The sequence below is a fragment of the Hyaena hyaena genome, unplaced genomic scaffold (assembly GCF_003009895.1).
Source record: "Hyaena hyaena isolate Hyena2069 unplaced genomic scaffold, ASM300989v1 scaffold_3, whole genome shotgun sequence".
Lineage (NCBI taxonomy): Eukaryota > Metazoa > Chordata > Mammalia > Carnivora > Hyaenidae > Hyaena > Hyaena hyaena.
The window spans coordinates 3,918,829-3,989,708 of NW_024080635.1; the positions used below are offsets into that span (position 1 = coordinate 3,918,829).

The window sequence follows — 70,880 nt, forward strand, 5'->3', positions numbered from 1 at the left end:
CCTCCCTGGCAGGCTCACTGCCCGAGCCCTGGATCAGCCCTGACCTGCAGCAGCAGACTGGATGGCTCCAGCTCAACCCCAGGGTCTCCTCACCAGTGCCTGCACCTTAAGCTTTATCCTCTGTGCCAGACATCTTGTGCTTGCTATCACCAATCTTGCCACCCACCCCAGCCCTCCCTGCATTCACCAGGTGTTCACTGAGTTCCTACCTTATACCTGATGGTGCTCCAGCACTGGGGATAAAGTAATAAAAAAGGCAGACAAATTCCTTGGTTTCTTGTTGCTGGCATTTTGTTAAAAGCAACAGACAAGTAGTAACAAGGGGTGGGGGTGGGGGGGACAAGAAGGTGATAGGTTCTGGGAGGAAACTAGGGTGGGACATATAATGAAAAGGATATCCTCTCTATTTGGTCAGCCACCTGAACCTTCCAACAGCCTCCTCAATGGTCTCCTAGTCTCCAGCCTTGTCTCCACATCAAGCCCCCACTTAAAATTTGTCAATGACCCCACACAGTCTTCAGAAGAAAAATCAAAATCCTTCAACAACAAGGCCCTGACCTTGCCCCTGCCCACTTCTGGACTCACTTAGTGATAGCACTGGTGTTTAACTCTACACTACAGTCTAACAGGTTAGGTAGGGAGGCGTGTGGATAGTCCCAGAGGCGAGCAATGCCTCTTGTGTCCAGAGAGCTGCAGACACACAGGTGATGTGAGAGGCAATGGATGACACTGGAGTAGATTCTGCAGCACCTGGTACACTGTGCCAAGATTTCTAGGCCTTACCTAATATGTCCCTTGCCTGTCTTATCTTTCCACATTGACTGTAGCTCCCTGAGGGCAGGAACTGTGTTTTCTTTTAAATTCAGGGATGAGAAGATTCGGTGAAGAAAAAAGGCCAATAGAGATGTAGCCTCACTACAGTACTATTGGCCCAAGGCTCAGCTGAGACAACTCATGGGAAAAGGGGTGACCTGATGTCAGGTTGGAACATGAAGTGTTACTAGGAGTAGGCAGAACCTAGAAGGCCAGGTTCCGGGAAAGCAAACAGAGAGGAGCCCGAGAGGCACAGGGCTGCATTTCAGCACCATGGAGAACTCCAGGGCCTCCTGGCTTCAGGGTATTGGGGCCATTCTTGGGCTTCTGTCTTTAGGTGGAGTTATCTGGTCGCTCAGAGAAATTTGCTCTTACAAAGTATATTTTGTGATCAGAAATGGGGGCACAGATTCTGAAGTCAGACTACATACCCTTTGCTAGTTGTGTGAACTTGACCTTACCTCTATCTATGGGATGGCATCAGGAGGTGGGGTCTATGGAGCCAATTAGGTTTTCATGATGTCACGAGGGTAGAGGTCTCATGATGGAATTAGTATCCTTGTAAGAAGAGAAAGGCCAGCACTCACTCTCAGTCAAGTGAGCACACTGCCCAGAGGCAGCTGGGCAAAACAAGAGGGCTGTCACCGGAACCTGACCATGCCGGCACCCTGATATTGGACTTCCACCTCCAGAACCATGAGAAATAAATTTCTGTTGCTTAAGCCCCCCAATCTATGGTATTTTTGTTACAGCAACTGAACTAATTAAGACAATAGAGATATTAGACTATGTTGCACATAAAGGGCTTTCTAATCCTAACGAACCCTGGGTCTTTGCTTCTGCCTTTCCAAGAACACACAAAGTATTGGGCTAGATGAGAAGGGAGGCAGGCCTGTGGGAAGGCCAGGAGAGGTACCTGTTGAAAGGAACTAGATGTCTTTGTTTCGGGCAGGCCCAGTCTCTCCACCTAACATTGAACCCCAGTTTTGTCCAGTTTATGCTCAAGCTCCTTGGACCCTCTGAACTCGTATATGCAGACAGTCATCACTTTCTCCCTGCTCACCATGTTTCAGCCACATCAGCATTCTTTCATAGACCATGATTCTCCTGTGGGTCTTGTCGTCTGCTGCTCCCTTTGACAGGAATGTGCACCATCACATAGGATTCTTTCGGTTGCAAAAGACAGAAACCCAATTCAATATGATTTAAATACAATAATGAAATATCAGCAGGAAGTGGGGGGAGGGCAGTTTAACTGGCTCAGTCACCTGATGAGTCTGATTCAAGTACAGTGGGATCCAGGAAGTCAAATGGTATCGCCAGGACCTTCTCTTTCCCTCTCTTAACTGGGTTTCCTATTGCTGCATTGGCTTTACTTTCAGCAGGGTTCTATTCTCCTGCAGATGGCCACAGGTAGCTCCAAACTTAAATAATGCATGTTTATAACCCCTCTTTGCTGATAGTTTAAGCATTAGTTTCTGGTACTTTTCTCTTGCTGGCCTGGCTTGGGTCATCTGCCCACCTCTGAACCAGGAGTGACCAGGAGTGGAATTCACTGGTTAGCCAGGCACATGTGGAATGCTCACTCTGGAACAAGAGCTTGGGGTCAGCCCCACCTACGTGGACTGAAAGCAAAGGAGGGCATTGTTGCCCCTGCAAAAACCTACAGAGGGGTGTGTTAACTGAGGAAGAGACAAAGGATGCTGAACAGGGAAAATAAAAAATAAAAAATTAAGAAACTAGGTGCCCGCGGGCTATCTAATTCTCTGTCCCCATGACTGGTTTCTGCTCATGGATTCAGATTTCAGCCTACATGATACTTATTCATGGAGGACCTCTCTGAACTTACAATCGAAACCAGGACCCTTCAATCTTTTTCTTTTCCATTTTAAGTCTTACTATATTATGTATTGAGCACTTGCTATATATCAGCTACTGTTCTGGGTGTTTTGCATTCATTAAGAAATTTAATTTCATGAGAATCCTAATAGGTATGTACTTTATGATCTCAATTTTCTAGATGAGGAATTGAGAGCCAGTAAGGTCAAGCAACTTGCTTGAGGTGTCACAGCCAGGACGTGGCAGGGCCCGGATTTGAACCCAGGCAGGCGCTCTTCAGAGCCCACCCTCTAAAGAGGCTATCCAACCTTCTTAAAATAAGCATGCAACAATCACACAGCTTAGTTGTGCTTAAATTGGTGTGATTATTTGCTCAGTGTCTTTGTCATCATAATCACAGTAGCATCAAGTCAAGCCCGGCCAGCACCTCCTCTACCAGACTGTGACCACCATGGAGGCAGGTACCCTGTCCATCCCGACCATTGTGAGATCCCCAGTGCCCATCACAATGCACAGAATAAGACCTGCTGTCCTCATTTGTCCAATGGTAAGAATGAGGCTGCCCCACCTGGTCTTCCATAGGTGGTTGGAGAGACAAACACAAAACATGGCCCCAGACTCCCGTCCACCATGCCCTGCTTCCTTGCCCATCCCCTCCTTCCTCCCCTCCTCCTCCCTCTCTGTCCTTCCCTGACATCATCTCTCTCACCATCTCCTGTTTTGCAGCCTGTATCCCAGTCTATCTCCTCTCTCCCCACCCCCACCCCCAGCTAATTAAATGATACCGTGGAACATGTTTCATTTGCATTTGGCTCAGAGGCCTTGGTGCCGTTGGCTGCATGTTCATTAAACGGCACTGTGTAGAGGGATGTAATGAACTGCTTTTATTACAATTGTCATCTGCCCATCCTAGGAGGTGATTATGTATTTGTTGGGAAAAAAGATAACTACAAACTGCAGCGACTAGTGCCTGGGGTTTAGGGGTGAGTAGGGGGAGCAATGCCCTGTTCTGACCTAGGGAGGATGGTAGGGGAAGGGGAGATGAGGCGGGTGCTGACATTGCCCCCTTTACTACAAGCATCCCCATAACTGTGAGTGTCAGAAATCCCATTGGCTTGGACCAGGGTCCAAAACTCTAAGGGTGGCTATTGCAAGGGGTGCCCACATTCATCTCTGTACCAGGCACCATCTGCAGACTAGATGAGTGGCCTGGCACATGAGGACTGCTATTTTATTACCTGTGCGTGCTACTGTGATTATGATGACAAAGAAATCCTTTGAAAAGCATCATGGGAAAGCATTCCAATGAGCATTTATCCATCGTGTCTTTCCATCACAGATGAGCAGGGCTTGCAACAATAGAAGCAGCAGTCATGCAGAGCCAGGCACCAGACTGGGTGTTTCACCTGGATTATCTCACTTACCGCTTGAAGCAACGGATGAATTGGTTATCATTATCTCCATTTTATATGTGAGAAAACTGAGGCCCAGAAAGCTGGTATTTCCCAGGCCACATAGCCAGGACACAGCAGATTCAGAGTTTGAACCCAGGTCTGCCCACACCAGAGCCTTCACTCCTGCTCTCTGCCACCTGCAGCTTTGAAGGATGGCCCGTATGATATAGGAGTTCTACATTTTAGTTTAGTAATGCTAAGAAAATGATCCTAACACTCAAATACCATAGTGGCAACTGGAGGTTTCTGCTGAAGCAGATCTTCCTCTGCAGGTTGACTTGGGTTGGGCTTTCAGAGCATCTGAGTTGAGGCTACGAGGATGTGACTGTGCATAAAGGTCACATGGGGTGCCAGGAGGGCCCACACATATGTGAAGGAGGGAGGAGCCAGTCTTGGGGTCCGATCATCTCAGGGAAAGAGAATCTGGGCTGGAATCAATTTAAGGCCCGGCTCTGCCTAAAACTTGCTGAGGGACATTCAGGAATGTGAACACACCGTAAATAGTTACTGAGCCTCTGCTACATGGCAGGCACTGGGTTTGGGGATATAGTGGTGCCTAAAGCAGACAAATGATCCCTCCCTCCCACCTCCCAGGTAGGTGACAATCAGTGTGGGGTGGACACAGGATGTGCTATTCCTCCTTGGGCTCAGTTTACTCATCTGTACAGAGGGCAGGCTGGGGTCTCTGCAGCAGAGTCACAAGCTCAGATTCCGCCAAGGGGCCAAGTAAGTGACACAGGTGACAGTTGTAAGCCAGTGGGGATGGTGAAGAGCCAGATCCGTGACCAGGGGCTGCTGTGCTGGTGACTGTCACTACGTGAAACACAGGCCCAGCATGTTGGCTTCTCTGATGTTATTTTTATGTGAAATCGTTAGACTCTTTAATTTCATAAAACAAACAAGAAAACAAAACCAATTTTGTAGGCAAAAGCTCCTATCTGTCTGTGGCTGGGTCTGGCCTGCAATGATCATCCATCAGTGACAGACACGACGGGTTCTGCGGCAAATCTGGGGCATAGTAGGGAGTGACAGTCACAAGCCTCTTCTACTTTAAGCGCTCCAAATGGGGCTGATAGAGTCCAAGGTCCAGAAATGATGGGGAGGGACTACCGCTCCCACTTTACAGGTGAGAAGACGGAGGCTCGGGGTACATTAGGGATTTGCTGCTGCGGTTTGTGCAGAGCCAGCCCTGGGTTTCAGGTGCTCACGGATCCTGGCAGTTTCCGGCAGGTTCTGAAGGGTCTGACTGCAGAGCCCTGTTTCTCCAGAACTATCATGCAGGGGCTGTGCTCCTCCATTGCTGGTCAGGTTATGGAGGAAGCCATGGAGCTCACTGAAGTCTTTGGGCCCAGTCTCAACTCTTCCCACCCCCTCCCTGCAAGGTTATGAACCCAGCCCTGCCCCCGCCCCCACCCTGCCCTGCACCCTGGGACGGCTAACAAGGCCAGAGCCCACGCCAGTCCCTCCTGCCTTCCCAGAAATCAGACCCATTAAAGAATTCTGATGTCCCCTGAGATCAAGCAGAACTTTGGACTCCAGAGACCCCTTATTCTGCCAGGGGCCCTTTCCAACAGTGAGATTTGTTAACTTGTTAGCAGAGAAGCAGCCACGCTCTAGATAATCCCCCAGCATATGAGCCACCATCTGCGCCTGGCATCCTGGGCACCCGCAGCCACTACAGTCTGCTCCTCCCAGCAGAGCCTCCATGCAGGGCCTTCCCTGCCAGCCGCAGCCACAGTGCTGTCTAAATCTGCATGAAGCACAAGATCCACAACCCCTGGGAGCAGAAGGGCCAGTGAGGGGCGGAGGATTCAGAGGAAACCCGGGAGGGAGACCTGGAGGAGGTGAAATGGTCAGGGGAGACTCAACGGGGCTGGAGGGAAGAACTCACACTAGTTACTGTAACTTAACATGAGGGTCCCTTTTCTGGGACTTCTCATCTAAGCCTCCTCACTTTATGGAACAGACATCATTGTTCCCATTTTGCAGACGAGGAAATTGAGGCCCACAGAGGTTAAATGATCTGCCCAAGGTCACACAGTATGTCTATAGTGGGGAAGGGGATTCAAACCTGGTGACTCCTAAGTCCATCTGCTTCCCCCAACCACAACCTAGGTCTGCTCTTCACTGCATGGGGCTCCCCTTGGCCCCCCTCCCTCTGTGGCCTCACCAAAGCCACGGGGCCGCCCCCCCGGGAGAGGGCAGCCTCAGTAAATCCCAGCCCTCAGTGAGGAGGGGCCGAGAAGATCCCTCATGAGAGGCAAACATTTCCCGGCAGAGTAAATCCCTGGCACTGCAGCCACCCTCCCTCCCCAGGAAGTTTGTAAATCAAACCTCAGACCTGGATCTGCAGCATCTGCTGTGGGAAGTGAGGCAGGAAGCAGGGGGAGGGACGCAGAGAGAAGAGCAGAGCCCCTAGTCAGGCCCTGGAGGCTTCTGGGATGGAGGGGCACAGGGTGGCCGGTGAGGGACTATTGCCCCTTCCTGGGACCCCTGCCAGCTCTGACATTCTGGAGGTCCTTGACCCCATGGGAACCACTGGAGCAGAAGGTCTGGGCTCAGGGAGGAGGCTGCGCAGGGGGCTTGGGGTCAGCAGCATCTCTGAGCTAAGCCCTGGGTGGGGGCGATCAGTGGGGAAGAGGGGGCTGGGGGCCACAGAGGACAGGCCCGGGGTGGGGGTGCCCGGCAGGGGGCCTGGACCAGGGCAGCAGGAACGAAGCCAGAAGGGCAGGACCCTACCCTGGGCTGGGAGTCAGAGCCTGGGTGCGTTCTGGTTCTGCAGCTCGCCGGCTGTGTGACCTTGGGGAAGTCACGGGGCCTCTCTGGTCTCTCTCGGCTGCCTCCTCTGCACAGTGGAGATGAGTATTCCTCCCTGGATGGGGGGCTGCTGGGAGGACTGAAGGGGGTCCAGGAGGGAAAAGCCAGTCGGGAAGGTCCCTCAGGGGCACACGGGCCAGGCCTGGCCCCGCCCCACCTGCCTCGGCTCCCAGCCTCCTGGTGATTGGCCAGGCCCTGGCGTCCCCGCCCCCGAGAGCCCAGCTGATTGGGGGAGGCGGGGCCTCTATGCAGAGGAGGCAGCTCCCTCCCTGCTCCCCCCTCTCCCCCAAGGCCGCCCCTCCTGGGGCCTCACAGGTGCTGGCTTGTTTCCCCAGGAAAGGCCGGAGCCTGGAAAAGCACGGGCTTTACTGTCTAAAGGCGGGACCTCTCCGGCTGCGTCTCCCCAGGACCCATGCTGCCCCCCCCGCCCCACCACCGGCCCCCCCTTCCTAATCCCTGTCCCCTCACCAGCCCGGTGACTTTGGGCAAGTCCTTCGGGTCTCTGAGCGGCAGTCTCCTCCCCTGTTGAAGGGGGTACGAATGCCCGCCTCACGCATTCGTCCTGTTCCTTTACACGTCCCTGTGGTCCTTCAGCAAACGTCCCTTGGGAGCCTCCTGGGTGCCGGGCCCTGACCTGGGCGCTGGGGACACGGATATGGGCAGTGGGGACGAGGCTCTGCTCCTTCTGACCTCCCTCGGGTGGGCCATCAAGTTTCACTGCACTGAGGACCTGGCAGGACAGTGGTCAGTGAAGCTGCTGAGAGCCATGACCATGTAGGGTGGACAGGTGACTCCGGTGGGGGCCCATGGAAGCACCTAGCCAGGGTGCCCCCCCCCCCCCGCCCGGCTGCAGGTCAGTCCATCCTGCAATGGTCCCTACCACGCAGCCCTGCTGATTTCCACAGGCCACGGCCTGCTACGCTCCCCCGTTCTCTGGGAACACCCGGCTCCCATACCCGGCATCTCCTGGTCACAGGAGGTCCAGCCCTGCTGGCTTTTCCTGTCTCCATGGGGCCAGCCAGGGGCTCTCAGCCCAGCCAGATAAGCGTGGCCTCTCAGGTCCCCCGTGTTCACTTGGCTCCCCATCAGGGGCTTCCTGTCTCCCTCCACCTCTCCCATCCTCGGAACTTGTCAGACACTCTGCTCCCGTAGCCAGCAGCGAGTGCCTCCCTCTTTCCATTGAGATAACCAGATTTTTAATTATTATAATTATCACCTGAGGAATCGGGTTCCTGCCTGGACAATTAAAATGAGAGTCAGTTCTGCCTTGTCTCTCCTTTCAGCCTGAATCTGACGGTGAATTGTGTAACACACTTGGCAGCAAGAGCTGTAGGAGACCCTTGAGGGGAAAGAGGAGTCTGGTGGGTGAGGGATGAATGTGGATGTCACTGCATGTCTGGGATAAGGGCCCCCACGTGTATGTGTGTGAGTGTGTGTGTGCGTGTGTGCACAACTGTGCCCAAGAGTATGTATGTATGTGTGTGCCTGTGCACGTATGAGTACGTGCAGATGTGCCTGTGGACATGCATGTGCCTGTGTATGTGAATATATGGATGCACCTGATCGCATGCATATGAGCATGTGTTCTGAGCGTGCACAGTGAGGGAAAGGGGTGGGGTGACCAGATGCAAGCAGGACATGGGAGGTGGGTCTGGTGACTGACATTGGTGTAAGGCTATGTGAGGAGGAGGTAATGGGTGCAGGAGCAGGTCTGTCCCTAGCGGTATCCGCAGGGGCCCTGGAGGCCAGCAGGTCCCCCACTTCTGGGTTGTCAATTTCCCCTCTCCAAGCCTCATTTTGCTCCCCTGCAAACAGGGTACCATGATGGTTCCTCCTGCATAGGACCATCAGCTGTCAGAATTAAGTGCAATGGGCCATGAGTTCAGCACACACAGCTCAGGAGGGTTAGTTGTTAGTACTCACCCAGGGTAGCACCATGGGGGACAGTGTGGTGACCGATCAGGTGATAGAGCATGACCTTGGGTGATGAGGACTCAGGTCCTGAGGCCCGGGTGGCAGGGCCCCTCCAGTACTTGGCTTGGCTGGGGGTCTGCTGTCCTCTGCAGAGACCCGCCCATCCTCCAGGGGAGGGACAGGAGGTCTCCATCTGGCCCCAGGGGTGCCATCATGGGATCAACTTGTGGAGCATCCACCGGCTACCTGGCCCCAGGTACCTGAACCAATCCTGAGCTGAGCCTCCCTCTCCTGTGACGGATGGGCAGTCATGGATGAGGCTGCAGGGAAGCCCTGAGGGCCCTGATGGACTGAGTGAAGAGAAACTTCCAGAGCAGGTCTAAGGTCGAAGGTCAGAGGAAGAAAAGCACCCTGAGACCTATCAAGCTCCCATTCTGCACCCCACTCAGCTCTAGCCAAGGGCCAGCCAGCCTTCCTCTAGTCTCCAGTGTCCCATAATGGGAGCTTAAGGCTCCACCGGACTACCAGCATCCTCCTCAGAGACACCCAGGCCCTGGGGTGAGCCTTCAGGCCCTTCTTCTTCTCTAAGGGGTTGGGGATGCAGAGAGATGGTAAGCATGGCGGGCAGCCCCTCCCTCCCACTTTGTGAGTCTAGGAATTCAATTTGCATTTTAGGTCAACCACCTGCAGGATGAGATTCTGGGTTTATTTCTTAGCAACCTCAGCCCTGTGGCCATAGGAGACGGTTTCTTTTGGGGTGACATTGAAGTTTCATGTCATTTATAAGACACTTGAGCTGGGAATTAGAATCCCTGAGCTCATTCTCTTCTTTTCCAGACTTTGTCCAGTAACATTAGGTGCAACCATCTAATTTCACTATATTTGTTAGTTTAACAAGACTGTTCAGATGCATCTTCTACCTGGTCACTCAGATCCTTGCTTTTTGGAAGTGCTTGCTTAGGATTATCCAATGATGGTATTTTGCACATTTCTGTTGCCAGATCACACCATAGGCTTATCAGGCCTCTCTTTACAAACAGAGTCATTGGTGTCTTCAATTAGATTAGAATGCCAATTCCAGAAAAACTCAAATTAACTCGGAAAATAATTCATCTTTAAGATTCTGCTTCTCTAGAACCACTCTCAATACCAAAACATGGATAGGCAGGTTTCTCTAGAGAAATAGAACCCATGGGATGGTGTTTATTTAGCAACAAAGAGAATTGTTACAAGGAATTATGGAGACTGGCAAGTCAGACCTGCAGTGCAAGCCAATGGGAGGAGACCCAGTATATCCCGTGGTGCAGGTGGAGTCTGAAAGCATATCTGCGTAGATGTAAGAATGTAAACCTATAGGAACAAACAGACAAAAGAATTTTTTTTTAAGTTTCAGAGTTTGTTTGGGGTTTTTTTGTTTTGTTTTGTTTTGTTTTGTTTTTTTAGCAAACCCCAGGCACGCATAGGAAAACTCAAGGAGACTCTTGAGAAAGCATTAGCTGAGATGCAGGATAAGGAAGGGATGCTTCCAACTGCCCAAATCCACCCAGACCAATTTCCTCTAAGGACCATAAACCTTAATCTGCAGAGCAAAGAGAAACAAAAACTGTTGCCTTAGGGCACTGGTGGGAATCCACTGCAACTGCAGAAAGGAAACAGGATAAAAATAAGTACTAGCCATGGAGAGGGGCAGGAATGCATATTTAAAAGAGGTCCAGGGTTACAGCTGGAAGCAAAAACACTTGTGAAGTCCACACCTGGCTACCCAAGGGCATAGTACTTGCCCAAGACTGAAAATGAATCACATCATCATAAATATACCCTCTACACTCCTCCCACACTGGCTAGCAAGCACTGAGTAAAAATAACAATGGAATGTCTGGGAGAGCTTTAAAAGATCACCTATATGGTGCGGCACAAAGGAAGGACCCGAAGTCAGGGACAAGGGAAGTAGACACTGGAAATTAACCTCTGGAAACCCATCCAAAACCCTAAACACAAGGTATCACTAGATGAACTTGAAGCCTGTGGTATATTGAGGGTAACAACCACAGACCTCAAACTAAGCCCAGCTCCTGACTAGATTAACACTTACTCCCACACAAAAGTCTAGCAGAAGAAAAGGTGTGCATATCTCCAAACATGAAAGAGCATTTACCTCAGAATTTATCATCCTAAAAAAGATGTCCAGCATTCAATAAAAAGTTATGAGACAGATGAAAAGGCAAGGGAAAAAAACTACAAAAAAGGATTCGAAACAATAATCAAAACCAAACTTAGATATGACACAGATGTTGGAACTATTAGAGAATTTTAAATTTTTAAAAAATATTTTATTTATTTCTGAGAGAGAGAGAGAGAGCGTGAGCAGGGGAGGGTCAGAGAGAGAGACATAGAATCCGAAACAGGCTCCAGGCTCTGAGCTAGCTGTCAGCACAGAGAACAACGTGGGGTTAGAACCCACGAACTGTGAGATCATGACCTGAGCTGAAGTCAGATGCTTAACTGACTGAGCCACCCAGGCGCCCTGGAACTATCAGAGAATTTTAAGTCGCTGTGATTAATATATTAAAGGTTCTAATGAAAAGGTTGACAATATGTAAGATCAAATGATTAGTTCCAGCAGAGAAGGAAACTCTAAGAAAATATCAAGTGGAAATGCTAAAAAAGTAAAAACACAGTAACAAAGATGAGGCATACCTCCCATGGGCTCATCAGTGGACTTGAAATACCAAGAAAAGAATCAGTGACTTATAGGTAAGTCAATGAATTATCCAGCTGAAATAAAAAAGATAAGAAGGAAGGAAGGAAAGAAGAAAGGAAGGAAGGAAAGAAGGGAGGAAGGGAGGGAGGAAGGGGAGGCAACAAACAGAACACAGCATCCAAGAACTTTGGGGCAATATCAAATAGTATAATATGCAAGTAATTGTAATTCCAGAAGGACAATAGGAAAAAAAAAAGATAAGAGAGATATTTTAAGAAATAATATCCAAGAGTTTCCAAAATGAATGACATATACCAAACTATAGGTCCAAGAAGCTTAGAGAACATCAAACAGAATCAATTCCAAAAATCAAATATATATAATATATATTATACATTTTATATGTATATTATACATTATATATATAACAAACCCAAAAAGTATAGGGAAATCAATTCGAACTAATTGATAGAAACCAAAATCAAAGAGAAAATCCTAAAGAGAGCCAAAGAAATACGACCTATAAACACAGAGGAAAGGAGATAAGAATGACAGCAAACTTCCTGTCAGAAAACATGCAAACAAGAATAAAACGGAATGGTAACTTAAAAGTGCTGGAAAAATATAAAAAGATCAACCCCAAATTTTATACCCAGCGAAAATATCTTTGGACATTATGGAGAATAAACATTTTCTAAGACAAACAAAAACTTAAGAAAGTTATTCATAGATAGACATACTCTGATTAATAAGTATTTAGGTAAGTTCTTCAAGTGAAAGGAATTTATCAGTATAAACTTAGAACTACACAAATAAAGAGTATTATTAATGAAATCAATCAAGACATTAATTTTCTTTGTTATTTCAATTGTCCTGAAAAATAAAGAACTCTCTAAAGAAAAATAATAACAATATATCACATGGTTATAGCATATGTGAAATTGAAATATATGATAAAAATAGTACAAAGGATAAGAGGTAAGAATTGGGAATATATTGTTTTCCTTCACTTTCATATTTATGAAGTGGTATGTTATTTTAAGGTATTCTCAAATTAATTGAAATGTATGTTATGAACACTATGGTAACCACTAATTTTTTTTAAATAATGGAATAGAAGAGATAAAGTGAAATTATCAAAAATGTTCACTTAACTCAAGAGAAGGCAGAAGAGGAAAAAAGAAATAAACAACAGATGGAACATATTAGGAAGTAGCTAATGCGATGATAGATTTCAAACCAACCACATCAATAATCACCATAAATGTGAAGGAATTAAGTGCACAAGATTTTCAGGTTGAATTTAAAAAGCAAGACTGAGCCATATGCTGTCCACAATAAACTCTCTCTAAACATAAAGACATCAGGTGCTCAACAGTGAAAGGATGTAGCAAGATATATCTTGCAAACACTCACTAAAAGAAAGCTGGAGTGGTTATATTAATATCAGAAAAAATAGACTTCAGAACAAGAAATATCATCAGATATAAAGAGGAACATTACATAATGATATGTGGGACAATTCTCCAAGAAGACCTACCAATCCTAAATGTAGCACCTAACTTCAGAGCTTCCAAATAATTAAGGAAAAATCAGAACAGAAAGGAGAGAGACAAGTTCACAGTTATAGTTGGAAATGTCAACACTTCTCTGTCTATAATTCATCGATTGAAAAAGCAGGAAACTTCCAAGGACATGGATAACCTGAAGAACATAATCAACAAAACTTACCTTGCTGATGTATATAGACCCCTCCATCCAGCAACAGCAGAATACCTTCTCTAGTCCACGTGGAAGCTTTGTCAGTATAAATTGTATTCTAGACCATACAACACACTGAAACGAAAAGCAATAATAAAAATTATATTCTCAAATGATAATAGTATTAAACTGGAAATCAACCATGGAGATATAACTGGGAAATGAGCAAACATTTGGAAATTTAAAAATATACAGGTCAGGAGGATACCTTAAGGGAAATAGAAAAAAAATTTTGAATAAAGAGAAAATAAAAATAAGGCAGATCAAAATTTGGGGGACAGAGCAGTATTTAGAGAGAAATTTATAGCGCTAAACACATGTATTCATCTGCTCGGGCAGTCGTAACAAAATGCCACAGACTGGGAGGCATAAACAACAGAAATTTATTTTCTTACAATTCTGGAGGCTGGAAATCCAAGATCGAGATGTTGGCGGAGTTAGTTTCTTGTGAGGCTTCTATTCCTGACCTGTAGATGGCCACCTTTTTTCTGTGTCCTTATGTGGCCTCTCTTCCTGTACTTATGCACACACATTCTTGGTGTCTCTCTCTCTCTCCTTATAAGGACACCAGTCCTATAGGAGAAGGATGTCATCCTTATGACTTCATTTAATCTTAATTACCTTCCTAAAGACCCTATCTCCAAATATAGTCACTTTGGGGGTTAGAGCAACAACATACAGGCTTGGGAGGGCATGTGATTCAGTATACAACATTTCAGTACAAAACTAGAGAAAAATCAGCAAATTAAACTCAAAACAAGCAGAGTAAACCAATGATAGAGGTAAATGATACAGATCCATTGACTGGATATGAGAATCAAAAACACTGGAAAGAAGATCATAGACTAATATCCCATATGAACACAGGTGCAAAAATTCTAAACAAATTTCTAAACAATCTTAGCAACTATAACTCGTTGATAACATAAAAAAGGATAACACCTCATGACCAAGTAGGGTTAATCTGAGGACTGAAAGGTTGGCTTAAAAAAAACAGAGAGGGGACATGGGTCAATTGTGTGTTCAACTCTTGATTTCGACTCTGCTCATGATCTCACAGTGATCAAGTCCCAAATAGGGCCTGCACTGAGCATGAAGCCTACATAGGATTCTCTGTACCTCTTCCCTTCTCTTTCTCTCTCTCTCTTTCAAATTTAAAAAGTTTTTTTGAAAATAGAAGAAACTGGGTATGAAGTAAATGGGAACTCTCTATACTATTTTCACAAATTTTCTGTAATTCTAAAACTATTCTAAAATGAAAAGTTTGTTCTTTAAAATGAGCTGAAACTTTAAAAACCAGATGAATTACTGATGCACACTACAATATGGATAAATCACATCATAATTATGCAGATTGAAAGAAGCCAGACCAAAAGAGGACATTCTGTATGGTTCTGTTCACATATAATTCTATATAATTTCCTGTAACAACAAGCACATGAGTAGTTGCCTAGGGTCCGTGTGTGGAGAGGTTGCCATGAGGGAGAGTTACAAAAGGTAGAAGGAAACAAAGAGGAGGTGAAGGTTAAATTCATGATCTTGATTGTGGCGATTATTTTATAGGTGTATAAATCTGATAAAACTTATCCAATTGCATGCTTTTTATATATGTAGTCTGTTGTAAGTTAATTACACCTCAGAAAAATATGTTTTTTAAGAACTATCTGGGGCATCTGGGTGGCTCTGTAGGTTGAGCATCCGACTTCAGCTCAGGTCATGATCTCGCAGTTCACAAGTTTGAGCCCCATGTCAGACTCTGTGCTGACAGCTCAGAGCCTAGAGCCTGCTTCGGGTTCCCTTTCTCTGCCCCTCCCCCACTTGTGCTCAGTCTTTCGCTCTCAAAAATAGCATTAAAATTTTTTAAATAAAAAATAAAAACTTACCAATTTGTACCACTTTAAATATGAGTGGTTTATTATAAGTCAATTATACTTCAGTGAAGCAGATAAAAATCAGCAAAGAAAACCTACTCTGCAGTTTGTGCTTTCCCTCATCAAGTCCCATCTCTGCCCCATTAGGTAATCTTGAACAGGTGTGATGTACTGTCATCACCTTGGGGATGTTAGGATTGGGTTTTTATGGAGATTGGTACCTTCAGCAATTTTCCAGTAAAGCAAGTGTTTCCTATGAGATGCATATATTTGCAGGTTTGCTGGTAAACTCTCCCTTCACCTGTACCAAGGAATCTAGGTGCACTCAAGGTATGGTTGCCTTGGTGACCATGGACCCTGCCCTCTGTGGAGCCCTACAAATGCTAATCACATTGCATCCACACGGCAACCCTGCAACATTACTCCCATTTTACAGACAATGAAACTAAGACCAAAGAGGTGAAGGAACACATCTGAGGCTCATGGCTGGGTCAAGGCAGAGTCAGGACTCCAACCTTGATTCCATCAAGCAGTGACCTGCTGGAGTTTATACATCCCATCATCTCCACCCCCAGCATCTTACATAGGCACATTGTCTAAGGTAAAGCAATATGCTTGCTATTACAAGAGTGAGCCCTGGCTTCCTCCTGAGACGTGCCCCACTCAAAGCCGTCCTCAGTGATTGACTTCAGGGGTATCCCGCTTCAAAGCCTGGGTTCCTTTCCAAGTTATCTTGGGCTTGGACTTCACAGGGGGGAGAGCCAAAAGACCTGGTTCATGGAGGCTAGTTCTTGTGGCATCCATGGATAATCTGAGAGTGGAGCTTGGGGAAGAGTGATGGCCCCATTGCTTCTAAGTGCATTGAGGACCCAACCTCAGAAGCAATGATTTGAGGGTGATGGTTGGAAGCCATCTCTGAGGACAGGTGTTTGCTCAACAACCAGAGGATATTCCGCTCAAGATCTCTCTGAGCTCTTCTCTTTGGCTTCCCCACGGGAGCCACCCCAGTTGTCTCTCATTATCAACACAGAGGGCAGATTTAGGGTCCTGGCACTTCTAGTGAACTCTGTCCCCAGCCCTTCTCCACAGACCAGTGAGCAGGGAATGTGGGGACACAGATCACCAGGCTCCCAGTCCTCAAAGTCTAGGACCAGGGTCCTACAGGAACGGGGGTGGGGGAAGAGTGGAGAGGGAGCAGGACAGGGTTTGCACCATCGATGAATTACAGGACACAGGTTACAAATGAGGCAAATTGCAGCTCATCAGACACGGAACAACCTTAATTTTGTTCAGCTGCGGTTGCTGCATTGGCTGCACCTGGACAGTTACTTCAACTCCTCATCTTGTTCTCCTTGAACTGAGAAAAAAAGAGAGCGATACATCCCACTCTGATTGGATTCCAGCATCAGTGCAAACTCTGGAGCGAGCGTCACTGGTGGGAGCCGGGTGTTCCTGGAAGTCATGTAAACTAGAGCAGCTAAAAAGCATAATCATTCCTATTTATGGAGCTCCACGTTACCCCACACACCCACACGGGCCACCTCATCTAACCCTAACCCCCACAGCCACGCTTCTGAAACTTGTGTCCTGCTCCACTGCCTCCTGCCTATGGGACCCTGGGCAAGCCCCTCCCCTTCCCTGGGGCCTCAGTTTCCTCATCTGCAGAAGGGGACTCATAACAGAACCTCCTTCCACATCATGGGGAGGACTCCGTGGAGAGCGCTGGGCACAGGGCCCTTCACCCAAGGCAGCGGGTGTCACCCCGAGCTAGGGTGTCAGAGGGGACATTTTAAACCATGAAGTTCTGGGTCCACAGGAGGGCTGTTACTCCCACAACTGTCATTCACTCTGGGTGTCCTTTCTAGACTCCCACGTGGAGGCCCATAGCTATTGTGTCTCTCTATCCAGCAGCGACAAGGGCAGGTCTGCCCTGACCTCGGTCTGCAGAAATGGATTCTCTGTGCTCCATGAAAGCTGAGAATCATAGAAAATGATTTTCTTTTCCACTTCATGATGGGAGCACGGACCTGTCGGGGTCCCGCTTTGTACCCTGAATGAACAATTCAGGCCGTGCGCATCCTTCCCACCAGCAAGGGCCTTGTGGCTGACAATTTGGGAAAATGGACCCAAGCCTTTAAGACACATTATATAGAAAGCGGTTCCTCGTTTATCTTTTCTTCTTCCTTTTCCTTAAATGACTGTCTCTCATTCACTCTTCTGTCTTGGGAAAGACCCAGAAAGGACAATGAATCTATAAAATTCACGAACTCCCTGAAATTGTGGCTCTTAAAAATCATACCCATTTGCAAAATGAAATACCACCAAGTGTGTGTAAACTTGGGCAATTTCACGAGGTTCAATTGTTTGCTGTAGATCTGTCTGTAGGTACCTGCTCCTAACTGGGGCCCATGGCTTCCACTTCGAGCTCTGATACCCAGGGTGCTGAGGGAGGCCTGGCTCCATCTTCCAGCCCTGCCTCTGCCCTTCAGGAAGCCCGCAAAGGTGCCACCTGTACCCCTCACCTGTCCAGATGGACACAGGAGGAAGCAGGGTTTAGGGTGGAGCTCCATTTTGAACACCCCTCCCTGAGCCCAGACCCCCTTTCTGGCTCACTATATTCGAGGCTCCATGGTCCAGCTACGATCCTGGCTCTTGACCTTTGCATGTGGCCTTGGCATTGGGCCCGAAAGTCTCACTTTCCTAATGGCTCACTCCAGCCTCTTTCCACAGCAGAACCAGGACAATGGCCTTGAAAGTGGAGTTGGGGGAAGGGACTAGATTTCTTTTTTCTTTTAATGTTTTATTTGTTTCTGAGAGACAGAGAGCATGAGCAAGGGAGGGTCAGAGAGAGAGGGAGATACAGAATCTGAAGCAAGCTCCAGGCTTTGAGCTAGCCAGCAGCGCAGAGCCCTACAGGGGCCTTGAACCCACGAACCGTGTGATCATGACCTGAGCTGAAGTCAGACGCTTAACTGACTGAGCCACCCAGGTGCCCCTAGATTTCATACTATCCTCAGCCCTGGGCAAGACAGACCCCTGCCCTCAGCCCTGCCCTTTGAAGGACTGTATTCTGACTCACTCTGGCTGTGCCTCTTCCCATGAACTGTGGAATCTGCATGGCCGTCTGAAACCCGGGTCTGTCTCCTATGTTCGATCACAGTTTGTGTGCCTGGGACTCCAGAAGTCCCTGCTCAAACGGCCTGGACCACCCCCCCCCCCCTTTCTGAGCCGAGTGAGCCGCTTCCGTGGGTCTGTCCTCTTGAGGGTGGGTTGTAGTGGGGGTGAGCATCCCAGCCCCAAGGGGTACCAAGGGGTGGCTTGCAGTGATCATGGGAGGCACTTGGATGCACCCACGTGCATGTGGGAGGCTTCTGGCGGTGCGGGGTGGATCTGGGGGTGGGAGGAGGAGGAACAACCAAGGGCCAGTTTTCCCTGTGCCTTGGAGAGTGGGGTTCCCCAAGCGGATGGCTCAGTTCAAAACACTGAAGTGAACAGGCCTTGTGGACAAAGTAGGAAAACTTTGCAGTGAGTTTCTCCAGCTCTCTGCTTGGTGGTGGGAAGAGAAAAATATTTGGGGGGGTGAGGGTAACTTGAGTTACCCACCACAGTGCCATTGGACCCTGGAAGGGCCACCTGCCCCAGCCCCTCTCAAAGGCCACGGTCTGTGCTAGGCTGCCCGGTGGGGTCCGCGTGGCACCAAGGAGCAGTATTAAGGTGGACGCCTCCAAATACCCCAAGACTGGGGAGACAGCGTCCTCTCGGAGGCAAATCCCAGCGAGAGCCAATCAGTAGCCGCTTCCGGTCCGCTGGGCCAATCAGATGAACTCATCAGTTGGGCGGATCCCGTGTTGAGCGCCACCGTGCGCTTCTGCGAAGGAGAACAGGTGGGCTGGCGTTGGTGGTGCCTCTAAGGTTTCCAAAGGCCGAGGACCTCCCGGGATCTCCCCACCTCCCCCAGCAGGGGGCTCCTCCTACCCTCCACACTGAGGACAAAACAGCTCCCCCTTCCCCACTGGGCGGTAGCCTTTAAAGGCGTGGAGGGGCAGGGCTCCTGCCTGACACCCAGGGCCACGGTGATAGCCTGGCATCTTCAGGCCCCTGATGATGTGAAAATGTTCTGATCTTTCCTGGAGAGGTGATGAGTGGGTCCGAGTGGAATTAAATACGGGCCCGAAATGGGACGTGGGTTCCCGAATGTGTCCCCCCAATGACAGCAATGCCGTTGACCTCCCCTCACTCACTAAAGGGGTCGTGGGCATTTGGAGAAGGCACCTGTCATGCCCTCCAGGGAACACTGCCTCCAGCTCTCGGTCCCACTCCAGGGCCACGCCTGAGGGCCTTCGGCTTTGTTGCTCATTCCTTCACTGGGTCAGTACCTTTGCATGGGTTCAATTTTGTATGAGGTACCAAGAACAGGATGCCCCCTGCCCTCACAGGGCTTCTATTCTAGGGAGGGGGCGGAGGTAACTAGACCATTGACAGACAATTCCACAAACCGAAACTAGGGCACGCACAAGTAAGGGCAAGGATGAGACAACAGTCAAGAGCGAACAAAAGGACCGGATTCCAGGAGGAAGCATTTGAAATGGGACTGGACCCGTCAGGCACAAAGGAAGGGGGAAGAGCTTTCCTGGTGGCAGCAACTGCCTGCACAGAGGCCCTGAGGCAGAGAGGAGCTTGGGGCAGCCCAGGAAGAGACTGAAAACCTACAAGGAGCCGGTCAGGTTGGATCGTGAGCTGTCCCAAAGCCTGGTGGCTGATCCGAGGGCAGTATAGGCCATGGGAGAAGTGTAAGCTGGGTTGTCAGGCCTCAGATTTGTGCTGTGAAAGCGCCTCCCTCTGCACCTTGGAGAGCGAGGGGAGGGGCAGGAAAGGAGAAGCATTCCAGGAAGAAGGCGCTGGTGGTCAAGCCTGATGGGACAGACTCCGGGAACTGCCAGGAGAGGGAGATGCAGGAGGTGAGGATGGGGGATTCGAGAGGGGCCGGCCCCTGTCTAGACTGGCAGGAGCCAATAGTGTGGACGGGGGGTGGGGGGGGGGGACTAGAGTGGGGGTTAAGTGGCCTCAGGGGAGCTGAAAATGCCGGGAAGACCCATTCAGGGACATTCACCCCGCACCCCCATGCCTTCCTTCTTTCACTTACGCGTGTACAGGGTCGCCGGCAGCCAGACCATGTTCTAGGCCATGTTCAGGGCACAAGGGGAGTTGATTTGGAGGGAACAGAAGCTGGGGAATACACAGCTGAGCCTGGGGAAATTGTCTGCCTTGGCCTCAGTTCAGATTCTTGGCTGCAGGGAGGTGGAGGACAGGAGGCGAGGGCTCACAGAGTAGGACCTGAGCATGAGTGGGCAGGGGAAGGGAGGGAGAGAGGAAGGGAGGGAGAGAGGAAGGGAGGGAGAGAGGAATCCAGCATGGGTGAGGTTTGGGAGGGAGGAAGGGGAGGGAGAAGGAAGAGGAGGGAGAAAAGAAGGGAGGGAGAGAGGAATCCAGCATGGGTGAGGTTTGTCTTAAGTGCTTGGCCCAGGGGCTCAGGACCCAAGCATTCAGGAGCTGGGGACTTCTGGGGACCCTGAGGCAGAGGCCCAGAGTATAGGGCCGCACACCAGGGAGTGGGACGGGCCCACAGAGTGTCACAGCCAGGGCAGCACCACTGTTTTCATCCTCCACTGCGCTAGGGTCTATGGCAGCCAAGGTGCTCTCTACCCTGAGCTCAGAGCCTCCAGGTCAAGTGTCTGAAGGACTTCGGTCATGTGGTGCACTCATGGGTGGGACACAGGCATTAGCTCTGCCAGGGCCATCCTGAAAGACTTCCCGGAGGAAGCCGCATCCGAGTACCATCAGAGGTTAAGCAGGGAGTTTTCAGAGGCGGGCGGGTGTTCTCATTAGAAGTAATATGAAAAGCAGGAGGAGCCACAGCAAAGAGCGTGCGGGCCTGACCCATTCCGCTGTGGTTTCGGTCGCGGGTGGGCAAAAGGCAGCGCCGGCCCTGCTTGGGACCGCTTTCGTTCTTACATTTTACAAAGAACGTTTATTCTTATTATATTCGGCCTTTCTGGTCTTGAGGAGCAGCAGCCTGCTCTGGCTAACCTAAACAAAAACGTGGATTTGTCGAGGTGGAACTGGGCAGCGGGGGGCTGGCCGAGAGGCAAACCCAGAGAATGCTCTCCTTGCCCACGTCACTGTTTCTCTCCGAGAAGCTTTGGCTTTTCTTGCTTTCTCCCCCAGCTAAGCGCTCTCTGAGCCTCGGCCCACACGGCAGAACAGGGCCGCCCTTGGCCCCCAGGCATACAAAAGACAGACGAGGCTCTGAACCTTTTCACACCCACCTCCAAAATCCCAGGATGGGGCTACTGGGCCAGCTCGGATCAGAACCTACGTCCAGAGCGTGGGCCGCGTTCGCTCGTATTACAGATTCTGAGATTTCTGGGGGAATGGGTGGGGGAGGAGGAGTGAGAAAGGTTTCAGAAGCCGGTTGGGGGCTAGGATTTGCCGGGGCCGCGGTCTGTCTTACACAACCTGACTTCAAGGAGGGTCAGAGAGGTCTGAGGTTGGGTAACTTGCCAAAAGACCAAGAAGTAGTCAAATCAATGCTGAGCCCCAGACCTAAGAGAGCGCACGGGGAAAAGGTACCTCTCATCCCTATCTCCTGTGTCCCTTGACTGTTTTGATGATGCTGGACCTGGGGCAGGATTTAGTTTCTAGAAGGATCTTCCCACCCAGCAGAACCAGAATTCCGGGGAAGAATACAGGCTTGTGAGGGTGGGCTCTTCTTGGTGGGGTCCTGCCACACACTCGGTGGCCTTGCGACACAGAGGTAGGAGAGACAGGGTCCCTGAGCCCCGAAGAGCAGGGTGTGCCTCTTCTGCAGCCAGACCGCAGGCCAGCTTTTCAGGGAAGGGAAGCGGTGGAAAAGTGTGTGCGCTCTCTGCACAGAGGAGCTGTGTGGTCTCAGGCAAGTGGCCCAGCTTCTCTGAATCTGTTTTTTCATAAGTGAAGTGGGCGTCCTCACACGTTAATAACATGAGAACACCATCCACCGTATCACCTGGCACAGAACTCAGTATATGTAGTTCCCTTTCCTCTTTATCAGAGCCCGCGGGCCATTAGCTCTGATCTCTGCCCTTCCCTGGGAATGGACTATTAAAGCCTCCACTCTTGGTTCACAAAGGAAGGAACTGGGTCCAGGCCCCAGCGTAACTAAGTGGGAGTAGCCAAGGCTGCCATGGCAATGGGCATTTCACAGTTGCCCTGGGAACCCTGGCTGATGCTCTTGGTGAGGGAGGCAGTGGCCAGAACCACACAAAACTAGGAGCTGAGGTCCCGTTGTCTGTTCCAGAAGCCTCAGACAGCACCTGAGCTGAAGAGCCAGTGGTGGGGAGTCAGGAATCTAGATCCTCGTCCCTCTCGGAGACCATCAGATCCCCCCTTCACCTGGAGCAAGTCGCTCCCTCCAGTGTCAGTTTCTCACCGTTAAAATGAGGGGTGCCTGGGTGGCTCAGTCAATTGAGCGTCTGACTTCAGCTCAGGTCATGATGTCGCAGTTTGTGAGTTTGAGCCCCGTATTGGGCTTTCTGCTGTCAGCATAGAGCCTGCTTCGGATCCTCCGTCTTCCTCTCTTCTGTACCTCTCCTGCCCTCTCTCTCTCTCTCTCTAAAATAAACAAACAATAAAATAAGGATGCTATACCACGTGACCCCTAGCGGCTTTTCCAGCCAGGACATTTCATGATCTAAAGGTAGTTACTCTGGAAATATGTTGTTGTTTTTTTTCATTTTTTTGCTTTCTGGCCTCACAGACACAGTCCCTGGTTCTATTACTTGCCAATCCATCAGGACTCCATGAAGGTCCCCTTGCCCGAGCTGTCTATATGCCTCATTCCCGGCTGCCCTGACCCCCAGTCTCCTGGGCCAACTCTGAAGAGTGGTCAGAGCCTCTGCGTCAGACAGCTGGGCCGCACCTGCCTCCGGTGGGGTGCGGGGGCTGCTGTAACTCCTGCCCCCCCTCATTTGACATTGAATGCTGACCCCGGCCAATGCCCAGGGTGGCCGCACACGGTCAGTGGCCTGTCACCCCCTCTCCTGTCTCACTATCATTTACACCCAGTGTTTATACGTGTGACAGTCATTTGATCAGGGTTGACCTTGCTTCCTGATTGAACCGCTGGGATGAGATCTGCCTTTGGCTTTGTGGTAGAAGGATCACAGTCACCAATAGCGCGTGAATCTGTAACTGTTCTCGACGCTACTGCAATTGCCGTCGGGCAGATGCGAAGTTTTCCTGCTCTTACATTACCAACGTTAACTGCACTCCCTGTGTGTGACCGGGATCTCTGTGTCTCTCTCTCGAGCTCTCTCCGCCTGGGCAACTTCATCTGCTTCCCCTCCAAGAAGACGTGCATTTGCCCTCTTGTTCTCTCCGTCAGCAGGACGGACGTTGGAGCCTGAAGACGCGTCCCTTTGCAGACGGACAGCCACCACTACCCACCTTGCTGCCACTGCTGCTGCTGCGATGCTGCCGAGTCCTGGGAGCTTCCCCAGGCTAAGTATGGTGCGGGCACCTTGCCAGCGTCAGCCCCACGAGAGGGGCGCCATTGTCAGTCCCAATTTACAGATGTGAAAACTGAGGAACTTGCCCTACTCACGCAGCTAGTGAGTGATGGAGACCGCCTCTGATCTCAGGTGTCTCTGTTTCTAGTGCCCACGCTTTTGACGTTTTGCACCAAAACAAGAAGCCTGTCCCTCCTCTCCCCCTCCCCCGCTCCCTCCTCCTACCTGCCCTCCCCACATTGCTCCTTGCTCATAGCCCAACACTGCCAAGGCCCTTGGACTTGAAGGCTGAGAGATGAGACTGTGTCTCGCAGGTGGAAATGGTGAGGGGGGGAATCTGGCCTCAGGGACCCACCCCAGGGACCTATAGTCCACCCTGAGGCCCCTTCCCCCTCCTGGAGGGGAGTGACACTCTGTCCTTTACTCTGTCTAGTGCTCACACCAGGACCTAGCTCCTCCTCCTCAACGCCTCGCAACAGATGTGCAAGTGATGGTAACACTGTTCGGGCTTTACCTTCAGGCAGCTGCTCCAAGGGGCTCCTTCTGGAACCCCCTCAGAACCCTAGGAGGTAGAGCATCATACCCACTTAAAAGAGGTGGAAACTGAGACTCTTCTAGACTTTTGGAGCTGGAAGTCCCCTTAGAGATCCATCATGTCATTTTATAAATGATGAAACTGAAGTCCAGAGAGGGTAATAGACCAACCCAAAGTCACACAGCAAGGGAGCAGCAGAGCCAGCACCAGACTCCGGATTCCCTGATTCCTAAACCAGAGGCTCTTCTAACTCAATGTCAGGCAAGACCCCGTGGACTAGTCCAGGATGGTTCTTGGCTTTCAGCATGATTTCCACCCCATCCGCCCTTCAGAAAAAACCAAGAGGTAGAGATGTCCACATGCAGACACCCATTCCCAGCTCCAGCTCTGCCACCAACACGCAACAAAACTTGGGTCACCCCATCCCTGTGCAGCCTTTTTCTCCCTGGAAAATGATTATTTGTGAGACAAGCACACTGCATTCATGCACCCCAGGCGTTCTGGCTCAGAACGCTCTGTGCTCAGAGGGTCCCTACCCCCCTCCGGGAATCAAAGACTTAAAAAAAAAAGCATTTTCGCCAACCTGGGCTTGGAAGCAGTCACTTCCTTCTGGCAGCAACAATTTTAATTGTTCCTCTTGGAAACCTCCGAGGGTCCATTTGAGACGAATAAACTGATTTGTCGCAACAATCACTCCTCCGTGCTCTTTTCATCGGCTGCAAATAGATGGTTCTTCTGGGGGCTTCTGGATGCGGCCTGAAGTCCGGCTGAGACACATCCATCCCTGTAAAGTGACATCTGCTGGGAATTGTGTCAGATTATAATGGTGTTTCACTGCGCTCCTCTCCCTTTTAGTTACCGGAGTGGGGAGCCTTCACTGGGAGGCTCTGAGGATTTCCCGGCAGGAGGGTGCCCTGGGCTGTGCCGATGGCGTGGAGGAGGGCCCAGTGCAGGGCAAAGGGCCTCCAGGACTGGGTGGGCCTTGTGACAGTCTCGGCCTGCTGTCCCCCGTCAGCTTGGGGAGGGCCAGAGGGTTCAGACTGCTGTGAGACTCATTTCTCATTCATTCGTTCGTTCGTTCATTCGTTCGAATTCTCCCTCTCTTAAGAAACCCTTAATTAACTAACCATCTATCTTCCCCAGACACTGTGCTTGGTGACATGAAGGCAGAGATAACAAGAACCTGGAGCGCCTGGGTGGCTCAGTCGGTTGAGTTTCTGACTTGAGCTCAGGTCATGTTCTCATGGTTCATGGGTTCGAGCCCCACTTCGGCTTTGTGCTGACAGCTCAGAGCCTGGAGCCTGCTCTAAATTTTGTGTCTCCCTCCCCCTCTCTCTGCCCCTCCCTCCTTTGTTCTCTCTCTCAAAAACAAATAAACATTAAAAAGATAATAAAAGAACCTGACTTTATCAAAATGCTCACAGTCTTCAGAGGGCACGGCAGGCCCTGGTGGGCCCGGAGAGCACAGCAGGGAGCACCTTGGAGGTCAGGTGGGGCGGGCGTCTATCTCGGAGTGGGTGCCCCCAAGGCAGACCCCGAGAAAAGAGCTCGGGTTCCGGTAGTTCATCTGGGGCTGATTCAGGGAGCCCAGCGAGGAAGAGCGGAGGGTGGGTGACTCAGGGCGAGGAGAAAAGCCACAAAGGGAGCTGACCGGTTGTCTCTGTGGCCACGGGGCTTGGTCCCCCCGGGGCCCTCTGAGGAGCTGCGCGGAGACACCAGAGGACCGTCCTCCCTGCGGCGGGGGCTGACCCTCACTCCCAGCAGCGGGCTGTGTTCAGTCCCCTCCGCTTGGCCGCTGTCCCTGCCACAGACGAGCAAGCTTCCACGATGCCGGAGAAAGCACGCAGAGAAGAAGAGGACATCTCCCTCCCCGGTGCAGTGCCAGCCCACGACGCTGCCACAGGACACCGTGGATGGGTAGAGGGGACGTGGCGAAGGAGCAGCGGCACCTGCCGGGGCGCCTGGGGGGCTCAGTCGGTTGAGCGTCCGACTCCTGGTTTCGGCTCAGGTCATGATCTCTCTCTGTTCGTGGGTTCAAGCCCCACACTGGGCTCCCAACTGACAGATGGGAGCCTGCTCGGGATTCCTGCTCCCTCTCTCTCTGCCTCTCCCCTGCTCATGCTCACTCTCTCTCTCAAAATAAATTAATAAACTTAAAAAACTTCAAATAAAAACAATAAAGAGATGATACCTGAGCTGGGTCTGGGAGAGTAGAGTGGGCACCGGCCAGCCGAGAAGGGCCTGGGGAATGGTTTATCCAGGCAGCGGGAACAGGGAAGAAGAAAGTGGAAAAAGAGACCTAGGACAATTGCTTTAAATAGTGGCGGCTGGGGCGCCTGGGTGGCTCAGTCTATTAAGCGTCTGGTTCCTGGTTTCGGCTCAGGTCATGATCTCCCCATTTGTGGATTCGAGCCCCACGTCGGGCTCTGGGCCGACAGTGCAGAGCCTGCTTGGGATTCTCTCTCTCTCGCTTCCTCTCTCTCTCTGCCCCTCCCTCCCCTCAAAATAAATCAATGAATACAAATAATGAAATAGCGGCTGCCAATAAGGAAAGAAGGCAGCAGCCAGTGGATAAGAAGAGAAGGGCCTTCTGAAAGGCCGAGGATGGAGGAGATTTATGTGGCTGGTACACAGGGAAGCGAAGCGGTGAGCTGGGGGAGCTGAGGACATGGGAAGAGAGAGGGGTGGTCTGGGGCTTCTGCAGGGGTGGAGGGAGTGAGATCTGGTGGAAGGTACAGGGCCTGGCCACCCAGCAGGGGCTCCTGAGGTGGGTGAGGATAAGAAAGGAGGGGAAGGGGTGTGAGCGCCCAGTGGCCTCTACTCCTCGGCCCTGCAGGGGTGAAGGGGACCGGCAGCTAGTGACAGGCCTGGGGTTGGAAGCAGACCTTGAGGGGGGCAGAGATCTGGAATAGCCCTTGAGGGTCAGGGAGAGGGGCAGACCACGGGAAGGGCAGAGGAGAGCTGGGGGGACACCAGTGGCACCTGAGGTTGGCACCTGAGTCCTGGCGGGGGGTGCCAGGCCTCGCCGACACGAAATCTTTGCAGCTGCTGCCCTGTGCCCAGCACAGGGGTAGAGAAAGCAGCTGGTTGCACTGGTCTGTGGCTGGGGTTGGGGGGGGGGGCGGCGGTGGAGGAGGGGGGACGCTGGGCTGATCAGACCCAGAGTCCTGGGGCAGGACTGCCGTGCGTGTAACACGACGGAGCCTGGTGCCTGACACACAGTAAATGCTCAGGAAACACAGGCGGTGCCGCGATGGCTCGTGATCACGCTGCTCCGTGTCTGTTTCTCCGTCTCCTGCATCCGTCTCTGGGACCTGGCCATTCGCTGCTCTCAGAGCCAGCACAAACCAGGCGAGTGTGCACTGGGTGGGTGTGAAGGGGGCGTAGGGGTCCCCAGAGATTGTCTCTGGGAGGAAGAGCCGAGGGGAGCCCCACACCCTATCCCTCACACCCACAAGGCAGGCAGGGGCCAGACTGTGATCTGCTAACAGAATGGGTCCCCACACCCTTGAAACACGAGCACAGACACCCTCTAGTGGGAGGGGAGAGGAGAGCTGCCCTTGTGACCTCAGCCCAGCACCTGCCTGTGCACCAGGCTGCTTTACCTGGGTCACCCGTCAGCGCAGACCCGGCCTTGGGAGGCTCACGGCCACACTGTAGTGTGAGCAGCGGGTTCCCAGGGGCAGATGTCTGCCCTGCTCACTCATGGCCGTTCTGCACCTGGACGCAGTCACCTCCACGGGGTCCCCCACCCACAAGCTCTGCAGGAGTCCCCTGGGCTCTGCACGCCCCACACCTGCATGTGCCCTTCTGTCTCTGCCGGGGAGCCGCTCACTTTTTCAAAATTCTCTCGGACATTCTAGTCCCACAAAAAGCAGCTTGATTCAATACTCACCACGTCCTGCCATGCAAGTCTGTCCCTCGGTCTCTGTTTCTCCGTACCTCCCACTCTTCTCTCCCCACCCCTCGCCGACAATATGTCAGGACAATCTGTCCCCTCGCAGAGGGACCATCAAGCAACATCAAGCAGTTTTTCAACGCGTGTAACCGGATTACCTGGCTCTCCAGTCTCTGCGCTGAGCAAGGACAGTCACAAAAGCTGCATGTGACAGAGCCTTGCCTGGTTCCACACTTACCCAAAAGCTCTGTATCCATTCCATTAAAAACAAGGTCCCTTACCAATGGGCATTTTGTCCTTGCAGAAGGACGTGGCTGAGGGCAAGGGACACACCGGCGGGGCGGCAGAAGGCTTGGCTGCGTGCCATGGCCTTTCTGCTCTCTGCCTCAGTTTCTTCCACTGGACCACGACAGGCTCGGAAGTGGTCCCAGATGTTAGTGGGTAGGAGTCTGCCGAGACCTGACTCAAGTGACACAGACAAACAGGAGCAGACATCATGCACAATTAACATCAAGAGTTCTGGAGTCAGGCCCTCCTAATCCCAGGCCTGCCAGCTTGGTTCCCCAGTAGCTTTATCTTGGGAAAACCATCTGGTTTCTCTGAGCCTCGGTTTCCTTAGCTATAAACTGGGTATGATCACAGTAGTTAGTGAATAGAAGCAAACAAAGCTCTTTACACTGTGATTAGTATATGGAGCCCTCAGGAGGTGGGTTTTCCTGGTATGGGGACAATGATGATGGCAGCGAAGATGGTGGTGAAGGTGATGATGGTGATGATGATGATGATGGGGGGAAGACGGTGGTGAAGATGATGGTGATGGTGATGAAGATTATGGTGATGGTGATAATGCTGATAGTGATGGTCGTGATGGTGATGATGATGATGATGATGATGATGATGATGGAAACCTCTGTCCCTGAGTTTCACCTGTTGCCAGTTTCCCCACCCAATGTGGATACAAAGTTAGACAGAACCACAGGGATTATCTGTTCAAGCTCTTTGTTTTATAGCTGGGGAAACTGAGGCTCAGAGATCATGCATCCAAGTAAGAGCAAGGGGGGACTCTGCCTCAGCCCCAGTCCTGGTCTCTGCATCACCTCCAGCTCCCAGGCTCCTCCTTGCTGCCCCAGGGGCCTCCCTCTCCCCTCCCAGACCACTGCAGCAGCACCAGCTCTTGGCTCTGGCCTGTCCCAAAGCACGCCGATTCTGAGTCTTCACCATCTGGTTCACGTGATCCCAGAAGCGCCCTGAGTACTTTCTGGGGCCATGTGTCTTCTGTTCTTTCTAAACCATTTCAGTCACTAGTCTCCATTCAAAAGAAAACCCCAAGATCCTGGCAATGTCCACACCCTCCCACCCGTCAGGGGCCCCCTGCTCATGAGAGCTTAAAACTCCTTAGAGGTCACAGGCATAGCTCCCTGCACAGAATGGGGAAACTGAGGCCCAGAGGAGCGGGACCTGCTCAAGGCCACGCAGGGGTCCCTCCCACCTGTCACCGCAGCATGACTGCACCTGTCCAGTCTCCACGAGCCTTTGAGACTCCGTTTCCCAGTGGGGGGCCCGACGGCAGGTTCCCCTGATGCACCCCCCCACCCCCCGCACCCTGGCCCCCAGCAGAGGCATCCCAGGGTGTCTCCATGGGCCCCACTTCCTCTTTCTCATCACTTAGAATAAAAAAGCTCCACTGTTCTAAGTGGTTCATTCTCACTGCAAAACACAGCACCAAAATGCACAGAATCTCACACCCTACGGGGCACCCAAGCACACTGTTGACTCGGTCAGGAATATTCCACTCCCCGCCAGGCCCCGCCCCTGACTCCTCTCCAGGGCTCTGTCCTGCTCTGTGCAGGACGAGGCCCACCTGCACGCGCTGTAGGGGGGTCCCTGGCAGACGGGCTCTCTGGGTCCCAGACCAGCAAGGGGTCCTCAGGAGTCTGGGCGGTGCGAGGAGAGGGAGCTCAGGGTCTCTCTTCCCTGCTCCGTCCCTGCCTCGAGCCGCAGCCTCTGAGTGCCCGCGCCCTCCCTGGACCTCAGCCCCCGGGGGGGCCCCTCCACGGCCCCAGCTCTCACGGGGCTCCCGGAACAGTGCTCCCCATCCTCGCCCCGCCATCCGCGGGTGCTGCCACTCTTGGGGTGCCCGCCTTCCCTGTTTGGTCCCTTAACCCCACGTCACCTCCAGGGGCAGCCCCGGAGGTGCTGTGGTTAAAGACTCTGTGGTTGAGCCGCCCAGGACGAATGTGCTTCCCGCCAGGGCTCTGACCCGCACGGCAGCCCTCGACATACACATCCATCCCTGTGGTTTATCCCCAGGACATCCTGCTGCATCTCTCCCTGTGGTAATAAATATTTACATTCTCCCTCATTTTTTATGAGCCTGGGTGGCTCAGTGGGTTGAGTGTCCCACTTCCGCTTAGGTCATGATCTCACGGTTCATGGATTCAATTCCTGCACCTGGCTCACTGCTGTCAGTGCAGAGCCTACTTCAGATCCTCTGTCCCCCTCTCTCTGCCCCTCCCCCCACTCGTGCTATCTCTCTCTGTCTCTTTCTCTCAAAAATAAATAAAGACTTTTTTAAAAAACACATGTTGACTAACATAAGGTACTTAAAGAGAGCCTGCGGGTGCTGCGTGGCCCCTCCAGGACCACAGGAACTGAGTTGGGAGGGACAGTATTCCCCAGGAAAAGCCAAGATTCTGTTACTACAGAAGGAGAATGCATGTCCCAGGCACAAGCAGTAAATGTCATTAAAGCAGAGGACAGCTGCACTGGGTTTTGAAGGATGCAGAGGAGCTCACCAGGTGGAGAACCGTGGACACTCCCAGCAAAGGGAAGGGAATGGTCCAAAGCCAGCTAGCACGAATGGCCTTGGAGTAAACTGGAATGATCCTCAGCACAAGCCCACGAGATAAGGTGAATTATTGCCCACACGTTTCAGAGGGGGGAACCTGAGGCTCAGGGAGGCGAAACTTTGCGTCCACCTCATCGTACAATAAGTGGCCCGGCCAGGATTCGAAGCCCAGGCTGTGTCCTTTCCCAGCCTTGCTTTTTCTTCTGCCCCATTTGCCTGTCATTGTCACCAGTGGGGCTGATGATTCTCTGCATCATCGAGCCTGTCTGCAACCTGACCACATGTGCTCTCCAGGTGAGCCTGATTAGCAGGGTGGCAGAGCCCCCCATCTCCCCACTCTCGCCCCCAGCACCCCCACCTGGGGCCTCAGCCCTAGGAGAGGAGCAGCCGCTCTGTCCCCAACATCTCTGTCCTCGCCTCTACCTCCCTAGGGGCTGGGGTCCTACCTCCTGCTGCCAGACCTCCCAGATGGGGCCGATTTGCCCCCTACCCTCCCCCCTCACTGTACTCATTCCGCAAACATTACTGAATAGCCAGAACCCCCTCTTCCTCTCCCTCTGACCCCAAAGTGTCCACATCGTTTGAGAGGTAATTCACAGCCACACAGCTCACTGGGGCAAGGTGGCCCTTAAGAGGCTTCTAGTCCAAGCTCTTCACTTCGAGTGAAGACATGGAGCGCCAGGGAGGCCTGGCCTCAGCTCAAGGTCAGAGAGTAAGGAAGCGGTGAAGGTGAGGCTGATGGCGGTACCCACTCCTCTGAAGATACAGTGTCTGCCACGCACTGTTTCTGGCTCTTTTTATTACTGAAGTACAGCTGACACACATGTTACATTAGTGTCAGGTGGTCTGACTCTGCTTCTGTGTATGTTATGTCACACTCACCAGTGCCACTGCAGAGGTCACCACACGACACGATTGCAACGCAGTAGGCCAATTCCCCCTGCCATGACTCTTTCACATGCTTCGTTTACTGCAACGCTCCAACAACCTTCTAAGGTGGATATGATTATCCCTATTTTACCCATGGGGAAACTGAGTCGCAGCACCTCTCTCTCAGTACCCACTAGGAAGCCACAGAGCTGGGTTTGAAGGGATCTGGCTGATACAGAAGTCAAGTCCCGATGTGCTGGTCATTTGTCCAATCGTGACTGCTCTCTGCTCAGTGACCCCTGTCTGTGTGAGGCTGCCTTTCCCTGCCTCCCTGAGGCTGGTTCCAGCCAGCTTCGGACAAGGGGCGGGGCCAGCAGAGGACCGGGAGGTGGGGGGGGGCGGGGGGGGGGAGCTGGTCCTGCCCCTCTCTTCCCTTCAGCAGCGGCCTGTGGCTCCGGCAGCAGCGGGACTTGGGGATCTCAGCGGCCCCTGTTCCACCGGAGGTACAAGGCTCCACCCGGGTTGCTCAGCCATGGGCGGCAGCGACCCAGGTCACTAAGCCCCGGGTGCCCTTCCTTTCCTGCTCCTTCAGCCTCGTCAACCCTGCATGACCAGCGTCTCCATGGACCGCCCCTCTATGTGTGTGGGTTGGAGATTCTGTTTTCCTGAATGGACTGTGAAAAGTGGAGCACTGGGCACTGGGGATGTTTCTGGGAGATACACCCTCAGAGCTGGGGTCCGGGGCTGGGCTGTCAGATTGATTAGGCATGAACGCAGTGATGACCTCATTGCCGGGCCAATGAGATTCCAGTGGCCCATGTAGTGGCTTCAAAATGACCTATATTATCACCTGTGTTTGCCTGGGATGAAATGTCAGCTGAAGGCACGGCCTTAGCAGTCCACGTGGCCACTGCACTTGACCATGGTATTGACGTCTGTGACCGGAAGTGCGGGCCATGATGGCCACTTCTGCCTGAGCTGGGGAGGGTACAGAAAGAAAACGAAAGACGTGGGGCTTATCCTCCGTTCAAAGCGAAGTGAGAGAACCAGAGGGCTTCTGCGACGGCGCTAAGGAAACGTCTTACCTCGCGCAGTCAAGGGAAGACACGGCTGGAAGTCAAGCCCGAAACTTTACTCGGGGGCTTGCATGATGGTCGTGTAAGTTAACCTCCAAACCTTGCCAAGTCTCACTGAGACACAGTGATGTGTGCAGTGTGCTCAGTCCAGTGCCTGGCCAGCCGAGGGCCCTGTGAGCTCATCCGATCTGTGGTGGAGGGCTTAGGGGTGTGACAGCTGGGGGTAATGTGGTGTGGGGGACAGCGGTGGTCAGAGCTGCAGACGGGTGGTCAAGGGAATTGAGGGGTGACTTTGATCTGGTTTCATCCCCCAGAGGACACACAGCCCCTACCCTAGCCCAGCTCCAGGGTCTGTCTTTCTATGTGGGACCTTTTGGGACACGAACTGGGTCACTAAGAGATGGACAGCACTGGGATCATACTGCTTCTAGTGACTCACATTTCTGCATGTCACCGAGCACCCACCTAGTGGCCCAGGCCCAAGGTCTCCGTCGTGTCACTAACCACCCTCTCTCAGCACCTTCCCTCCACCCACATCTAAGTGATCACCAGGCCACCTCAGTGTTCCCACAGCGGGGCAGGGAGCCCTCACATCCAGCCTCCATTAACCCGAGAGCCTCCTAACTGGTCCAGGCTCCTCCTCCTCCCAGCTCCCCACCCCTCCCCACACCTGCCTCTCTGCCCACCCCCTCACCACCTGCTTCCCAGCCCCCCAGTCCACCCTCCCCACCACTTCCCCTTAATTATGATTTTTCTAAGATGGATATCCCCCCAAATCTCCCCCGGGTTTCCTGTCCCCCCCACCAGGACTCCCACTGGCCTCGGGGCCAAGGTCAGATCCTTCTACATGGGCTCCTGAGATCCCTTGGGATACAACCCCCACTGCCTCCTCCATCTTCTCGGTCAGGGTCACCCCCACCCCCACCACCTGCCTGGGCCACATGGACCCACTCGCTGGTGGCCTGCTGATGTCTCTCTCTCTCTCTCTCTTTCTCACTTGTCTCTCCCAGCCCATTGCACCAGCTGCCCCTCTGCCCTGAGAGCCCTTCCCCTTCCATGACCACCTCCCCCTGGGCCTGTTCGTGTCTACAGGGAGGCCTGCCCTAGCTGTCCCAAGCTCCACAGCCCATGTGCCCATCTTCACCATAGAAATGGCCACCCCGAATGAAACGGCCCACTGTCCATCTGCCTCCCCACTGAAGGCAGGGGAACACCTCACTCACCTCTGCAGCCCCAAGCTGGCTTCGGGCCTGTCCTGGTCAGGGGCTTCAGTGCCCTAGGAGGAAGAACGTGTCCGAGGACAGGGGCAGAACTCGTTCCAGTGGTTACCCTGTGCGTCTGACGCCACCCTTTACTCCTCTATGCCCCTATCTGTTAGGCTGCGGGGTCTCCTGTTCCTTCCCTCAGGGAGTGGCTTTGATTGGCCTCACTCAGCCACGGATCTCACCTCCTTGGCCAGTGATTGGTCCCGGAGTTCCTCCGTCCCGCCCAGTGAAGCAGCTGCAAATCCCTCTTGGACGAGTGTTCTAGGAAAGACTTCTTCTGAAGAAAACGGACAGACTGTCTCTTACTTACCCTCTGTGCCCAAACACTCCCGCCTACTGTCCAGACGTGATGTCTGGAGCAGCAGCAACCACTTCCTGACCACGAGGCTGCAAATCCAGACAGGAAGCCACAGTACTGAAGACAGTAGAGCAGAGAGAACCTGCGTCCTGTGAGGCATCTCGGAAAGCTGAGTCAGGGCCAGCCGTCACCCACGTCTGGAACTTATTCCAGGTGAAAAAAATAAGCTGCTTGTTTTTAACAGCCGTTGCCAGCCAGAGTCGCTGTTACTTGCACAATTGTAACGGCTGTTACAGACAGCTCTGAACCTGAGTCTCTTCTTGCCTCTGACGGGCCAGGTGACCTGGATAAGACAGCCTATCCAACCTTTGCAAGGTTCTCAGAAGGAGGCATCTTTGCCTGTTAAAACAGAATTGACAGGGGCACCTGGGTGGCTTAGTCGGTTAAGCGTCCAACTTTCGCTTAAGTCATGATCTCGCGGTTCGTGGGTTCGAGCCCCGCGTCGGGCTCTGTGCTGACTGCCAGCTCAGAGCCTGGAGCCTATTTCAGAGTCTGTGTCTCCCTTTCTCTCTGACCTTCCCCTGCTCACGCTGTCTCTCTCTCTCTCTCTCTCCTAGAAATAAATTAAAATATTTTTAAAAAATTAAAAAAAAAAAAAACAGAATTGACAGTCACCACCTTAAAGGTCTGCTCCGTGGGAGGAGGGACTGAGTCTGTCTTGTCCAGCAACAGGCCTCGTACAGGAGGAAAATTGCTACATTTATCGAGAGCTCACCATGGGCCAGGAGTCAGTCTCAGCAGTTTGTAGGCACTGGCTCCCTCGATTCTTCCCACATTCCCAAAATATAGATACTAACGTGCTTCTTTGCGCGAATGGAAAAAACGAGGCACAGAGAGGTTAAGCTACCTGCCATGGGACACACAGCTGGAAAGTGGAAGAGATGAAATGTGAACCCAGACAGTCAGATCTCAGGGCTCAGCATAGAGTAGGTGCTCAGTAAATGCCTGCTGAATAGAGGCAGGAACACACTGAGAGAGGCACTCGAGAACGCAAGTCCAGTTCCTTCCACTGCCGCCATGGCTTATAAGGAGCCGCCGTGGAGCCCCCAGATCAAGTGGGAGAGTGGGCCCATTCCCTAGCCCCCATCCCATCCCCCTGAGCTGCATCATCCCCGGGCTTCTGGGGCCTCGGTGTGTCTCTGGGCCGGGTCCATCTCATAACTCAGACACCTTGGCTCTTTCTGTGATTGAGATAACACGTTTACTCTCATGTTAACGTTTATTACTTATTGATTTTCTCTGCCCTGTCTCGGCCATGTCCATTTTTATCCACTCAAAGTAGGAGAATCCATTCCGTAGGAGAGTGGGGTGTAAAATATATGACCACAGACAAGGACCCGTATTAATGGTGCCATTATTTATGAAAGGGGCAGGAGAAAGGGCCCACCCATCATGCTGGCCAGAAGGGCTGGGCTGGGAGAGCCTGAGAAGGAAGCTGTCATCTGATCTCCCATTGAGGGGGTGAGGGAGTAAATGTAGGGAACCACTTGGTGAAGTCCCGGGTCTGGGTCTAGGGTGAGGGTGTCATCTGGGACAACCAGAGACATATGGATGATGGCCCTGAGGGTAACTGCAGGATGTGTCTAAGGTGGAGGTCAAGGGAAGGTTCGGGATGAAGCCTCAGTGGTGGTCAGACTAGGTGGTGGCTTACAGGGAAGGAAACAGGAGGTGAAGCCAGAGGCCAGGCCCCCGTGCAGGCAGGGACTCCGAACTGAGTGCTCACAGGGGACTGGGGGCACACTGAGTGTCATCTCGCTCTCCCTCCCACACGCCCATCCTGAGGAACTTGCCCAGGACTCAGCCAGGTCAGGTGGAGCTGGGCTGTGCACCCACAACCTGAGTCCCCATCCCCAGGACTCCTCTGAGGTGGTTGACCTGCATGGACCCCCACAGGGAGGTCCTGGGAGGTCCATCGTGGGGGAGAGACATCTGTGTTGGAGTGTGGAGACCTGAGTCCCTCACTTCTTCTCTTTTTCTTGTTTATTTATTCACTTTGAGAAGGAGAGAGAGAGAGAGAGAATGAGAAGTAGAGGGACAGAGAGACAGAATCCCAAGCAGGCCCCCTGCTGTCGGTGCAGAGCCCCCGAAGTGGGGCTCAAACTCACAAACCCTGGGATCATGACCTGAGCTGAGATCAACAGTCAGACACTTAACTGACTGAGCCACCCAGGCGTCCCTGTCCCTCACTTCTTACTAGGGACCCTGGAACAGTCTCTCACATTCCCAAGCTGGCTTTCCTCTTTTGTGAGGGAAGAATAATAATACCTGTCTCTGGATTGTTGGAAAGGTGGGTAATGAAGTGTTGTCACAAAGCTCTTCATTGCCCAAACCTGGCACCCAGCAGGGTGAGCTGTGATGAGGATGGTGATGGTGATGATGGTGATGCTAGTGGTGGTGGTGATGGTGGTAGTGATGGTGGTGGTGACAACCATGAGGATGGTGGTGGTGATGATGATGGTGGTGATGGTGGTGGTGGCAGTGGCGGTGGCGGCGGTGGCGGCGGTGATGGTGGTGGTGATGGAGGTGGTGGCAGTGGTGGTGATGTGGTGATGGTGGTGGCGGTGGTTGTGGTGGCAGTGATGGTGGCGGTGATGGAGGTGGTGGCGGTGGTGGCGGTGGTGATGGTGGTGGCGGTGGTTGTGGTGGCAGTGATGGTGGCGGTGATGGAGGTGGTGGCGGTGGTGGTGGTGGTGATGATAAACATGATGGTGAAGAACATGACGATCATGATGAGAACGACAACAAATGCTAATGATGACAGTGATAATGATGATGATGGTGAAGATGACAATAGTGATGCTGAAGACAGTGATGGTGATGATGACAAGGACAATAATGCAGATGACAATAACCGTGATGGTGGTCGTGGTGGTGATGGAGGGGAGGATGCAGGCAGAAAGCCATGGGTGACACCTGGCCCTCTCCCTCTCATTAGCATCCCCATAGTGCCATGACCCCTTCTCTGGAACCCTATGTTTTGTGTTGCATTAGGATCACAACCATCATGGACCATCATTTCCACACCTGCAGGGATGGGGGCTGTTTCCTCTGCAGCTCTCTGACCACACCCGGCTCGGTGCCTGGCACATGACGGGGCACAGCAAGCATCTGTCCAATGGCTTGAGGAGGAGGCGGAGGCAGGAAGCAGCTCTTCCCGGTCCCCACCCTCGGAAGCCCACAGACTGCCTCCACCTGGCATCCACATCCCTGGGGCTCAGGGGATACCAACAGGGCCTGGAGACTCCGGGCCCAGGAGTTTGTCATTCGAGGCCCCTGCCTCTCTGGGTTGGTGGCAACTCATCTTCCAAGGCAGCCACGGTCACTTGCTTTGTGGTGATATTGACATTTACCAGTGAAGAGGCACTATTTTTCCTGCTTCTCATAGAGCAAAGTAACGAATGAGGACAAGGTCAGAGGCTTCAGGCTTCAGGCCCAAGGGGCTCCCTCCAGGATGTCCAGCCCAAGCTCTTGCTGGGCGCCCTCCCAGAGCCCCTCAGAGGCTGCAGACTCCGCCACCAACCTTGTGGGTGACTTGAGTCACTAGAGGGAGGCTACAGGGTAGCAGGGCTGGGAGCCTGTCCCACTCTGCCCCCCACCCAGACCCCCTCATCTGCCTTCTCCAGGATGCTCCAGGGAGCTCCATTCCAGAGAGGTGAAGTGACTCGCCTGAGGTCACATAGCACACTGACCGCAGGGCTGGAAACAGAACTCTGCTCTCCCAAGTCCGTGCTCTTTCTAGGACACAGCATTGCCCCCAGGATCAAAGTTCCCACAGGAGCACGGAGAGAGGGAGGCCTGGCTGGGGTCCACTTGGTAGGAGCTGGGCAGTCGCAGGGGCGTGGAGTATACCCAGCCACATGCGCTCCACGGGACAAGGCCTGGCTTCCCTGGGTTTCTGGTGCACGTGCAGGCTTGGCGCTCAGTAGGCACTCAATAAACGTTTGCTCCCAGCAGAAGCCCGGGCCTTCCCCATGGAGCTGCAGGGAGCTGAGTGGGGCTGATGTGGGCCGAGCAAGTAATTTGGCACCTCCCAGCGCGCCGTCTGCGGCCGGGCAGTCACACCGGGAAAGCTCCTGACCTCGCTCCATTTCCCTGCTGACCCCAGCAGTCCCCACAAGGACTTGGAAATCCATCCAAGTGCCAGTCAGTTAATATATAGGTCAGACTCTTTCTTTCCCTCCCGTTTCTCTGTTTTCCGCCCGAGCACGGCTCCCACTTCCCTGCCACGTCCAATCTGCAGCCACCTGGCATCCTCCCTCGCACCCCCCACCCCCACCCCACATCCTCGGGAAAGAGGAGGGATGAGAAAGAGCCCATAACTGGAAAACTCCAGCAGCCTCTGGACAGGAGGGCTGAGGAGGATTAGCCGGCTAGGCTCCAGAACCACGCGAAGCTGGGGGACAAGCACTAGCCCGGGCTCGTGGACACTCATGACAGGTGCATCCTGGGGCCTGAGTGTGGCAGAGTCAGCAGCTGAGATGGCACCTGGTGGTCTGAGCTGGGTGACACCTCACCTGTAGACCCTGGTGGCCCCGCCCAGAAAGTGCTGTGGGGACTGAGGGAGTTAGCCCACCACGTGCCCTTCAGGGTGCCCGGAGCCAGTGCTCGGTGACATCAGTGATCCGGGAACACAGAGCCCAGAGGCAGTGGGTAGGATGACGGCAGGTGCAGGGAGGGCGCAGGCTCTGAGCCCAGATGCGAGTGGCCCTGACTTGGGTCTAGTCCCCTTCGCCGGCCCCAGCTTCCCATCTGTAAGGGGGGGAGGGGTCAGAGCCATCTTGCAGGGCTGCGGGGAGCGTCAGTGACAAGCCAGCAAAGCCCCGGAGCTCAGGGCGGGCGTCCACGTGACCGCTGTCGGAAGGCCTGGCAGCAGGCAGAGTCCTGAGTGTAAAGGGTTTGGGAATTAGCAACAGGAAAGTGATCATTGAAATCTCAGGAGTGAAATAGTCCCCTAGGAGAGGGTGTTGGAGGAGATGAAGGGAAGTTTCACCAAGGGGAGCCCTGAAATCCTTGCCTGGATTCTGCCCAGGGACTCCTCTGAAGGCAGAAAGAAGAGCTGGACTGTGGCTGCAGCAGGAGAGTGAGCAGTTAGACACAGAGAACTTTCTCACCATGGAGACAGTGCATTGGTTAAGAAGGTGGGTGTGAGGGGTGCCTGGGTGGCTCAGTCGGTTAAGCATCCGGCTTCGGCTCAGGTCATGATCTGGAGTTTTGTGGGTTCGAGCCTCACGTTGGGCTCTGTGCTGACAGCTCAGAGCCTGGAGCCTGCTTCGGATTCTATATCTCACTCTCTCCCTGACCCTCCCCTGCTCACACTGTCTCTCTCAGAAATAAATAAAACATTAAAAAAAATTTTTAATAAAATTTAAAAAAAAAAAGAAGGTGGGTGTGAAGTCCAGCTCCCCTCTTACTTACCGTGTAACCTTGGACAAGTGACTTGTCCTCTTAATGACTCTGTTTTCTTTTCAAAATGAGGATGAAAGCTGTCCCCATCTCATGGGATTGCCACGAGAGCTAAGTGAGATAATGTGTGTAAAGTGCTCGGCACAGAGCACTTGGTTAAACCATAGTGATGATGGTGATGAAGGTGGTGGTGATGACGGTCATTGTGTCATGATTGTCCCGTGGAGGGCAGGATCAAGCTCATATGCATACACAGACACAATTGGCTTGGGTATTGAATCTAATGACGTCACACACACACCAAAGGCAAGATTTATTACTCACATGATGAGGTTTCTGGAGAGAGCAGGGAATGTCCTCAAGCTGTGCGTTGTGTAAAGAGAGGGGAGAACGGCTCTAGTTTTTTAGTGTGGTAGGGGTGAGGCCAGGGGGAGAGTTTTCGTGCCTGGGATGTGGTTTTCTTGATTTCAACTACTTGTCAGGATCAAAGGAGGGAGCATGAGCTTTCCTATCAGTTGGTCCAAATGAGAGACAAAAAGGGGAAAAAGGAGGGATGGCCCTCAAGCTGTCAGTGGTTTAACATAAAAACTGGAATCAAACTCTATTACAGTGGAAACGATGATAATGATGGATCCAATGGCGGTGCTGATGGTAGTGATGAGGATGATGATGATGGAGATGATGGAGATGATGATGGTGATGATACTGATGATGGTGACGGTGATGATGGTGGTGATAATGATGATGATGGTGATGAAGACAGATCCTGTATCCAGGACCTCCCTGGCTCCCTCCTGTTTTGGCAAGAGATGTCCTCATGGTCCACCCTCCTGTCCATCTCCAGGATTGAAAAACACACCTTGTCTCCCTCACTGTACCATCAATGTTTATTTAGTGAACCTTCTTAGCCGAGGACTATGGGAGGACTTCACGTGAAATGTGCAGAGAGAGAACACAGATTCGTTCTTCAAATCCCAGAGATAAAATCTGGGGAGTGGGGAGGTTGAAGTTCAAGAGAGGCTGAGGACAATACAAATGTCAGTCTCCTTGACCCTTGACCCTGAGAGGAGAAACCACATGGATGATATGGATGAACTTAGACTGTCACAGGCCACTGAAGGATAGGAGTGTGGAAAGAAAGCCCTTGACCTCTTGGAGAATATGTCAAGGAAGTGGCCAGTGTCTCTCAGCGGCCCCAAAGCTTCTGTCCTGTGGATGGCTACAAACACAAATTGCAAGGCCAGTGGGGCCCAGATCCCGAGTTTGCACTCATGCATCGGCTCCCCCAAGATGGGAGTTATTTCTATTTCAGATGAGCAACCTGAGGCTCAGAGGCAGACTGTGACCTGTCCAAGTTTGTCCCAGTCTAGCCTGAAGCCACAGCTGGCACTACTCTCTGATGTGCATTGAGGATCCATGAACAGGGCAGGCTTTATATTTTTAACTCATGGAATCTAGCACCTTCCCTGCAGGAGAACCATTAGTGGAGGGGCTGGTGAGAAATTGGGTATGGAGTTCTGTGTCAGGGAGAATCCGTATGAACTTGAGGGTGTTATGCTGAGCGAAATAAGTCAGGCAGAGAAGGATAAATACCATTTGTTTGCATGTATAGGAGGATTAGGAGGAACTTAACAGAGGACCGTGGGTGAGAAGAAGGGGAAAAATAGTGGGGGAGAGAGAGGGAGGCAAACCATAAGAGACTCTTGAATGCCGAGAACAAACTGAGGACTGATGGATGTGGGGGGGAGGGGGGATGGGCATGGAGGAGGGCACTTGTGGGGATGAGCACTGGGTGTTATATGGAAACCAACTTGACAATAAACTTTGGAAAAAATGGAATTTGATTATTGCCACTTTGCTCCCCTGAGCAACCTCAAAACATGGCAATATGCATCAAAAATTTAAATTTCTGTGAATCAGAAGACAATTAATAGAGTAAAATGATCATCCATGAAATGGGAAAAATATTTGCAAATAATACACCCAATAAAGGGTTAATATCCAAAGTATAGAAATCTACAAGGAGTTACTATCCAAAATATGTAACCAACAAGACTGTACAATGGGCAAAGAACTTGAATAGACATTCCTCCAAGAAAGACATTCATATGACCAATAAGAATTTGAAAAGATCATTGACATGACTAAAATTAGGCCAATGCAAGTTTAAAACACAGTGAGAAACCACCCACACCAATTAGGATGACTGCTATTAAAAGGAGAAGGAGGAGGAGGAAGGAGAGAGGGAGGAGGAGAAGATGAAGGAGGAGGAGGGGAAGGAGGAGGGGAAGGAGGAGGGGGAGGGGGAGGAGAAGAAAACTATTTTTGGTGAGGATGTGGAAAAACCAGAATCTTATGCGCTGCTACAAAAAACAGCATGATTCCTGAAAAACAAAAATAGAATAAACCTACAGTCCAACAAATCCAATTCTGGGCATTACCCAAAAGAATTGAAGGCAAAGTCCTGGAGAGGTATCTGTGCACCCGTGTTCACACCGGTGTTATTCACACCAGCTGAAAGGTAGAGGCAACCCAAGTGTCCTTCCGTGGAGGAAGGGACGAACACACGGTGGTGTGTGTATATATATAAGGGAACATTATGTGAGCTTCAAAAGGAAACAGACTTTGACACCTGCTACCATATGAATGACCTTGATGGCATTATGCTAAGTGAAATAAACCAGTCCCAAAAGGACAAATACTGTAAGGTTCCATTTATATGAGGAACGTAGAGGAGTCCAGTTCACAGAGGCAGAAGTACAATGGTGACTGCTCGGGGTTGGGAGTGAGGGGAATAGGGATGTAGTGTTTAATGGGGACGGAATCAGTTTGGCAAGATTAATAGAGTTCTGGAGATGGATGGTGGTGATGGCTGGACTTAATGCCACCGAGCCACACACTTTATAAAGGTATTCGTATTTCACCGAAATACATAATTGGAACAAAAGCAACAATAATACGATAACCAGATCCATGAGCCTAAAGCCTCTAGAACCACAAGACTGTGAGTGGGACGGGCTTTGCCAAAGCCTCTGCCCTCCTAGGTTGTACCTCTGACCCTCTACTCGGGTAAGAACGCTGAAGCTCAGAGAGGCTGAGTGAGCTCCCTGAGGTTGCACAGCAGGTTAGAAGGAGAATCGGGCTCATACCTTGCCGGTGTGGATTCTCCACCAGTCCCCCAGCTACAGTCCCCAGCTGCTTCCAGGACACATTTACCAGGAACCACATTCATATTGATGTTCCTGAGCCCTGAACCAAGACCCAGAGGCCTTCAAGCCAGCTATGCTGGCTGGGCATTTGAGGCTGCCTTCCCATAGTCCCCTGCACACTCGGAGCACCTTCCCCTCCAGCCAGCCGCTGACAACGTGGGCTCCTCATTTCCCCTCGTTTCCTGTCCAGACTTTGTTTTACGTCCTGGGGCTTCCTCCCCATCTGTCGCATGCTACACCTCATTCAACACACTCTGGGTCCCCACAGCTGCCTGTGGGGAGGCAGGGGGCTGTGGGCTCCCAGCCAAGACCCCATGGTGCTCGCAGCCAGCGAGCCAACACCCAGGAGTGGCCTCCGCTGCCAGGCTCCCTGGAGGAGGCTGCCATCTTGCAAGCGCTACTACCTCTTTTTGGTGGCTTTCTTCCCATTCACCAGCCCCTCCTCCCCTGCACAGGTAACAGCTTCCACTCCGATGACCTTGACCTAACAAAGAGATCCTTCCGCAGGGTCTTCCTTTCTCCCCAAAACTTGGGGCCAAAGATGGAGTCCCCTCTCTGACCCTCAGTCTCTTCTTTTGTAAAGCAGAGACAGAAGTGATGATTTCACCATGTGTGTGTATCATATTAGACTAGAAACATAAAGGCAGAGCCCCTGACTCCTAGGAAGGGCTCAGTAAATGTTCACAGTAAATGTGCCAATCCCCATCTTCCATTTCAAAGACTGGAAAGAGTGTGGGGTTTGCCATCAGAAAGCCCCGGGGCTTGCCTCTCTGCTCCCCCACCTACCCGCTGTGCAAACTCAGACAAGTTGCTTGACTTCTCTGAACTTGTTTCCTCTTCCGTTAAAATGAGCGCCCCCTCACTGAGTTGTTTCAGTGAAGGCTAAATGGGTAGCTGGACCCCCTGACCCCCTCCCCCAATGCCCCAGCTCCCCAGCTCCCTGCTTGCTCCGCACGGGCCAGCTGGGTCTACGCCAAGTAAAACACCACCTGGATCCCACTTGGCCTTTTCCTTCTGTGTCTGTGCTCCTGGCCACTTGGTGGGCTTCACAGCAGCAATGACTGTTTTTGCAGCAATGGGTTGTGATGAGGTCTGAAAACAGAGACCCAGGGATAAACAGCATTGGCTGCAGACCAGATACATGTGGGAATGGTGCCTCTCCGGGGGAGCCTCCTGGGATCTCACGTGGAAAGGGGTCTTCCCTGTCACTGGGCCCCATGCCCTGAGGTCCCAATGGGGTCCCTGAAGCAGTGACCCCATCAAGAGGTCATTTCCTGGTTCCCCCCTAGAGATGGGGGCTCCGACAGACCCAGACTCCACTTCCACCTCCTCTACCTGGTTCCCAAGTGCCCTCACTCAGTCCCTTCCCCGCAGGGGTGCAGCTCCCCTCCTTGCAGATATGTGACACTAACCGCAGCCTCCTTCCCAGGTGGTAGTGAGAAGGCTCAGCCCAAAGACAGTGCTCAGGCCGGGCACCCCACAGATTCTGGACAAAGGGCAACAGTTATTACTGCTACTGTTATTTAAATCCACCCCCCCCCATTATACAGTGGTCACAGGTCATCCCTCATACACGCTGAGCCTCTCTTTCACAATCTGTAAAATGGGGATGAAAATCTTAGCCCTTGAGACAATGGGACCTAATACTCCTTGTACAAGGTCTAGCACACAGTAGGTGCCTGTATAAGACCTAGCACACAGTAGGTGCTTGTACAAGGCCTAGCACACAGTAGATGCTCAACATACATGCATTCCCCCTCCTCCTCCTTCTCCCCTTCCTCCTCCAGAGGCAGCCTACTAGATCCCTAGACACCTTTGGCTTGTAGAAAGTTCCAAAATTGTTCCTCATTGGCTCTTGGCCTGTGAAGTAGAGAGGAAACCAGACAAGTCACAGAAGCCGGGGTGAGATGGCTTTCCCAGAGGAGAGAGTGAGCTCTCGGGTCAATGTCAAGGAGAAGCCCAAGGCCATAAGGACAGAGCAGTGTCCATGAGATATAGGGATATACGGGTTATTATAACATGGACCAAGACGGGCCAGGCTGTAGTGGGCAAGAGATGATAGAAGGGGGAGGAGGAGCCTCCCATGCAGATGGTTCATTCAAGGAGAAGGGGAAGAGAAAGCCGCAGAGAGGTGGAGGTGACGTGGGCCTTCATGTTCCCTTTTGAATTAAATCTGGGAGATGCTGCTCACTGTGTTGGCTTCATGGAGATCATATGGGACTGAGGAAAAGGGGGCTTGGAGGAGCGTGGGTGGCATCGAGAGTGAAAACAAAGGACTCGGCCTCTGAAAGAGCAGAAATATGTGCTCCGGGGTCTGTCTGGGGGCTGATGAGACCCAAGTGGGCATCACGCAGAGGCCAATGAGGGCTCAGTGCTCTCAGGGAGCACCAGGGGTAACTGGCTCAGGCCCAGCCAGCCAGGTCCAGTGAACCGGCCCCTTTTGACCCTGCCCCGTCCCAGGTCTGGATCTAGGGCTGTGCACCTATCTGGGCCTTTCTCCCCAGACCTCGCCCAGTGCAAAGCTTAGCCTTTTGTCTCCTACCAAACACCCCCCAAACCATGCATTTTTAATTTATTGGCATTGGAGATTTGTGGGGTCGGAGGAAGGGACACCCACTCTCCAGCTCAGCAGCTCTGTTCTCTCTGTGTTCCCCCACTTCCCAGGAGGGAGCTGATCCTGTTTTGGGCAGATCCTTCTGGACACCTTCTTACCAGCTAGTCCTGGGCCCTCAGAGTGTCAGCTTTTGATCCCCAAGGGCACCTTCCAGACCAATGCTTCAGTCTCCCGAGGAACCGTCATGATCGAAATGTCTTCCTCGTGCTCAAGAGGGATTATCGCCACTACCTTACACATGAAAAAATAAATGCTCAGAGAGGTTAAGCGACTGGGTTGCTGGCACACAGCCAGGGAGGGCTTGGGCAGCAGAAGCTCCATCTGGAGTGTGGTAGCTGAGCCTTTGGGCTCTGCAAACAGACAGACCTGAATCTGGTACCAAAACAGCTGCCATGAAACAGCTATGCTAGTGCCTACATCACGGGCCACCTGAGGACTAAATGAGATGAAGCATCTCCGGTGCTAGAAGAACCCAGGCACATAGTAGGTGCTCAAAAACAGCTACTGTCATTCCCAACCATGAGCTGGGTGCACCTGCAGGGCGTCCCTGCCCCGGGTCCTACACCCAGTCTTTCCTCTCCCCCATTCCACGTCTATTCCTTCTCTTCGTCCAAAATCACATCCCTCCTTGCGGATGTGATCTACCCTCCCCACTGTGGATCTTGCCCGAGCAACACGTGGGGATGAGGGAAGAATGAGATCTTGAATGAGTCTTGGCTCAAACCTCTCTTCTGTCATCAGCGCCGGGGGCCTTCGGCAGGTCTCTTGCCAAGTCTCTGTTTCCTCATCTCTGCAATGGGGCAGCTCTCTGCAGTTTCCAGGCTTGTTAGAAAGATCAAATGAAACAGCAGGCGGAGCTTTGCAAATGGTGAATGCAAACCGGTGCGTGGAGGCTGGCTTGTCATTTCCACCTGTCTTCCTTTGCTCTGTGTCCCCTCGGCAACCTGGAGTTTGATTTATGTTTTCCTGCCACATTTTATGATCTCCTTCCATGCAGAAAGAACCGATCGGATGGCATGGAGTGACGGGGTTAGCCCACCATGTAGAAGTGTCCAGGCCGGCCTGGGGGATGGGACGCAGACCCCAGTGGCCCCTGAGAGTCAGAGCAGCAAAGGAAACACTTGATCCCAGGCGGGGTACGCCAGAGCCAGAAAGGACTCGAACCTAAGCCATCGGGTACCAGTGTTCTCCGTGCTCGTAGGGAAATCCAGGCATGCTTGGAAGATGATGGAATTTTAGGCATCAAGGCAGCCGACCGGGCAGCTATTTCCTGGCACCGTCTCAGCCCCATCCACCAGGTCCATCAAAGTTAACCCAAAGCTCCAATATATTTTTAGTTAAGATTCTGAGCCCAGGAGGGAAGCAGGAAATGATTCATTCTCTTTCTCAGCCAGTGTACACACAGGCACATTATTAATATTTACTCAGGGGCTTCTCCAAGGACCCCAAATAGCAAATCACGGCCAGAGACGGGAATGGAAGATGAGCATTGCCAAGTTTGCTGGCTGCCGGCAGATGGAGCGAGGCGGGCTGCCACACATTCTGTGGGCGCGGCACCCAGCAGCGTCAGGGCCACCAGGGGCCTCACGGCTCTTTCTGCGCACCCCCTGGAGGGCAAGAGAGTTGCCACGGTGACCTAGCAAGGTCTAGACAGAGGCAGGAACAGAATCTGGGAACGCAGAAGGATGGAAAGAGCATGGGGCTGTGAGCCCCGGGGCCTCCATTTGTAAAGTGAAGAAGTGACTCCTGCCCAGGCAGGTCTGCAGGCAGAGGTCAAAGGACTACTCACCGCATCCTGCCAAGAGCGGGTGTTCCACAAATAACATCAACAGCGTGCAGTGATGAGGACTGGATGTCAATGCCAGTGTCCGGCCCCACCAACACCCACTGCCCAGGGTGCTTTGCAATGGCCTCAGGCGCCCCTTTCAGTGGAGGGAGGTCTGTGCCCCCAGGCTGAGCTGGTGAATGAAGACCAGGTAGAGAAAGTGTTGGTTACTCTTCACGGGAAATGGCCCCTCTTCAATTCCATCCCGAGCCCGGCCCTGGAGCCAGGCACCAGCTCTCGGGACCCTGCTTCTTCCCCCAGAAGCCCTGCCCCCGGCCCCTTCCCAGGCTCAGCAATCACTTCTGCGGCCCTCTCTATGTCGCTGCCATGAGAAATGAGATCCAGATGTCATTTTCTAAATGGCAGGCACCTGCTGACAGCTTCTGTCTCTTGGTGGCTATAATTGCAGTTCCCTCTCTCCCCTTTATGCCCCGTTCGGCACAAACTCCCTTCTGTCTCTGCCAGGAAGTTTATTAAATAGTTTATTAAATTTCTCTGCCTTTGCTGGCAAACTGTCACTTTTAGAAATTAAAAAAAAAAAAAAATACTAAGACCCAAACAGGTAAGGTGAACTTCCCGAAGGCCACAGAGCTAGTAAATGATGGATCTGGGAGTTTGTGAGTTTGTAATTCCAGTGTCTCCTGGCCCTTTGGTGACTTCCCTGGGCAAGTCAGGGGTGGGACAGAGGACAGATATGTATGACTGAAAGCAGAGGGTCAGAACAGGGATGCAGGCTGGTGTAGGGGCAAAAAGGAGGTTCAGAGGTAGGTGGGGACATCAGGGTCATCAGACTCGCTCCTCCCTTCAATAAATGCTGATTGAGCCCATAGCACCTATAAGAGGCCCTGGCGCTACAACGATTTACAGTCCCCGCCCTGAAGGAACTCATGGTCCAATGGGAAGAGAGAGATAGGTAAATGCCAATGGTGCGCCATGATGGGTAAAGTATAGGAGATGGCGGACACTCATAGAAGAGATACGTAAGCTGGGCTTGGCAACCCAGGAAGGCTTCCTGGAGGAAGTGGTGTCTAATGTGAGACCCGAAATGAGTAGGACACAGTTGTGAAACCTTGCCTCTTTAGAGAGAAGAGCTTTGCTGGGAATCAGAGGTGTCATGGGAGATCAAGGCTAGGCTGGTACCCATGTCAGCATCGACCCAGAGCAGCCAGATGGCCAAGAGCTGGATTTGACCTCCGAAAGCTGGGTTGCTGGCTTCCATGTTGCTCTGTGATGACAGCAAAATTCTTAAGATTTCAGCCCCTTCTCATAAAAAGTGTGTGTGTGTGTGTGCGCGCGCGCTTGCGCACGTGAGCGCATGTTTATAGAACTATACATACATACAGGTGGGGACAGAAATGTATTTGAGGGCTGCTTACCTGAGGCTGCGTAAAGTAATGAGCCATGGGCGATGCCATGAGTTGACAGGAAAGCATAACGGGAGAAGGCAGATGGGGCCGGCACAGAGCCTGGCTGCTCCCTCTGGAACCAGGGTCCTCACACGACACTCTCCTTTCCCTGCGCCTAACCAGATGTGGCTCTTCCTGATTCCAGCCCTGAAGAGGGATTTCCCTGTGGCCACAGGGGGCCAGAGCCAGGCGCCAGCTGACCTCAGGAGGGAGTCACCGCGAGGGCCCCTGCGCAGCCGGGCTGGTTTCCTCGGTGCCTCTCTCTCCATCCTCCTCCCCGCTTCATGCTCTCCTGCTGCTCCCCGGCTCTCCTCTTTGCTCCCGCACTCAGCCCCCTCATGAGATTATTCCGCTTCCCAGGGCACCTTCTGTTGCCCACCACTGCCTGTTCAGCCCCCGGGCTGGCCCCAGGGACACCGAAGGGTCAGGCATGTCCCTGCCCTCGGGGAGCCCCCAGTCTGGCTGGGGACACAGAGGAATCCATCACAACCCAGAGTGGTCAGTGCCGGGATGGGGGAGATGCAGCAGGGCCAGGGAGCTGGGGGGAGGGACCGACCCTGGACAGAGGTGTCAGGGAGGACCTCTGGGAGGAGGTGATCATGCTGAGGCCCCAGGGAGAAGCAGGGAGCCAGGAGGGGAAGGTTAGTATTGGCGGCGGCAACCTGGCACCTGGGAAGGTCTGGCAGAGAGGGAGAGCCAGCCCCCCCCCCACAGGAAGCCGCAGGCAGCTCTGCAGGGCTGGGGCCTGGGGAGTCGGGGTGCAAGTGGGGGGCAGGGAGGTGGAGAAAGGGGAGGCTGAGGGTGCACTGCAGTCAGATCACAGAGGAGGGGTGAGCTGGGCTGTGCAGTCCATCCCGAGGCCCCTGGGAGCCTAGGAGGGATGGGGGGACTTAGAGCCCGCCCTGTAGGCGTGGGGGTGGGGGGCTCCAGGAGGGTCTGGTTCCTCAAGCCCCTGAACAGGAAGAAGCCCCCCTCCCCCCTCCCTCCCTGGCATTTTCTCTCCTTCCCTCTGTTCTCCCAGCTTCTCTCTCCCTCCCCATCTCCATTCCTTAAGCTCCCCCTCCCCACCTCCCCCAGCCCCGCCCCTCTCCTCCCTCCACACCCCTCCCCAGCCCCCATGCTCCTCTGCTCCCTCAGCCCCAGGACTGAGTGGCCCTTGCGAGAGCCTGCAGCGCCACCTTGGGGCCGGAGCCGGCAGCGCCGCGGGGTCCCACACCCGGGGGAAGGCACCCCCTCCTCTGCCCCTGGAGCAGGTGTGGCCAGCCGGGTCCCGGGTCCCGGCCCCTCCTCCGCCCGCAGCCCGGGGTCCGCGGCTCTGAGGTGACGCTGGCGTCCACAGCCGCCCGGTCTCCGTCTCCCCTGACAACCCTCGTTACCAGCTCAGCTCCTCTCCCCAAAGCCCAGGCGCCAGAACTGAGGAGCCTAATTAATGAGACAATCCCTTCCCTCTCACACCCCGCGCTGGGGCCGCAGCCTGAGGACTCCAGGGTGCCTTGCGTTCCTGGGAGGTGGGCCCCACGGGGGCAGTACACCCATACTGCAGATGGGGAGACCGAGGCTCAGACGGGGGCAGTCTGGGAAGGTCACGCAGGACCTAGAACCTGGCGCCGAGCCTTGTTCAGTAATCACTCGGGATCACCCGCGCTGTGCCAGCTGGGGCTCCGGGACCAGGGACACAGAGAAGAGAAGGCGGTGGAGGAAGTCCCTGCCCTGGGGGGGGGGAGGGGGGGGAACATGAAAGTGCCGGTTCTAGTGCTGAGTGATTGGAGATTCGACAGGAATCCATCAGTGCCCAGAGAAGGTGCTGGCAACCCAGGCTGCTTCTGGGAGGGCTGGAGGAGGGGAGGTCTGAACTGGCTTCAGAGGGGAGATGGCATCTGGGCTGTGTCATCCAGGCGGAGTGAGAGTTTGCCACGGGAAGATGATGGAAGGGCCTTCCAGGCAGGGGGAACAGCCTGTCCGAAGGCAAGGAGGCCAGAAAAGGCAGGAGGAGGGGAGTCCTCTGGGACCAAAGAGATGGCGGGAGCCCTCAGGCTGGAAAAAAGGTGCCAGACCGCGAAGAGGTTTGGGCCTCTTTCTGTAGATATTAGGGAGACAAGGTATAATAGCAGTTGTGATCACAGTGTATATTAATAGCCACAGCTAACACTTACGGAGGGCTTCCTGTTTGCCAGGCATATTCTGAACACTTTAGACATTTATTTCTTTCACTACTCTTAGAAGGATTATTGCCATGTCTAGTTTCTAGAAAGGAGAGGACAGAGGGTGGGAGATCTGACCCCGGCACCTGTCTTCCGAGCCTGGGCCCTCAATGAGGGCACTGAACAAGATTGGGGGGCAGGCCAGTGCAGGGCTGGGGAGGGAGCAGATGCCAGAGCTCTCCAGGTCATGGGGTGGCTGGGGCTGTAGGGGGAAGGCTGGAGGAGGCAGGATGACTGTCAGCCCTACTGTGATAGTACCATTCAGATTTTACTCGTTCTGAGAATAAAATACTTGCCTCAGGTCCACCCAGTCTCGTCCCTGCCCTCAGGGAGCTCAGGGAGCTGGTATTTCAGGAGGCGGACGAGGAATAAACATAAGCACAGGACTGAGGATGATCGTCTCAGATGGTGACACTGACTTGGCAGAAAACTGGACCGAGAGAGGGATCCAGAGACAGGGGTTGGGGAAGGACAGGGGAGGACCCCTTACTGAGGGCCAGCCTCCAGGGACACACCTTGTAGCCCTTCCCCTCCAGGAGCCTCCCCATGCCTCTGTGAAGGCTACAAGAGGGAGGGGTCCCTGATGGCCCAGGTCTAGGGAAATACCCCTGTGCTTTCTGGGTCAGCCTCTTACTTCCGCATACAGCGGCTTCCAATCATCTCCCTTGGGAACATCTCAGCTTAATGGGTCTTTGGAGCAAAGTGTTTGGCTTCCCCTGCCTGCCTCGAGGGCCAGGGTCAAGGAGGGACACCTTAGACCTTTAGAAACAGAGCGATGACCGATCTCCTCCAGAGGAAATCAGGGGAAAAAACTCCCTACCACACACTGTTTGGTTTTGAATAACCCCTGGGGTTAACCAACCTATAAAATACTAGACACAGAGAATCTTAGAGCCACAGAGTCTTAGATCCTCAGACTTAGCATCACATTAGAGACTCTAGGGGTCTCAGAATTATGGGATGTGAGAAATGGAACACCTTAGGTTTCTGGCATCATTAATTTTGGATTTGTAGAATTAAAACACAAGATCAGAAGCCTAGGGTTTTAGGGTTTGGATTTGCAGGGAGCTCAGATGTCACCTCATGGCTCGGTCCCTCACCAGCCGATGTCTTCGGGCGCTCACGTACCTTCCCTGTGCCTCAGCTTCCTTTCTTTTTGTTCAAAGTGGACAGTAATCGTTTGCACCCAGTAGGGTTACTGTGCAGATGCAGTGAGTTGCCGCTGCAGAAAGCTTGGCCCAGTGCCAGGCACTGCTAAACTGGGAGCTGTGCTAATACTCTTACAGCTAATCCAGTTCACCTCCCCCCTGTAAGGCAGGGGAAGGCGAGAAAGGTGCCCCTGCCTCTGCCCAGCCAGCCTGGACTAGATTCCCTCCAGGTAAGAAATACCCGCCTTCACAGGAGGCACCTTTGACCCTCAAGGAGAGAATGGGCTCAAACCCCCCCCCTCCCCCGCCCCCGTTCTTCCTGCCTTTCTTGTCCAGATCCTGTTCTCTGCTGCTGGAGACCCCCTCCTCCAGCCTACAACGAGGGGGAGGGGGAGGGGCTAGGTCCACTCAGCTCCTCCCCTGGAGGGCGTGGCCAGGCGGTAACAATTTGTCCGGAGCCCTTCCCAAACCAGCTCCCCTTTTCTTCCTCTCTCAGCAGCCCCCTTCAATGTCCAGATTTCCTGGGTGCTCATTTATCCCGCCTTGCGGGGAGAGAAGCTTCCATTCGTTCTCCTGAGGTCAGAGAAAACGTGTGCTTTATAAAGGAAACCTGGATTAGCAAACATTTAAGGTAAAGGCACAACTTGGAGATGGTGGGAGCTCAGGCATCACCTGGGGGCCTGTGGGACCAATGGGTGGGATCAGGAGGGAGCACAGAGCCCCGCCTACCGCGATGCGGGGCTGGAGGCCTCTCCGGGCGCCCTGCCATCCTCCCTGCCGCCTTGCCCTGCCCGATGGGTACAGGACCACAGCTCGGATCACCTACCGATCTGCTGTCCTGGTGGCCTGCGAGTCCTCCATCCCCCGCCATTGAGTGTCCAGCACCAGGTAATGCCTTGCTTCGCCGCTAGGGGGGAGCTGCCGTCAGGGAGCTGGGTGCTTGCTTGCAAAGCTCCCATCACCAGCCTGAAGGCTTTTTCCTGCTGGGCAGAAGTATGGGTGTAACTCCCAAATTATGCTTTCAACTGCTTGTCTTTCCCTAAAGGAGACACGTGGGCTGTTTCAGCTAAAACACCGAGAGGGAGACAGAGAAGTAGAAATGGGCTTATTTCTAGAAATTCACTGACAACAGTCTGGACTGCTTTTGTGTTTTACATTTTTTATCTTCCCCTCTCGCCCTCCCCTCACTCCCCCCCTTTGCTTCTGATACCAAAGCCGTGTGAGCAGACGGGGGTTCACAGGACCAGACATTCAGAGTCAGGCCGAGTGGTCAGTGGGGACACCCGGGGGGCTTGCGGCCACCCGGCCCAGCTCTGATGAGGATGGAGCCGGGCCTTAGTGATGGGGAAGAAGGGTCTGGAATGGAGAGAGGCTCGAGAAGGGAAAGAACACCTGTGCTCCCACCCACCTCCAACCTCCCCCACTCCACTTTCTGCTGCGGGAAAACCAGGCCCTGCCAGGCACTGTGCCTTTGCACATGCTGTTCCCATGCCGGGACTGCCCTTCTTGCTGCTGGAAAAGCCCCTGCAGCCTTCCAGCCACGTGCCCCTCCTCTGTGAGTCTCTGCTCTCCCCGCAGCCCCCACCATCGTTCATCTACCACCTTTCCAGCCCCAGACCTTCTTACTTTTGGAAGATCCTTCTTCAATGAGATCACACATATTAGATCAGAGCCCACATTAAATCAGTGTGCATGTAACCAGGTAAGAGCCAAGTAGAGCAGAAAGTGACTCTTTGACACATATCAGTTTCTTTTTTTTTTTTTTAAGTTTATTTATTTATTTTCAGAGAGAGAGAGAGCGCGAGCGTGTGCAGGTGGAGGAGGGGCAGAGGGGGAGAGAGAGAACCCCAAGCTAACCCTGTTAGCCTGCCCCAGGGCTGGATTCCAGGAACCCCAAGACCACGACCTGAGCTGATATCAAGTCAGACGCTCAACCGACTGAGCCACCCAGACTCCCCACTATGTATCAATTTCAGGGGCACAATTCCTGTTTATATATTACCCCCTGGACTTTCTCCAGACCTAAGCATTCTCATCAGCTCTCAAGAGCTCAGAGGTCCCGGCGCTGTGGCTGGACCACAGATGTGATGGAGGAAACACTCCCCGTCCACCCGGTCCCCACCCACGCAGAACTGGAGCCGCCTCACAGTGTCACCTGGTGACGTGATCATCACAGGCCCCACGGGACAAAGCAAGGGGCGCGGCCTGTCATTTCTAGATGCCACGTGGTCAGCCCAGGGCCAGGCACAGAAGGGTCAGGAAAACTGCTGAGAAACAGTGAGCAAGCAAATAAGACCTCCCAGCAGCACAGGCTGCAGGAGCAGCAGACAGGAGCCGGGGAGAGGCCTTTGCAGACCCAGTCTCCCGGCGCGCCACACCAGGGAACAGACCCCTCTCCCGGGGGGCGGGGCGTTTCTTCCCCAGGAGCTGTTGCTGGGATGGGGCGTCCCTGAGGCTCTTCTAGGAAGCAGGTGGGTGTGACTGACGGCCTCTCTGGGTGAGACTCCCTCCTCCCTCCCAGCAGGGCCAGGATGGTACCGAGCAGGTGGGGGCAGCTCTGGACAGTCCTCCCCCCCTCTCCCCCGCAGTAGATGGACATTCCAGCAGCAGCCTGGCTGGTTAGATCTGGGTCTGGACGTCCCCACTCACATTCTGTCTGACCCCTAAGGGGGTGACATCCCCCCACCATCACCTCTCCCCATCCCCCAAAGCTGATGTCCACAGGCCCACCAGACCCTTCCACGCCCAAGTCACACCACGTTCCCCTCGCTCATTCCACCCAGCCCCACCGGCCTTCCCGAGGCCCCTTGGACACTCCAAGCACGCGCCCACCACAGGGCCTTTGCACTAGCTGTTCCCCCTGCCTGGAAGGCTCATCCTGCAGATATCCACGTGCTTCCTTCCAACTTCATCCCATGTCACCTCCTCAGCAGGGTCTCCTCCCCTGACCACCCCACCTAACAGGACCTCCTTCCTTCTTCTGGGGACCCACAGAGGGATTGGCTGAAGGTTCCACGAAGGACTCTCAGCCTGGGAATCTCATGAGAAGAAAAGAAACGAGCATGTGCTGAGCACCTGCTGTGTGCCAGGCCTTCGATCAGAGCCACCTCTGTGACCTTATTTGATCACAGGGGTCCTTTCAGAGAGGACCACGCCATCTTCCCCTGTTTACAGGTGAGGAAACAGGCTCAGGGAGGGGAACCGACCTGCCCCAAGGCCTCACAGTTTGTAAGTGACAGAGCTGTCCCCAGCCCTCCACCCACTGCCCTGGAGACGGAGGTGTGGGACCCTCGGCATCGGAGGGGACAGCCGGTGCAGACGAGACCGTCCTGGGGGAGTGTGATGAGGAGCATCAGGATACAAGTGGGGTGTGTGAGGATGAGCTGGGAAGCCAGCAAAGTGCGCAGAGAATGATCCATCAGAGAGGCAGGAGGGGAACTAGGGAGGGAAAGAGTGATGTGTGGAGAGGTGAGCCAGACAGAAAATCAAGATGTGGGTGCCGTGCACAGTCAGCGGCCACAACGACGGCTAGCAGTGGCCCCTGGCAGTCGAAGGCGACCCACGTGGTCAGCAGGGACCAGCATGAGCACTGGTGGCCAGTGGGGGCCCGTGCTCGGTGGTGATCAACCACTGAATGCTAGTCTGCGCCAGCCCAGGTGCTCAGCGTCAGCTGGTGGTCCCATCAGGGGACACTGAGGGGCGGCCCTGCCGTGTAACCAGCCAGAGATCACTGGTGGCCTCTGCACGAGCGGCTTGATGGGAGCCGCGTGGTGGGGCCAAGAGACGGGACTGGCCGAGAATGGGAGGCGACTCAGTACAGAGCCCGATGATGACGCATAGCATGAGGACTGAACGAGAGAGAGACGAAACTCATGCTGGGAGAGGGGAGCTCTGTCGTTCCTATTGTCACCTGCCAAGAAGGTGGGCACTTGGGACAGCCATGGGGGTGGGGCAGGAGAAACAGAAGATGAGGGAGAAGCCTCCCTGCCGTGAAGCAGCTAATGGGACACCCACCCACCCCACCCTACCTGGCTGTATCTGCTGGCTTACATTAAGTGAGGCAGAGGGTCCTGGTGGGAAGGATTTGGAAGTGGGACAGAAGGCAACGTGGCTGGAGTCTGGATGCACCCTCTGTAGCTGTGTGACCTTGCTTAGCCCCCCGGGGCCTCGTTTCTCCCATCCAGACACCAGGATCCAGAATGCCCATGCTCACAGCCAAGTTCACCAGCGTTCATGGTGAAGCAGTCAAGAACATGGCCTTTAGACTCAAGATCACGTTCTGGATTAGGTGACCTTGGGCCTGAGGCTTGAGTTTCCCCATATGTGAAATGGGGATGTAAACTGTGCCCACCTCGTGGAGTTGTTTTGAACTAGGTGATGCATGTAAAGAGCTCAGCACAGCACGCAGCACGGAGAAAGTGCTCACTCATGAGAAAGAGCAGCAGCAATAGGGAGTCGGATTCCCTGCTGCCTCTTTTCTGGGTAGACTCTTTCTGCTGCTTTCTCCTTCCCCTGTGGGTGGGGGCTTGGGTTCATCTTGGTACAGTGGGGTCTGGGTGGTCGAGAGCCTGGAGATTATCTCTCTATTCCAGCTTTCCCGTGGGTAGATGGAGAGTCAAGGTCAGAGAGAGATGAATGCGGCTGAGGTCACACAGAGAATTATGGAAGAGCCCAGGTGGGGACTTATTTGATCATCACACCTGTCCTCAGATGTAGCCTCCGGACACCAAGACCAAGGCCACCTCCCGCAGTGCACTGTACAGGAACTGGGGCCAGGGACTTGGGGGCTCGCCTGTACCCTCCACAGTGGACCCCGGAAACCAGACGGAACCAAGATAATGAAGAAGCTGTTGTGTAATGAATGGTCGGTGGTTTTGAAACGCTGGTCTGAGCACGTCACATGTCCTCCCTTGTTACATCCTCTCCACGCTGCGATGTGGCATGTGCCACCGTTGTCCATCCCCCAGCCCACAGCACAGGTCAGGGACACGGCCCAGCCAGCGGTCCGTCCCGGGCAGTTTGGCAGCAGAAGGCACAAAGCCACTCACATTCTGTGCGCCTCGGCAGAGGGATAAGGGGGGACGTGAGGAAGGGCGTCGGGGAGAAGCTCCAGTCCCTGGATGTCTGGGGGAGCCCCAGGCCATGTCTGGGACACGGCAGCACATTATATGAGTTCACATGTGTGGAAGGCCTGACCTTCTGCCTTTGACGCGAGGGTGTGCCTTATTCCTGAGCAAGGCCATCCCCGGGGAGCTCCGGGGAGGGCAGGCTGCTCCCCTGGACTGAGTGGGCACAGTGAAGGCCGGTGGGCACAGGGCAGACCAGAGCCAGACAGACTGGCCAGGTCCCCGCACCACGGAGTCCAATCTGCTCAAAAATGAACAAAGCTCTCCCTTCCTCTCCCCTCCCCAAGCCTTGGCTCTGCATCTGCAAAAATGGACACAATATAACCACCAGACTGTGGCATTGTTGTGGGATTCAAATGAGATTCGAGAGGAGGAAGTTGGTGCTCACAGTGATGTGCCCAAGGCTCACCCAGCTGGTGGGCTCAGTGGCCAGGACTCAGGCTTTGCTATGTCTGTTCCAGTCCCCCACCCCCACTTACCAGCGGTAGGGGCCGGCCAGCAGGTTTACCTTCCAAGCCTCAATTTCCTCGTCTGAGGAAAGGAGGTAATGACACCCTCTGGGCGATTTTCCTCTGAGGCTTGCGATCAATCCTGCGTGTAAATTGCCTGGTGCCCGGTAACATCTGGGACCTGGTGTTGCAACGATGATGCCGAACTGAGCGGAGAAAGAGGAGAAAGACACTGTCCTCATCAGGAGAAGGGGTGGCCCTGAAGTCTCCATGGGTGTCCCCACCTGTCCCTCACCACCTGCCATGCAGGAGAGGTTCTGGAAGCTTCTGAAGACTCTGGCAGAGGTGGCTGCCTCCCAGCTGCTCCCCTTCCTTCCAGGGATCTGTCAGCCCTGGAAGACCAGAGAAGGATCTGGGTCTGCGCTCCCCTGGGGGCAGAGGCTGGCGCTCCGCTCAGGAGGATGGGGTGGGGGGTGCAAGCGGGAGGTGTGCGTGGGGGCTCCGCCTCTGCTTGTTTAGTGGGCGACCCCATGGCGGACCTGCCTCAGCCCAGGCTCTTTTGCTGATCTAATTAGCCTCCCTGAGAATTAAACTACACAGCCCTGAAGTGAGCCTGCTCCCCTGAGAGCATTCCAGAACTAATACTGATTAAATATGAAACAGTTCCTTCTTCAAGCCCTGAGTTGAGGAGGCATGAGCCAGAGATGGGGGCTGTAATTACTGGTTCTGATTATGCAGCATGCATGTTTAAGAAGAGAAAAGAAGAGAAGGAAAAGGGAGGGGAGGAGATGAGAGGGAAGGAAATGAGGGGAGGGGAGACGGCAGGAGAAGGGAAGAGAAAGGGAGGGAAGGATAAGAGGTAAGGAGGGGAGAGGAGAGAAGGGGTGGTAAGAGGAGGGAGGGGAGAAGGGAAGGGAGGAGAAGGGAAGTGTCAGGAAAAAGAGGGAGGGGAGGGGAGGGGGGAGGAAATGAAAAGGAAGGGGAGGGGAAGGGAGGGAAGGAGAAGGGAAGGAAAGAAAGGGAGGGAGGGGAGGGAAGGAGAGGAGAGGAGGGGAGGGGGCCAAGCACCCTGCCTGTGTAGCCACTGTGAGGGAGCGTACTAAGGACTCACCTGGAGGGGGAATCTGGAGCCTGTATGGACTTGGGAGACCAGAAGGGAAGGCGTTGGCGCTCGTTGCTTCCTCCGCCTGGACTGCCCTTCCTCAGAGGTCCACATGGCTCCCTCCACCCCCTCCAAGGCTTTGGGGAAAACAGCTTCTCAGCGAGGCCCTCCTGGGCCACCCTCACACTAACCCCCTGACTTTCGCACGCCCCTTTCCGCTTTATTTTTCCCTTTTGCATTGTCCGTCTTCCCCATTACAAGATGAGCTTCCTGAGGCCAGAGATGCTCCTTCCTGTGGCTCTTGTCTGTTGCGGCCCCAGCACCTGGCGCAGAGCAGGGCTCCTGATGTGTGCGTTCACTGAAGGAACAAGCGTGTGATTATGCTAAGGAGCACGGACCGTATCCTTGCGGCAAGAAGCCATCCCACGCTCTGAAGGAGGCGAGTGGCAAGGTCTGGGTCAGGAAGATCTTGTTACTGAATGGAAGGAGCCTAGAGACCAGGAGGTCCCTCGGGGGTGCGCGGTGGGGTGTGGACCGGGGCGTTGACTGAAGAGATGGTCAGGAGGGACGGGAGAAGGATCAATAAGGCTGAGGAGGTCCCCCAGGGAGGTTTGGTGCTCGAGGGGCTGGGAAGGGGGGTGGGAATGTGGGGTGGGGATTGCGGGTAAAAGCTCAAGGTCTCAGTGATAGTGACCATCTGGGAAACGAGGTGGCAATACAGTCTCCAGTGCACAGGGAGCTTCAGATGTCAGCAGAGGCTGCAGCCGAGGGGCCTGGGGTCATGGGGCTCACACAGCAGAGCCCAGGACAGCCGACAGGATGGGGACTGACCCAGAAAGGGGCGAGGGGGGAGGAGATGAACGATGTGTGGGACCTCAGAGGTTGACAGAGTACACAAGGACCCATCTACTTGTTCTAAAGCCTCCCTGATTTGCACCAGCACCGAGCAGGGACAGAGGACGCCGGGGTCTGTAATCACCCCCACACATCCTCACCTGGTTCTGGACTTCAGAGCCCGCTGACCCCCACCTGAGGCCCGGCTGTAATGCTGGCCACCGCCTACCTGCTCCTCCAGGACAAGGGCACAAGCTGGCCTTCAGGCTGTCCCTTCCCACTGACCGGAGCAGGCGGCCCAGCCAGAGGGCTCTGGTCGCCGTGGATACGGGGTGGTGGGGAAAGGCTGGCCCTGAGGCAGAGGCCCTGAGTCAGGCCCCAGCCTCCAGATCCAGGTCTGCCTGGGACCTGGGCGGGGTCTGGCCCTCACTCCCCCTGCAGTGCAGGTAGCAGCACCCCTCCCCGCATCAGCACCCCCAGCGCAGATCAGGTCACTGAGGCTCCTTCCGGAACAGCCTCGCCTGCGCCCCAGGTCCTGGCAGCAGAGATGAGAAGCGCAAAGCTGTGTTCGCTGCCTTTGGGTTTAGAGACCAGGGCAGCTGGGGCTGCTGGGGGTGGGCTGGGGGGCCCAGAACTGGGGGGGGGGGAGTACAAACTCCTGGAGACCTCGGCTGGGTCTGCTCCTTTCCTGGATGGGAGAGCTGGCCCTGGGGTGTGCGGTGCTCCCACAGTACCCCAGCGTGGGCCCCGACTTCCTGGGCCTGCTTCCTCCTGAGAGCCAAAATCCCCAAAGCCTTTTGGGGCCTTGGCCATTTCCCGCCTTCCTCCCTGGCAGGTGGGCCCTGGGTTGGCCATGGAGGGGCGGACACGGGGTCTGCTGGCTTCTGGGAGGCAGCAGAGGCTAAACTACACCCAGGCTATACAACAAGCCCCAAACCACCCCGCCCAGTGCCAGGCCGCTCTTGGTCCTCCACCCAAGCCTCCTGCACACCAAGCCTGAGGGCCCAGTTTGGGGGCGGTGGGAAATGGGTGGCATTTTCTGCACAGTCTAAGGTTTTCAGAGTGTGGTTCTGGTGCCCAGATGGAGATAATGATGTAGATGCGGGGGATCATGGCACCAAGTTCTGTGAGGCAGGCTCAGCATGTAGACACCGTCCCAAGGCCCCAGGGTAGCAGGAAGGGTGGGCAGGGATCAGTGCCACTGTCCTGTGTCAAACGACCATTATCTGGCAGCCAGCATATCAGCACATAGCAGCCCCGGGGCCAGAGGACCAGTGAGTCCCACAGACCAGTGGACTAAAGAGCTAGGTTATAAATCAACTAACTGTCAAATACAATTAGTTTACCCTCCTACCTGACAAATTCTTGATGTCTGCACTAGAACGTGGGGAGCAGAGAAAGCTGGCCCCCCCGGTGCCTGACCTCTGACCCCTGACCCAGCCCTGAGCGGCCCTCCTTCCCTTCCTTCCGGGATCAGCCACACACACACCACAGTCGCGCACACAGTGTGAAGACACCCCGGGCGGGCAGCAGGTCCAGCCTCTGCACCCCCAGGAACAGCCACACTCTGTGGCTCTGAGAGCGTGCACACGGCAGTGCGGTTCACCCTCAGGAGAGCAGACCCAGGGATGAGGTCCACGCAGGCCCTGGTCAGTCAGGAAGGGAACTATGAGCTGCGGGCACCAGAGCTTGTCCCCTGTGTTCCGACGGGAGGGGCGCCGCAGGAGGAGGGGGAGCGGAGCCCCCCTTGCTCAGGTCTCAGGGTCGCAAGTAGATGGACACAGGGGCAGGGGTGGGGCTGAGGGACCAGGGGGAGGGTGTGGGGACCTCTGGGCCAGAGATGGGCTGGGCGGTGGGGTGGGGGGCGGAATCCGGAGGTTTGAAGACTTAAAAATGGGCAGCAGTTGGTGGTCCCTGGGGTGCGGGGGGGGCAGAGATGCCCCCCTTGTCTCTGGCTTGGGTGGGCGAATGCCGCAGGGGACCTTGGGGATGGGAACGGCGGGGAGGAGCAGGTCTGACGAAGCTCAAGGGCAGGGGCGGGTCCCCCAGATGGCAGGGCTGAGCCCTGGGCATGAAGGGGCAGGAGACGGGCCGCCTGTCCAGCTCGGCATTGGACGTCCAGCACTTGGGACTTGCCGGGCACATCAGGGACCCTCGATGAGCATCCTGGCTCGGGGTCTGGCAGGAGATAGAGCCCTGGGGCAGTCAGCGCATGCACGGGGTTGTGCCCACAGGCGTAGTGAGTTCACAAAGGGTGAGGGGGAAGGTGGGGGGGGTGAAGGGAAGAACCGGGGATACCCCCCCACCAGGCTTCACCAGCTGGGTCCTCAGAGCCAACTGGCCTCCTGGCCGGGACAGCGGGGAGAGGAAAGGGCAAGCGGAAGCAGGTCCAGCGCCTTCCTCCCGTGCACCAACCCCGCCCGCTACTGAGCGTGGCCAATCAGCGTGCTGCCTCCGAGCAGTCAGATCCCTGCGGCTTCCTTCCTTGGGAGGCGAGGTGGGTCCACCATGGGGGGAAGGGAAGGTGTTTCTCCCCAATAATGAGTCTGATAACTGCCGTAATCTGATTTAAACAAAATCTGCACAAAACACAGAGGCAAAGGATTTCATTTCAACTGGGAGGTGAGGAAAGCCTCATGGAAGGTTTGCCTTTGACTTTGGCCTTGGAGGTGAAGGAAGGTTTCAAAGATGGGGTTTGATGGGAAGGGCAGGAGGGCAGGGGGCAGCGTGCTGAGGGACGCGTGCACGATTCAGCAATGCTGCAGAGGCTGGTGTGCCTGAGCAAACAGACCAGTGGAGATGGCTGCAGTTACAAAAAGGGGTCCCCCGAGAAGTGACAGGAGGCCGGCCATCAGGGGATAAAGATGGAGGATGTGAAGTGGAGGAAGGACAGAGATAAATGCTTCCGACGAGCAGACCAGCCAGCAGCCGGGACAAGCCTTGCCTGTGGAGGGATGCGTCTAGAATGGGCATCTCCGGGATCTAGGTGGGGGTCACACAGCTCTTTGATTCCTAAAGAGCCTTAAATGAGAAAAAAAAAAAATCATAATTTCTTAAAGCCTTAGAATCCTAGGGAATCTTATAATCTCAAGATAATTGAATTATGGGATCTCAGCATCTTAGATGTCTACAAGCTACACCAACTTGGAATCTTAGAATGTTTAAGGTGTCAGAACCCAGTCCCTCCTTCCCCACTAGTGACAACATGCACTTTGCACACAGGCTGTTCTTTTGTCACCATGACAACCCCGGGGAGCGAGAACTATTATTTTGCCTGATTTTTCCAGATGAAGAAACCGAGGTTCTGTGAATATGTTGTCATGGAAGGTTGAACACCGTCAGGACCCAGCCCAGAGTTCTTAGTCTCTGAAGCCCAAGCTCTAAGCCTCTCAGCTAGTTTGCCTCCTTCGAGATCTCTGTGCTCACCTGTCCTCTGTGCACACCTCCAGAGATGGGGAGTTCATTACTGCTCCACAGGGCCATCCACGCATCCCAACTGTGGAGGCATCTCTCCTTCACTGGGTGTCCACCTGTTGTCCCCCCCAATCTGCCCTGGGAGACCTCACAGTAGACAAACCTTCACCCGGGACTCCTGGGGATGGGTGGCTCCCCCAGGTGGGGCCGTGATCGCACAGGAGGAGAGAGTGTCAGGGAGGAAAAAGCCCCAGTGGCAGCCCCTCCCTGGTGTGAGAGAGGGCGGTTCACCCAAGGGAGGGAGTCAGTGGAGCCAGTGGGAGTGGGTCCCTCAAAGGCTGGAGAGAGCAAAGCCCGGAGCACAGGGCGGGGGCAGGGGTGGGGGTGAGGGATGCATGTGTAATACAGAACAATCTTCCAGCAGTCAGAGTTATGGGGCCTCATAAGAGTAGAATCCTAAGTGCTGTGCCTTTAATTTCTTGGCTCTTCTCCCTGAAGACTTATTCTGCAAAATGTGCCCGTGCCATCCATCCTCCCAGATGGCTTTTTAAGTGAAGCTGTTTGTTAAGCCAGAGAAGAAAAGGGAGGGGTGGGGCAGAGCAGGTGGAGCCTCTGCTGCCCCAGGAGGAGACAGAGGCGGGAGGAGAGAGGGGGGCAGGGAGGCCCCTGTGGTCCAGGAAAGGCTCAGAGCGCAGCCTCCCAGTGTGGGTGGGACCACAGGCACAGCCCAGGGCACTTGGCCAGAGTCCCAGTGACAGTGGCCCACAGTGCTCGGGCCCCGCTGCGTGCCTGGCTCTGGGCTGAATGGACTCATTGGTCCAATTCATCCTCACCCAACCTGCGCAGCAGGTCCTGTGAACATCCTCATTCCACAGAGGAGGAGCTCAGAGAGGTGCAGGCACTTGCCCAAGGTCACACAGCGGATGAGAGGCAGACTCAGGATTAGAGCTCAGAACTGTGGGAGCCTTAACCAGGATAGCACACCGCCTCTCCCAGCCTCTTAACTGGAAGATCAGACCCACGGTGGCACTCAGGCCCTCAGGGCCTCAGTTTCTCCATCTGTACCATGAGGTGGTTGGAGTAGCTCTGTGATTCTCAAGACTGACTCCGCACCAGAATCCCCACCCTCACTCCGGGGCTTTTCAGCAATTCTGAAGCCTGGGCCCGACCTCAGGCAGATGGAGTCAGGGGAATGGGGGATACGTATCTAGATTTGCTTTCAGATCCCGCCCAGACAGTACTAATTGCTGCAGAGGAAGCAGAGCCACAAGAATTCTCGCTCACACCGGTGTGAACACAAAGTGGCACGAGCCACTTTGGGAGACAGTTTGGCAGTTTCTTACAAAGCTAAACACAGTCTCCCCAGATGATCTCGCAGTCACACTTCTAGGTATTCACTCTGAAGATTTACAAACACACAAAAACCTGCCTATGAATACTTATAGGAGCTTTATTCCTAACTGCCAAATGCTGAGAGCAACCAAGATGTTCTTCAACACGTGGATGGATAACCTCTGGTACGTCCATACAATGGAAAATTTGTTGGTGGTAAAAAAAAAAAAAAAAAAAAAAAAAAGATGAGCCATCGAGCCAGGCAGACACATGGGTAAATTTTAAGTGCTTATGGCTAAGGGAAGGAAGGCCATCTGAAAAGGTCACATTTATACGACCTTCTGAAAGGGGCAAAATTACAGAGACCGTAAACACGTCAGCGGTTGCAAGGGCTTCAGGAAATGGGGAGGATTGAAAAGGTCAAGTACAGAAGATGATTTGCAGGGCAGTAAAATGTTATACATCCTACTATAATGGTGGACAGACGACACCAGCCATTTGTCAAAATCCGTAGAACTTGACGGTAGAAAAGTGTGAACGTTAGTGTATGCAGATTTCAAAAAGTTGTCTAGGGGGCCAGGGGATTCCAGGATGGGATCCTGTTTGTGACAGAAGAATCGAGCCACGTTACAAATGTATATAGAACAATCTGGGGGAAGCAGGTGGAGGTAAAAGGTGCTGATCTCTGCAGCTTTGAAAATGAATGGAGTCGGGGCGCCTGGGTGGCTTAGTCGGTTAAGCGTCCGACTTTCGCTTAGGTCATGATCTCGCGGTTCGTGGGTTCGAGCCCCGCGTCGGGCTCTGTGCGGACTGCCAGCTCGGAGCCTGGAGCCTGTTTCAGAGTCTGTCACTCCCTCTCTCTCTGACCCTCCCCTGCTCACGCTGTCTCTCTCTCTCTCTCCTAGAAATAAAAAAAAAAAGAAAGAAAGAAAGAAAAGAAAATGAATGGAGTCTGTGAGACCGAAAGCAGGAGCAGTGCATAGACACCTGGACTCTGGTGGACAAAGTGGTTTCTCATGCGGTGTGGACTAACAATGCTGAAGTCACCATGCATATACACTGAGAAGGAACATGCTTAGTGTATGGATGACAGAGGGCAGGGGCCAGATTTATCACGGCTGGGGTAGGAGTTTCCAGGCAAACAAAGGGAGAAGGCTAGAATGATCCCTGTGGTCATGGATTCGAGGGTAGCTGTATTTCCTTGCTCTGGGAGCTGACAGCCTCAGGGCAATGACAAGCAGACCTAGCACCCACATCTTGGTTTCTCATACAATTCTCCCATAACAAAACCCAGAGCTCCTTGGAGAAAAGGCTAATTCTAGAACTAGGGCAGGAAATGGACGAAATGGGGCCAGAAAGTAAGGAAGTGCTAAAAAATAAAAATAAAGAACTCTCACAATGGCCAACAGCTATCCAAGGGACACAAGAGCCCATGGAAAGAGCTCTCAGTTGCCAGAGCTGGATCAATTTGAGCAACAAAATAAATAAGTTAGTATTGGGTTATAACCCAAAGTATAAAATAAATACCTAGGAGTCCAAACTGATATGAATGAATGAATGAACAATTGAATGAATAAATGAATGAAAAAAGATGGATCCCGCATGAAAAAGAATTCCAGATAATTTATGTAGAATCTATGACGTCACCTCTCTCATTCCTGATATTGATGACTTGTGTCTTCCCTTTTTGGTGTCCTGATCAGTGTGGCTAGAGGTTTATCAATTTTATTGATCTTCTCAAAGAACCAGCTTTGGTTTCATTAATTTTCTCTGTCGCTTTTCTCCCCTGATTTCTACTCCGATACTTATTTCTTCTCTGTTATCTGCATGGGATTTAATTCGCTTTTCTGTTTCCAGTTTCTTAAAGTGGAAGCTGAGGTCACTGATTCAAGACATTTCTCCTTTTCAAATGTAGGCGTTTCATGCCATAAATTTCCCCCTAGAACTGCGTTAGCGGCATCCCACAGATTTTGATACATTGTGTTTTCACTCTCTTTCGGTGAAAAATACTTTCTAATTCCCCTTTGGTTGACTCTTTAACACTTCGGGTTATGTAAAAGTATGCTATTTAGTTTGAAACTATTTGGAGATTTTTTAAAGAGATCTTTCTGTTAAGTTACAGATTTCCAGTTGATTTCTATTGTGGTCAGAGAACACACTCTACAACCTGAGCCCCTTAAATTTATGGAGACTTGTTTTATGGCCCAGAATATTGTCTACGTAGGCTATTTAGATACACATCGGGAAAAGAATGTGCACTCTGTTGCTGCCTGGTGGAATATTCTATGTCGCCTAGGTCAGATTGGTTGATGGTGTTAATCGAGTTCTCCATATGGTGTATGTAATTTTCTGTCTGGCGAGTGTTAAAGCCTCTGACTATCACTGCACATTCGTCTATTTCTCCTTGCAGTTCTATCATTTTTGTTTCACGTATTTTGAAGGGCTGCTAGACACCTAAACATTGAGGATCAGTAGGTCCTCTGGCTGAATTCACGCTATGATCATTACCTCTAGTAAAATCGTTTGCTCTGAAGCCTCCTTTTTCGACATTACCATGGCCCCTCCAGATGCCGTCCCACTGTGGATGTTACCTTGTTGGGTGCTGGGTATTTTGGTTTTGTTGTAAATATTCTTAAGCTTTGTTCTGTAACTTGAAACTCATGTGGTATCTTTAGGATCTTGCTTTAAGATTTCTTGGGGGGGGGGAGGGGGGGAACTGCAGTAGCTCAGACCAGAGCTGGGTTTTCCCCACACCAGAGGCAAGCCCCTTCTGCTCACTCTTCAGACCTCTCTCGCTGCTCTGCTCTCTCCTCTGGGCACCACCATGGTCTCCTAGAACCTCCACTCCACCTCCCTGACTCTGGGATGCCCCCCGCCCCCTCCAGGCTTCACCTGGATTCCTCCTTCCTGTACCAGGGCCTGACAGCTCTCTCAAGGCTAGAAGCCAGGGCAGTTGTGTGGCTCACTTCCTGTGTTTCTCCACTCTTCTCTGTTGCCTGATGTCCAGGGTGTCATAAACCGTTGTTTCATAATTTTATTTTTCGGTCACTTCCGGCGGGAAGATAAATGCCGTCCCTGTCACTCCATCTTCCCTGGAAGAGGAGACCTCAGCAGCTGGAGCTAAGGAACACTGGGCTACACCAATCACCACATTGTTCAGATGGGGAAACTGAGGCCACGAGGTGCGGCACTTGCGCAAGGTCGCATAGGAGGTTGGAGGGTCTAGAGCATGCACCCTCATTGTGGGATTCTCATGAGAACCCCAAGGTGATTTCTGATGGAGACGATCCGTTTCCCTGGCAAGGAAGGAAGGAAGAGAGGGAGGGAGGGAGGGAGGGAGGAAGGGAGGGAGGAAGAAAGGAAATGGATTTTGCTTCTGCAGGGGCAGCAGATCTCTGCCCAGGTCCTGAGGGTGACAGCTTCCTGCCTCAGCAAGATGTTTTGAGGCTGAGCTTCACGGGAGAGAAGGATCTGGGTAATGGGAGGGGTTTTGTGCCTGCATGCCGCCCCTCACAAGTGACTGCCTCGGACCCGGTCCTGCCCCAGTCTCTGCTGGGCACCACAGGCAATGGCTTATGTATGAATGAATGTGAACGCCCCTTGTGTCTGGGGCTCAAAGGAATACTCAGCTGTCATGGGGACCACATTCAGCCTTTGAGAATTCATGAAACTGTCAGCTGTTTGTTCTTACCTGACCTGACAGCAGCCCCATCTCCCTCCAGGGCTCAGCCGAGGGGTAACAGTTTCCGTGCTCTGTCTCTCTTTGGAGGGTCTTTGTATCCTGTGGATTTCAAGTTCACTTGAAGCCCCAGCCCCTGATGATCTTAAGGAAAGTTATGATTTTGTAGACCCTCCGGCTTTTTTCTCCTTTTCTCTCTTGTGTTCTTTTCGCATCCCAAGGAGAAGCAGAAATTCATGAGAAGACCAAAGAAGTAAATAAAATGCTAGGATGCTTGTGTGAAGGCTAGAAGCAGCATAATGAGGTGGCCAAGATTTCCCTTTTAGAAAGGGCACCGTGGCGGTTCAGTCTTCAACCAATATTTGTCGTACTCACATTATGTGCCGGGCGCTGTTCTGGCCGCTAGATGAATTAGAGGCAAGGACACCAGCTGGAAGGCTATTGTAGGAGATTGATTTAAAAAAAAAAAGGGGGGGTGCCTGGGTGGCTTAGTCGGTTAAGCGTCCGACTTTCACTTAGGTCGTGATCTCGCGGTTCGTGGGTTCGAGCCCCGCGTCGGGCTCTGTGCTGACTGCCAGCTCGGACGGAGCCTGGAGCCTGTTTCAGAGTCTGTGACTCCCTCTCTCTCTGACCCTCCCCTGCTCATGCTCTCTCTCTCTCTCTCTCTCTCTCCTAGAAATAAAAACATTTAAAAAAATTAAAAAAAAAAAAAAAAGACCCAGAGAAAGCAATATAAAATACTCAGATCACACAGTGAATGAGGAGAGTTGAGGAACCCATCTCCTTTGTCTCTCTGCCGGGGGCTACCCCACCACAACAGGCTGCCTTGCTTCATGGGGTTTACTGGAAGCCCCTGAATATAATTTGATTATCACCCTTCTGGGAAGCAGAAGCCACAGGCCAGGGCTCTGTGTGTCTCCAAACGACAATGAAATATAAGTTGGGGTCCACGGAATTAGTAAAGACTAAATAAAAGGAGAATAATCGATGCTGGTAAATGTGCAATGAGATGGGGACCCTCACGCACGGCTGGAAACCTTTCTGGAAGGCAATTAAGGAAAGAAGATGTTGAGCCTGAGAAATGGCAGCCCCGATTAAGTGATTCCACCCCTGGGGAGTGGTCTCTAGGAAGTGGGCATTTGAACAAGGATTACGTCTAGCAATGTGTACTGCAATTCCCTGGTTAGATGGGGAAACTGTAGCGCCCTATCTATTGAGCCAGAAAGGGTGACGAATTAAATGATGGTGCATCTGGATGAGGGACTATTATGAAGCTATTAACATCTTGCTGTTGAGGAAACATCTAATGATGTGAGAAAACACTCATGATATAGTGATAAGTAAAGAAAGTAAACTGGATGTACCATAAGATCTCGATTGCATGAACTATACTGTATAGAAATACCTACGATACCTGCTTATGGAAAGGCTAGGTAATAGCACTGATAATTAGAGGAAGAAGAAAAGCTTTTATTGGAGCCCTTGGTCTGTGCCGGGTACCACGCTAAAGGCTTTAACCCCCAAATGGACACAAGATGGATGTCCAATGGCCATAAACGACATGGATGGAAAGGGAGGCACAGAGATGTTCAGTGGCATGTCTGAACACAAAGTTCAAAGTTGAGAGTCCAAGCTGGGTTGTGAACTCTGGTTTGGAAGACTCCCCCCTCTACTGTGAACCACTGAGGCTCTGGGGGTGCGGGGGAGGGCAGGCAGAGTATGGGACTGCTGTCTTCCTATCCCAAGGCCCTGGAAAATCCACGTGCACTGTCAGGGAGGCTGTGGAGGCTCCGTGGACTGCCTTGGTGACCTGGGAGGTCCAGAGCCCACTCTGACCCCCGCCTGCCCCAAGCTGGTCCAGGCCCCTGCTTCCTGTTTGGCTGTATCCACCCAGCCCCCAGCCCCCAGCCCTTGGAGGTGTAAATCACCGTGTTTCTCCGCTGGGCGGTGCTGACAGCTGGGAGACGCTGGAGACAGACAGCCTTGCAGATGTCTCAAGGGCCAGGCCCCCCTCATTAGAATTACTTCACACCCATCACCTTCAGCGAGAAGCAAAACCCAGAGCAAGCAGATCCGGGAACTATCACTCAAGGTCTGCGCGAACAAGGGGGGTTGTTTCCTACCCTGATTTGTGGATAAATATTTTCTTTAATGCATCGGTTTCTGGAGCCCCTGCCCAGGCTGGGCTGCCTGCATTTCTTCCCACCTAGCCTGGGGCTCTGGAGAAATATGGCCTGTCTGGGCCTGTCTGCTCACCCGCACACGGAGAGGAATCTTGCTAGGGCCTCCTGGACCCATCTTCCTCTCCTGCAGATGTGCAGCGAGCACATCCATGTCTTGTTCTAATGGATCTAGATGTTGCGATCTGAAATGTGGCGCAGGAGCCTGAGTAGGGGAGTGAGGCTTCCTGGAAAGAGCTCATCCCGCCCAGCCCCTCCCCCCACCTCCGTGCACCTCTGCCACCTGTCTCTCCCTTCTGCGGGGACCTGGGAAGGTGGCCTGAGCAGGCCCTGCGGGGGTGTTGGCCTCTGGCGTCAGGCTTCTGAGAGCTCTGTCCGCAGGATCTCAGAAC

At 53.3% G+C, this 70,880-nt stretch overlaps 1 long non-coding RNA gene across 3 annotated transcripts; it reads right to left on the reverse strand.

Annotated features, from left to right (window-relative positions):
• Positions 1 to 10,034: 10,034 nt before the first annotated feature.
• Positions 10,035 to 34,298, reverse strand: LOC120230483. Of its 3 annotated transcripts, none has more exons than XR_005528041.1 (4): positions 34,167 to 34,298; positions 24,835 to 25,035; positions 13,270 to 13,374; positions 10,035 to 10,187 (listed from the first exon to the last, which is right to left on the reverse strand). It is a non-coding gene; the product is annotated as an uncharacterized LOC120230483 (long non-coding RNA). The 3 variants fall into 3 exon arrangements; XR_005528039.1 differs by lacking the exon at positions 34,167 to 34,298 and adding an exon at positions 26,443 to 26,581; XR_005528042.1 differs by lacking the exon at positions 24,835 to 25,035.
• Positions 34,299 to 70,880: the final 36,582 nt, after the last annotated feature.